Source organism: Amphiura filiformis, chromosome 14, assembly GCF_039555335.1.
Source record: "Amphiura filiformis chromosome 14, Afil_fr2py, whole genome shotgun sequence".
NCBI classification, from domain to species: domain Eukaryota; kingdom Metazoa; phylum Echinodermata; class Ophiuroidea; order Amphilepidida; family Amphiuridae; genus Amphiura; species Amphiura filiformis.
This window is the reverse complement of record NC_092641.1, coordinates 1598000-1670088: the sequence shown is the minus strand read 5'-3', so window position 1 is coordinate 1670088 and position 72089 is coordinate 1598000. Positions and strand designations below refer to the sequence as shown.

General features: G+C 38.0%; 1 protein-coding gene across 1 annotated transcript; it reads left to right on the top strand.

Moving 5' to 3' along the window:
• The first annotated feature begins 44245 nt into the window (after window positions 1-44245).
• Window positions 44246-65024, top strand: LOC140169608 (uncharacterized). The gene is made up of 11 exons (XM_072192872.1): window positions 44246-44544; window positions 48682-49161; window positions 49359-49820; window positions 55958-56269; window positions 58692-58778; window positions 59775-60020; window positions 60189-60377; window positions 61819-61894; window positions 62254-62336; window positions 62690-62926; window positions 63873-65024. The coding sequence occupies exons 1-10, from the start codon at window positions 44463-44465 to the stop codon at window positions 62908-62910; spliced, it is 2238 nt and encodes a 745-aa protein (XP_072048973.1). The 5' UTR covers window positions 44246-44462; the 3' UTR covers window positions 62911-62926; window positions 63873-65024.
• The last annotated feature ends 7065 nt before the right edge of the window (window positions 65025-72089 follow it).

The window sequence follows — 72089 nt, the reverse complement described above, 5'->3', positions numbered from 1 at the left end:
CCAACAAGTATAAACGGGGTCTTTTGGAGCTGCGAATGGTCAAAATTGGGTCTTTCTTGTCCTGAAAAAAACCCAGAAATTGAGTCTTTCTTGGCCTGCCTGAAAAAAACCCAGAAATATGAAGAATGATCGAGCAATGTAGGTCTTTTAGAGCTGAAATTGTCAAGTTTCTGCGTTTACGTATATGCCTATAGCTCTATTTTGGTCACGGGTCTTTTGGAGCTGCGGAATCCAAAAAATGGAAGGGGGTCTTTCCGGGAGAGCATACCCGTATCATGGGCTATTTTAACGTGCCTCCTGGCACGTTCGTGCAGTGAGATTAAAAATCCGTGCAGTGAGAATTCAAAATCCGTGCTTAAAATATACGCCATTAAGATTCAACACTGCATTTTGGGCCAAAATGAAGTAAACTTTGCACGCTTTGCGCACACTGCTGGTCCATCAAAGTCGTCACCTTCATTTGGAGCTAAAATAGTCTGAATTGAACTTTTTTCGCACGCTTCGCGCGAAAATGTCCCAGTAGAATTGGCACAAATTATGTTCGTCCTCCCCCTAAATGTTAATGTTAATGTCATCATCCATTTTAAAGAGCACACCGTTAAATCAACGCGCCATTCGTGTAACCCTAGTGATTAAAAATACAAAAACTGTTTTAAGGTATTTTGGACTGCTCTTTGGACTAATAACCAGAGAGAGTGTAGACTACTCCGTAGTCCACTTGTCCACTGTGCATAGTCTGGTTATTGCAGTTAAAATTAAAACTCTGATTTAATTAATTTGTGCACAATTGATAGATTTTCACAACTGATCTTTTCAGTCACCTACCCCCTCTGTTTTGTTAGCTTCACAAGTGGACTACTGACTTTGGATTGCGGTTTGCATGCTTAACACGGCTGTCTATGGATGAGATTGTCGGATTTCTGGTTTACTAAAATTGGCCATGATTAAATGCATCTTTAAATGGATCTGGTTTGTGATTGGTCGCCCATGTCTCGTTATGGTTTAAATCCTCCGGGCACCTGTCATTACCATTAATAACTACATGGTACACAACTATGCGGCCTTTGTGTTGGCGGGAACATTAAGGTGCATGAGCGCGTCTTGTACCATGCTTGTACTTCAAAGCTTTGTGCGTGCGGTTAAATTGGATTGATAAACAAGTATGATTGACAGTGTGGATGTTAGGGACTTGGCCCGATCAAAGTCCGTTTAAAATGCAATGTCCATAGTCGATTTTAACCCGGAATTTCGCAATTAATAAACTGGTAGATTCTAAAATCAGAATTGTTCTGCATTGAAGTGCCAATATAATTATTTTATTATATACTTTTACTGTCACTAATATAATTATATAAACTTTTTCATAACAATTTTATACTAGTATTTTGATGTAATAAATATCAGTATAATTTCGAGTTCAACTGAATCCTTTCATCATGATTAATGACATGTTTTATTTATCAAAAATCGACTATGGCTGAGTCTTGAGAGAGTGTTATATATTGCTCAAATAAAAGTGTAAAGCCTATGCATGAATTTGAATCACCATTGCCAAAGTCGCATCTATCGAGAAAATCGGTCCGCGAATTAAAAAGTGGCCAGAAACAGGTTTCCAACCTTGAGTTCAAACCAAAAACAGTGAGGGCGTTGTTTACGAGCTTGTACCGGGAAAATGAGATGATAGACTACCCATGCATTGCAACATAATGTAAAACATTCATCGATTTCTAATCGAATGGTTATTATCAAATATTTGAGATTTCCCAAAAGGCCTCCAAACGAGCGAAAATTGGCATTTTTACGTGTATTTCAATTGGCGATTATTTAGTATAGTGCGCTCCATTTAGTATCACAATTTACCACTTTCGCGTCGTGTCTTGCCCGCATTTGTCCAGGTAAAGTAATTTTAGTCCATGAAGCAGGTCATTGGGTCGACTTGGAAATACCATTGTGCTCCCCTTGGCCCAGAAGCAAGGACGCAGCCTGGAATGGCATGTAGGCGAAAATGAAGCAAATTGATAACCCCTCCGGTTCAATATTGAAACAAAATCGATCAAACATACAGTACAGTGGATCTGGACATCTTCTTTTAAATATTCACCATAATTATGGAACACTTGGTGTGAAAAACAGGCTTAACAGTCCCTCATTTCAAATCTTTAGTTTTAGTTTCTCTTTTGTTCAGAAACCAAAAATCAAGGGATTAAAAAGTAGAGCTGATCTGGTCTGCAATCATAACACTATTATGCTGGGAGGACACAGTATAGGGTATATAACCAGACGTATTCAATAGCCTATTGTGCTAACATAATTATTATCATGATTGATATCGGAAATCTATCCCGCGGACGATAGTTGATGCACTCTCTGTCGAAGGTAGGTGGCATATAGTATTACACTCACGAGTTCTTGGCCTAGAAATCATATACATGCGCGTATATTGAAGGATGGGACGGGGTGGGGGATTTGTTTGTTTGTATGAAACATAAACGATGCATGGAGATGATTTGATTATGAATTAGTTTATTATCCCCGGAAGCACAACCCATACCTCTTTAAGAGGGGCTCCCTCCCTATATAACCACCTTTTCCCTAAATTACCCCTTTCCCCCTCCTCCCCCCCTACATTCGATATCTTCATCTCGAGCCCTCTCTCGAGCCCCCTTCTCTTTCCCTTCCAATGCTCTCTCTCTCTCATCTGTTTCTCTCTCTCCCGGCCCATATCCCCCTTGCCCTCCAACCCCCCCCATACACACACATATACCACAATCTCTTCTCCCCTCTATCTTCTACTCTTTGCAGTAAAATTGCTTCAGTAAAAGTCATTAGGTTATTAGAGGTCATATAATGGCCTTCCATCGATTCTGGTAAATGGGATTAAGGACATTAATCGATTTTGTTTATAGCACCTATACAATTACAATAGTGGCCCCTTTTGTAATGTCGAATGCAAATATTTCGATGGTCTATATTTTTTCACAGGTGAATTAGCCTAGGCTTATTCGATTTTGTAAACCACGTCTTTCAATGTAGATTACCATGCTCGATTTCTCTCCTCGTGAATATTGCACTGCGAAATTTAAACATTTCTTTTGTATACTTAGAGTAGGTAACTTCAAACTAAATAATTTTGTTCTTCACACCACTTATAAGAAACTGAAACCAAAACCGAAACTGACTGACACAAATGTTCAGTTTTTAACAATAGGTAGAAACAATGAGTTCGATATCTTATGATTCAAGTGGTTAGGCAGGACAATAGGAAACCTCGTGACCAAAACCAAAACCAAAACTAAAACTAAACATTTGAAATGAGGCACTCTCGACAAAAGAATGCATGCATGTCAAAGGTCACCAATTGGTGTTTGTTATGCTCCTCGAAATATGTACAGTATGTCTATCCCTCGTTTCATCTTTTCTGTTTCGGGAGCTCTATTGTTCAGGAACGAAAACGGAAGGGATTAAGTAGGATGGTGTGTAAGTTGACTTAATTGTTACGTTTGGGGCATCATGGTTCTCATTTGAAGAGGTAATAATAGGTGATGTCAATCACACTTATTTCTGACAATAAAGGTTGGATAAGTCAATTATATGCAACACTGGCGTCTCAAGTGGGCAATCTTACTCATGTCAGTCATTTGATAGGCCTACATCAGGTCCGAACGCAAATTTGGTGTCATTATGGTCCATATTACTATGACATTTAAAAAAAGGACCCCTGCCTCTTCTCCTCTCGCTTTCTTCTCTTTCTAGTCTGGCTGCCTCTCCCCCTTCCCAAATTCTCACCTGTGCCATCTTTTGAATTATGTGGATATCTGAATTATATTGGATGTTGTATTTCCTTTACCCTTCTCCCCCTCTCACTGTTTTAGCAGTATGCCTATGATCAACGTGGAAAAATCCAAATAAACGGAATAAACTCCTCCCTGCTCTGCTCGCCCCCTCTCTTCTCTCGATCTCCTCTCCTCTCCTCTCCTCTCCTCTCCTCTCCTCCTCCCCCCCTCTCCTCCTCTCCTCTCCTCTCCTCTCCTCTCCTCCACCAGATCATCTCCTCGTCTCATCATCCCCGCTATCAAATAATATACATTTAAAATAGATTTGAGTCCAATGACAGAAATCCTATTAGTTTCACTTCAACGCACTTCTCTGGTGTTGCATATTACAAAGTTTTAAAGTGTATTTGGGACGAAAATAATTCCCCATTTAATCGCTACATAATCATAATATGACCGATTTTTGCGCGATTGCACGAACAAGTATACGTAATTCTTGGCAACACTGATTACTATTGATTAATTTATATTAATCATGTTAATGTATATTTCTACGCTGGGCTATATTCACGAGATACTCCCGCTTAGGCTGGAGTTCCTATACACCTAACGCAAGTCAATTGAAGCCGTACAATTAAAAAAAAAAAGATTTTAAAGATTAAAATGATAAAATGCAAAAGATTGCTTTGCGGTTAAAAAGCATGTCCATATCACGTTTAAGTCGCAGTTATTGTGTCCTTCTTAATGTAAAGCGAAGCGAAGTCAGGATTTTGAAATAGATGGCGGAACTCCGTCTTCAATGCTAGTCATTTGATAGAAGGGAACCATCATCAGAGCCTTTGAAAAATATGGAATTTCTGTAGCGTGTAATGGCAAAGAGGACCATGACCACCTCATTAACATTGAGGGCATACCCAACTACATTGTTGAATAAATAGCCCATGACCCCAGTATGAATAGAACAAAAAAGAAAGAAAGAAGAAAAAGAAAAGAAAAGAAAAAACAAAACAAAATAAAGCAAATAAGAAACAATAAAGAAACAAAATGAAAAACAAAGCAAAAAAGATTAAATTTATCAAGAAAAGTTCACACCCCAAAATAAAAATAAAGCAACGGAAAAGTTTATAACGAGCCTCGAACTCCTGCTCAGTTCGCTCTCCTTAAGATGATTCAAAGTCTGTCGCTTTACCAACTGAGCTAATGTAATTAACACACAAATTTGTAGGTTTAATTGTTCATATATAGCTATGTGTATCTATGTTTTGATCAAAACCCTTTACACTTTTGTCACTTTTGTGGATGGCGCTGTTCATTTTTTTTCGTTTGTGCACGTTTTCAAAAGCCCTCGATAGAAGGCACATATGCTAACTATCGAGTGAATACGGTACGTATATACAGAGGTTTCATGTAAAAACTTAAACTATGCTTATGTTAATGTATTTATAATGAGAGAGTGACTTATTATCGTCGCAGAAAAGTTGTACATAGTTCATTTTCATTTTTCAAATGAACTATGTACATATTATTTTCAGATTGGAAAACTGGCAAGCACGCCATTTTGTTTTCATATTCGTTTTCATATTTATATCTAGAACTGTATACTAAAATATGTCTCACAAATGTAATTGTTAACTTGATTATATATCGATACATGTTCGATTCGTTAATAATTTGTTGACAAGCTTTGCGCTTATTTCTATAAAAGTGATCTACAACTTCGTGAAGCAAAATCGATAGTAGAATAAGCGTCAGTAACCCGTTAAAAACTTCATACAATTTACTACTTGAATATGTTAAATATAATGGCTGCGGTGGCAACGCCTCAAAATCGGCTTAACCTGGTCCGCACACTAGCAATCCTCCTTATTTCACTTTATAAGCTTTTATATAAACCTTTGATTTTTTTAATCTATTTATATTTGTGTATATTCATATATTGTTCTATGTCTCTTTCTAATTTAAATACTCGTGATGTCTGTGTTGTGTGCTCGAAAGTTGTAAAAAAAAATGCCACAAAGATATATCATGCCAAATATGTACGGGATATGTGCACAAAAAATGTACAAAACTCCCGCCAAAACAACTAAAATGTCTAAATCCTAAAGAGTGTATGTGCTCAAAGTGCTCAAACAACACTATTCCTGATTCTGATATTGAAGAAGATGCAAATGACTTAAACGAGAATCCTCAATTTAATGTTACTGAGGTAGACCTAAAAAAATATAATAAAATGGTTTTTAATCCTATACGATTTGATTGTAATTCAACGGAAAAAAAAATATAACGACGTAGTAAATGATGATACGGAAAGGAGTCATGAATGCTCATGTGTTACCCCTGAACAGTTTTCCTCAGATTCTAATTCTAGTATTGGTAAATTTAGTTTCCTAAATGTTAATATTAAAAGCCTATCAAAAAATTTCGAAAAGCTCAAAGAAGGCATTAATATATTGAAGAATGACTTTAGTGTAATTGGGATATCAGAAACTCACCTTAAAGACAAACCAAATGACTTTTATAACATATCTGGGTATAAAGTAGAATATACAAATAGAATTGGAAGAGAGAAAGGTGGCGTATGCATGTATGTATCTGACAAAATTAATTATATTAATTATAAACTACGAAAAGATCTTTGTATTGCAAACTGTAATTACGAATCCTGTTTTTTTGAAATTGAATGTAATAATGCTAAGAACATTGTAGTCGGAGTTGTATATAGAGCACATACGTCTATTGATGACTTCATGACAGATATTGAGCCAGTCTTTAAGAAACTGAATTCAGAGAAAAAATCAGTTTATATCATGGGAGATTTTAACATTGACCTTTTAAAGGTAGATACCCATAGACCTACTCATGATTATCTTGAACTCATTTATTCCTATTCCTTATTACCTACGATATACAAACCAACACGAATTACTGAAACTACTGCAACAATAATTGATAATATTTTAACCAATGATGAAAATATTATTAAATCCTCCATAATAGTTACCGATATAACTGATCATTTACCAACTGTGTTAACAACTCGTAATACCGTAACTTGTCCATCTAATAATTCTAAAAGAATGTCTTACAAAAGAAATCACACTGACGATAATATTGCAAAATTTAAAAAGAGGTTATTAGAAGTTAAGTGGCATGAAGTTCTTGATAACAACAATGTAGATGACGATTACAATAAGTTCCTAGAAACTTTTGATAAGTTATATAGCGAATGCGTACCACTTAAGAAATGCACTAATAATAGAAAGAAGGAACCAATGCCTCATTTCAAATATATAGTTTTAGTTTTGGTTTTGGTTTTGGTCACGTGGTTTCCTATTGTCCTGCCTAACCATTTGAATCACAAGATATCGAACTCTTTGTTTCTACCTTTTGTTTAAAACTAAACATTTGTGACAGGTAGTTTCGGTTTTGGTTTCAGTTTCTTATAAGTGGTGTGACGAATAAAATTACAGGATTTTCGAGTTACCTGATCTAAGTATACAAAAGAAATGTTTAAATTTCGCAGTGCAATATTCACGAGCAGAGAAGTCGAACAAAACAGTCTACATTTGAAAGCATTGATTTAGTTTGAAAGCATTGGCTTGAGACTACGAAATAGCCTAAGCTGATTTCACTGTGAAAATATATAGACCATCGAAATATTTGCATTCGACATTACAAAAGGGGCCACTACTGTAATTGTATAGGTGCTATAAACAAAATCGATTCATGTCCTTAATCCCATGTACCAGAATCGATGGAAGGCCATTATATGACCTCTAATAACCTAATGACTTTTACTGAAGCAATTTTTACTGCAAAAGTAGAAGATAGAGGGAGAAGATTGGGGGGTGTGTGTGTGTGGGGGGGGTGGAGGGCAAGGGGATATGGGCCGGGAGAGAGAGAAACATATGAGAGAGAGCATTGGAAGTGAAAGAGAAGGGGAGGAGAGCTCGAGATGAAGATATCGAATGTAGGGGAGGAGGAGGGGAAAGGGGTAATTTAGGAAAGAGGTGGTTATATAGGGAGGGGAGCCCCTCTTAAAGAGGTATGGGTTGTGCTTCCAGGGATAATAAACTAATTCATAATCAAATCATCTCCATGCATCGTTTATGTTTCATACAAACAAACAAATTCCCCACCCCACCCCATCCTTCAGTATACGCGCATGTATATGATTTCTAGGCCTAGAACTCGTGAGTGTAATATGCTACCTACCTTCGACAGAGAGCATCAACTGTCGTCCGCGGATAGATTTCCGATATCAATCATGATAATAATTATGTTAGCACAATAGGCTATTGTATACTTCTGGTTATATACCCTATACTGTGTCCTCCCAGCATAATAGTGTTATGATTGCAGATCAGATCAGCTCTACTTTTTAATCCCTTGATTTTTGGTTTCTGAACAAAAGAGAAACCAAAACTATATATTTGAAATGAGGGACTGTCTCCCTGGATCACAAAAGGCCTACTAAAAAGTATCAATAAGAAAAATAAATTATACAAACAATATCTTCACTCCCCCAAGCCAAAATGGACTTCAACAATTTAAACCTTATAAAAATGTATTAAACATGCTTATACGTCCAGCTAAAAGAAAATATTATTTCTTGAAATTTGAACATAGCAAGAATAATATGAAGCAAACATGGAATACAATAAATAATATTCTTGGTCGAGGAAAGCAGAAATCTTCCCAGAATAAATTTAAGGATGGTCATGGCAACATAATGTATAAACTCTGACGATATATCAAATCAATTTAATGATTTTTTTTTGTTAAAGTAGGCCCGGAACTTGCATCCAGTATTCAAGATTCCGACAAAAAATATTATGATTACCTTCATGATCCAAGATTTAGTAGCATGTACATGAGACCAATTGTGGAAATGGATATTATAAAAATTATTGATAAATTTAACCAAAATAAAAGTGCTGGTAATGATAACATAGGAAATTTCATTATAAAGAGAGTAGCTAAGGAAATCGTAAAACCTCTTACAAGCATATTTAATATGTCAATCTCAACAGGTATTGTTTCTGAAAAACTAAAAATAGCTAAGGTTATACCAATATACAAAAAACAAGACGCTGAAGTCTTCTCCAATTATAGACCAGTGTCACTTTTACCATGTTTTTCAAAGATTTTAGAAAGACTTGTATTTGATAAATGTGTTAACTATATAGATACTCACGAAATCCTTAATGACAAACAATTTGGATTTCGATCCAACTACTCTACCTATATATGGCTATATTACAGCTGGTGGATAAAATTAATACAGCAGTGGAAAAAAATAAAGCAACTATTGGAATTTTCTTAGACTTATCAAAAGCGTTTGATACAAGTGACCACAACATACTTTTTCATAAATTAGAGCATTATGGATTTCGTGGTGTGGTATTGGAATGGTTTACAAATTATCTAAGTAATAGAAAGCAATATGTATCCTACAACACGTGTGACTCACAACTTAAAGATATTGTATGTGGTGTCCCGCAAGGATCAATATTAGGTCCACTATTTTTATATTGTAATGTTAATGATATCACTAGTACCTCTAACATTCTGGATTTTATACTATTTGCTGATGATACCACTATGATACTATCCTTTACTCGCATGAAAATATTGAGAATCAAATAAATGTCGTGAATGCTGAATTGAAAGAAGTAAGCAATTGGTTTAGAGCAAACAAGTTATCAGTTAATACAAGCAAAACACATTATATGTTATTAGGAACGCCTCATATGACATCAGTCAAAGTGCAGCAAGATTTAAACATCGTCCTAGACAACACACTTTTGGACCGAGTGAAACATACCAAATTTTAGGTGTCTTCATAGATGAAAACCTCACATGGAAATGTCATATTGACTGCGTTTCCAAAACTTTGTCAAGAAATATTGGTATCATGAACAAATGAAAACACTTTATTCCTGATCGAATAATACATACCTTATATTGTACTTTTATTTTGCCGTACCTCAATTATGGAATTCTAATCTGGGGGAATACATGTAAACTTTATCTAGATGAACTGACCAAACTCGAAAAATGGGCAATAAGAACAATCTCTAATAGTCATTATAGAAGTCATACCAGACCTTTATTTGCCAAATACAACATTTTAAATATAGAAGATATGTATTCTCTTGAACTTGGTGTATTTATGTACAAGAATTCCATACATGAGTTACCTAATTCATTTAATGAGTATTTTACAAAACGTTCTGACATCCATGACTACCAGACAAGACGAAATAATGATCTCCGGTTTAAAAAAATAAAAGAATTTTTCCGACCATTCCATTCGAACGAGCGGGCCCATACTTTGGAACTCTCTAGATAAAAAAAATAAAAAATCAAGCCCATAAAACATTTCCGCAAACAGCTTAAACAAAAACTTATCTCTAAGTACAATTAGGCCATTCTCGAGCACTGTAATTTGTCAATTCTGTTAGTCATTTTTATTTATATTTGTTGATTTCATAATCTTTGGTTTTTTTTCGTCAGGGAAAGGCAATTCTCAGGCCTTATTGGCCTTCCTGCCTTTTCCGCCGTATTGTGTTTTTTTTTTGTACTTTATTGTAATTGATATATTTTTGATGTAGTTGTATATTTTTATATATGGAAATAAATGAATGAAAATGTGCTATGTATGCTGATAATACAACTTTGTTTTTTGGATGAGTCCTGTTTGGTCAAACTGCATTTCTGAGCATTGTAATTCTCTCCAAATTCTACAAAACAAACTTGCTCGTGTTCTTTGTATGCGGACATTAGAACACCCATTTCTGATATGATGAACACTCTTTCTTGGGTCAGATTAAACAAAAGACACTGAAAGATGGGAGAAACAGCTTCTTGTAATTGTTTTAAATGTCTTCATCATGATGCTCCATCTTACCTCTAATGGCAATTTATTTTTACTTCTTCAATTCATTCGAAATGTACCAGAAGTCAATCTTGTAATACACTTGTCTTGCCATCTTGGAATAATAATTCAGGCAAACTAACTTTTTCTTACAGAGGTGCCTCAGTGTGGAACGGACTGCCTTCTGGTATTCGCAGTAATGAATGAATGTGAATATATTAAAATCAATCATAAGCATTTAGGCCTAATTTCCACCTTTCCATCTCTGTAGTAGTAGTACATGTACGATGCTAAATTGCACAACCTGTATGTTAAGATACATGTTTTATGTTTTTACATCTTTATCGTATCAATATCCCCCATTATAGAAGGGAACTCGAACATAAATGGCGAAAGTCAAAACTTGAAGTTGACCGTCAAATGTATTGTAAACAAAGGCAGGTGGTCAAAGGTATGATTGAGAAGGCAAAATCAGATTACTATTCGTCTTCTGTTGCTCAATGCTCTGGTGATCAAAAGAGCCTTTTTCGTATTGCTAACAATCTGCTGCACAAGAGTAAAGAACCTGTTCTGCCAAGTTGTACTTCTAACCAAATCCTTGCCAACTGATTTCTTAGTTGGGAAAATTGAAACAATTCGTACTGGTTTTGATGATCATTGTGAGTTACCAAATGATAACTTAAATATTTCTCAATGTGTTACTCGTTTAACCGAATTTAAACCTACCACCAATGACGAAGTGTTAAACATTTTGATGAATGCTCCTACAAAGTCATGTGAACTAGACCCTGTACCAACTTGGTTGTTGAAAGAATGTGTTCATAAGATTGTTCCTGCTATAACAGGTATTATTAACAAATCTCTTGTTTCAGGCATTTTTCCTAGTGAACTTAAAATGGCTTACATCAGACCTCTCCTCAAGAAGTCTGGTCTAGATAAAGAGGACCTTAAGAACTTCAGGCCGATTGCTAATTTGCAGTTTCTAGGAAAGATGATAGAACGTGTCGTTTCATCTCAGCTTATGTCTGTCATTTCTGAGCAAAATTTACACGACCCTTTCCAATCTGTCTACAGACCCAATCACAGTATTGAGACTGCCTTGTTGCGTGTTAATAGTGACATATTGCGTGCAATGGATTGTGGACAGATCACAGCTCTTGTATTACTTGATCTTAGTGCTGCATTTGATACCGTAGATCACAACATCCTTTTACACAGACTTGAGAATAACATCGGGGTATCAGGTGCAGCACTGAGATGGTGTGAATCCTACTTAATTGACAGATCACAGTGTGTGCGTGTCGGCACCTCTTCTTCTAAAGCTGTGGCACTTAACTATTCTGTGCCGCAGGGATCTGTGCTTGGACCACAGTGGTTTTCTATATACACCTCTCCGGTACGTCACATTATACACAAATACCATCTCCAGTATCACATTTACGCGGACGACACCCAGGTTTATATTTCATTTGAAGCATCACAGAACGCAGCTGAAAGATCCATTCATCTTCTGGAGTCATGTATAGAGGAAATCCGTCAATGGATGAAAAATAATTATCTCAAGCTTAATGACAACAAGACTGAGTTTATTCTACTTGGCTCAATACAACAACTCAATAAGATCACATACTTACAAATTAGAATTGGTGACTCTGCTATTTCTCCTGTGAAACAAGTTCGCAATCTAGGCGTGATCTTGGATGCTCAAATGACTCTTACTTCGCACATATCTTCTGTTATCAAATCTGCTTCCTATCATATTCGAAAATTGGGTAAAATTCGCAAATTCCTTACTGAACAGGCTACTGAGCAATTAGTGCATGCATTTATCACCTCTCGTTTGGACATTGGTAATTTGTTACTTCTTGGATTTCCAAAAGAACAAATTCATCGATTACAGTTGATTCAAAATACAGCTGCTCGTCTTGTCACACGCACCAAACCATCCAGTCACATAACCCCAATTTTATCTGATTTACATTGGCTGCCAGTTCATTTGAGACTCCAGTATAAGCTCCTTCTTCTCACATATCGCGCTGTTCATGGATCTGCACCATCATACATCACTGAACTTATTCATCCATACAATCCACCACGCACAGGCGTACGCTCAGCTAACAACAATCTTCTTGTTGAACAAAAAACATCCCGGTCATGGGGGACAGAAGTAGTTATAAAAGGGGCTTCCAGCTCATTTTACCTCGACTAACGGGAAATCCCTGTCAGAAGCACCTAGCTCATTTTACCTCGACTAACGGGAAATCCCTGTCAGAAACACCCAGCTCATTTACCTCGACTAACGGGAAATCTCTGTCAGAAGCACCTTTACTCAGGAGCCCCGCCTAACACCTCATTTGCGAGTAACGTACCCGACACTTTTCCTCGATCAAACGGGAAAATTCCGTCGGAAGCCCCTGCGGCGGCAGTTCACGCGGAAGCCTTTGCGGCAGCCCGCGAAAAAAAAAATTGACTTAGGATTTTTTTAAATTATAAAAAATAACAAAATGGATCAAGGACAGAGTCTTAAAAAAGTGACGCGGGAAGAAAAAGCGCTCCAGGAAAGAATCGAGGAATTCAAAAAATTTCACGAGATCACGAAAGAAATTTTTCTCGAGTCAAAAACCGAAGGCCACCGATTGTTCGTGTACTTTGACGAAACATGGATTCCATTGACCCAAAAGAAGAGAGAGAAATTTTACGCCGCTTCGTCTTTACAATCCAAGCACGGATTCAAGTTTTGCCACGAGTTGGGTCTGGCTACGAAACAGCACTGTTCGAAGGTATATTTCCGCAAATATTACCAGGAGAACAAAAAATTGTGTCAATCAAAAGAAAAATACACGAAAAAAATGGTGATATCGCTTCCATCACCGCCTGATCTCTATAATCAATTAGAACAGAGCCCTCTATTGACCACAAAAACAGTCTGTCCAACTCAGTTTTTAAAACAGAGGGCGTACTTGTGTATTGTGCAGTAAATACTTGTCTTGGGTTTTTTAGATGTGAAAAACAAATTCCACACATTCCAAACCGTGACTATTTTATTTTTTGTCCTATCGTGACAAATTGTATTCTCTGCCCTATGCTGTCTTTTGTCAATCAAGGGAGTGAGGCCACGCCTTCTTATTTCTATTTCTGTTAATAATAACGGCTCGGGGGTGCTACTTTTTAGCATAAAATGGGTAAATGGGGCTATTTTGGCCGGGGAAAGTGCTACAGAGTTTATATTGAAAATTTAGGGGATACATTTTTTCGGATTTTTATCGGTGTTTCTAGAAGAAAAAAATTGGGGATTTTTAAAATTCAAAATTTTTTTTCCTAAATTTGTTAGTTAAATTGCTGTATCTGACGTTTTGTTAGAGGTATCACAACCAAACTTGGGCTGTGTGCTAACTTAATATCGAGAATTATTTTTATGAGGTCAAAAGGTCAACGAACTTTTTTAAAATTTTGATTAGGGAAATATCGAAAAATTGCTGTATCTGGCGTTTTGTAAGAGGTATCGCAACCAAACTTGGACTGTGTGCTAAATTAATACCGACAATTTTTTTATGAGGTCAAAAGGTCAACGAACTTTTTGTAGCGTGAAAAATTTTTTTACGCCGCCCACGGAAATTCCGAACGCGCGCTTTTTTTTCTCGAGTTTGAAATGGGAATTAAAATTGTCTTTGGTACTCGCAGATAGCCACTGTGGTACACACTGCGCCAATGACCATTCCAAAGTACCAAGTAAGATTATCAATTTTTCGCTCATTCTTTCTAATTTCTTCCTCATTCAATGAACTAGCATAAGACAAACACAACCCTTGAACATAATAGCGGTTTTTACGTCAAAAAAAATACCCTCGACACTCGAGGGGCTTTTTGTTGGCAGTTCTTCGAACAAACGCCGAATTCCATTCCAAGCTGGACTCTTAAACAGGTGCCAGCTCTGTTTTTTGGCTCTGGTTTTTCTCTTCTCGCAAATATCGCAAGCGCACCCGCGAAAATTTAGTTTCTCGGGCATCCCAGTCTTCTTCTTCATCGGACCCGAAGTAAACTCTAGATTTTTCTTTGGATTCTTCCTTGGGTTCCCAGACAATGTCGACCGAGTAATACGTTTGCCCCGCATTTTTTTTGACGCAACGAGTCCGTTTGACATCATATAGCAACGCGAGTGCCGAAATTTTCCCTTCCTTTTTAAGATCTTTTTGCAGCGTAGACGTCGCCCAAAATTCGCGGCCATCCGCGAGCTCAATTACGCACGCTGAGTCGTCGAACCTTGTTGCGATGTATTTGAACCCCTTGATTTCGACAATTTTGCCTTGTTCCAAGTCGCGCCATTTCAAGATGCTCGATTTCTGCTCCTCGCGCAGTTTTTCGAATTTTTCAAAATCCATTTTTCCGCTTTTATTTTTACTCTATTTCGCAAATTCATAAACCAAATTTTGTTCCGCCTCGCGAGCTAAGTTGTACTTTTCCAGCGCTTCGGTTATGCGCCTGGCTTCCATCCTCATCCTTCTTTTTGGGGTGTCCAGGAGACACGCCACGCATACCCAAAATGCAACGATCATGTTTGTTTATTGTAAATAAACCGACGAAATGGGCGATTCAATTTATTTTGAGCTAGCCGACGACGAAATCTTCGAACAGCTGGAAGATACGTCCGTGTGCGACTTTTTCGCGTGGAACGGAACGAGTCTCGGAAACCTGTTCGTTGCCGCGAGCGGGTACAGCGGAAAGAAGGTAAGAGTTCAGGCGCACGCCTTGCTGCTGTGCTTTGCCGCGTGGTACAAGGATCGGTACAAAATGAGACTGTGCTTGAGGCCACCTTGGTTCCTCCCGGGAAGAACCGAAGAAATTCAGATTTTCTTCGGGAAAACTCGGTCGATCGGCGAGATATGAACGCGTTGGAAGAATACGTCGAGAAATTTGGACTGCTAGAAAAATTAAAGAAAATAAAGAAAATGGAAGGCGAACTTTCAAAAATCTATTACAGCCCAAAAGGGTTTTGGAAAGGCGTCTCAGCGATAGACAAGTTGGCGAAAGAAGCTGGGACGTCGAAAGAAAAAGCCGCGGACTTTTTGAAAAAGCAGACCATCTGGCAGATCTACCTCCGCCTCCGAAGTACATCCCTCGGGCAAAATTCCGCGTGAGCACTCCCAACGAGGTTCACCAGGCCGACCTGCTTTTTTTGCCTCACGACCGGCCGGGCAAAGGACGCAAGCTTTACAAGTACGCTCTGACCGTGGTGGACGTTGCGAGCAGGTACAAAGAGGCTGAGCCGCTGATCTCGAAAGATTCGGGGAGGTTGCCAAGGCTTTCGAAAAAATTTACGCGAGAGGCCCGCTTCGATGGCCGACCCTTTTGCAAGTCGATCCAGGAAAGGAGTTCATGGGAAAAGTAAACGAACTCGCGAAAAAGCATAACGTCAGCGTGCGAAGAGGAGAGCCCGGTCAGCATAGGGCTCAGGCCATCGTGGAAAGATTCAATCGAACTCTGGCCGAAAGATTGTTCGGTCACCAATATTCCCAGGAAATCTTGATAGAAGCTAGAGGCGGAAACGCGAGGAGCACAGAGTGGGTATCTAGGCTGCCAAAAGTTATCCAAGCGGTGAACAACGAAGAAACGCGCCTCATCGGAATGAAACCGTCGGACGCGATCAAGAAAGAAAAAGTCGAGGCCTCGCACTCGGCGCCGCAGCGTTGGAAAAATGAAGTTCGGCTTCCATCTAACGTAGCGGTGAGGTATCTGTACAGACCGGGAGAGGACGAGGGGGGAGAGCGAAGGAGAGCTACTGATCCCATCTGGTCTATAGAGACGTACGGGATCGACAGCGTTGTCGAAACTCCCGGCGACCCTGTCCTGTACTACCTATCCGAAAGCGCGCCAAAAAGAGTGTTTGTTCGGCAAGAATTGATGATCGTGCCCGATGACACTCAGCTGCCTCCGGGTTCAGTTTTGTAATGACCGTGCGCCAGGGTGTGAATTTTATCCGGCAAGACGATTCTCTTGTCATCATTCGCAGAGAGCGCGATCTTGTTAACCTCTTCGGTGTAAACCTCGTGGGCGTAGCTTCGAATCACGTTCATTCTTCTCATCTGGGGCTCGCCGCTGAGAAGGCAATTTTTGTAATCGTCAAAAGTAATTTTCTTTTTGACGACGGCCTTCTTCACGCCTTTGCATTTTTTTTCTTCCGAGCCCTCGTGCATTCTGAAAGCGTACAGCTTCGCTCGAAGACCGACAAGCTCCGCGATCTGCTTGCCGCCGGCCTCGTCCTTGAACTTGCCCAGCACTTTCTTGTTTACGCCGGTTCGAATCCCGGACGGATGGTCGGCCGAGTAATTCGAAGTATCGAATCGAGCGTCAAGATCCGGGGCGATGTCTCGGTAGAAATCTTCGGTTCGGATTTCGTACGCCAAACTATCGGTATCGTGGAGTAAAAGCTTAGCCCTGTCGCCGTACATTGGCTTGACGCACCCGTAATGGAAATTGTACATCGTCGTTTTGGAAATGTCGAGGATAGACATTCCTAGGTAGATCGGTTTGTCGAAAAGCAGCTTGGTCCTCTTCATGTGAATGGCTATCAAGTTTTCGTCAAAAATAGTGCGTCGCTCGAAGTTTGGCTTTGCCGCGAGCTTTTTAGCTTTCTTTCTCGAATTCACCAAGTGAATGTCGACCCTATTCCGGATGTTTTCCATCGTCTTGCCGAACACGGAGTTGTTCATGAGCTTGAAAAAGTCCTTCTCAAACTCGTTCGTGGCTTCCTTGCGAAGTCGAGTGTTCAGGTCGATGTGCTCCTTCATGAACGCGCTTTCCTCGAACCGAATCCCGCGATGAATTTTCTCGAGTCGAAGTCCCAAGCTCAAATACTGCTTCAAAGCCGCGTAGTGAATCACGTACTTTTTTTTGCCCCGCAGATTCGGAACGAGCTTTTCAACCTTGTCGATGACGAGTCTTTCCGGCGCGAGCGGGTAGTCGCTGTGGAGGTCATGAAGTTCCTTCGGATACTCCAGGTCAACCTCAACGATGCAAGGCCAGAGTCGCCAGTCTCGCAGCTCGTTGACGCTCATCCACTTGAATCCTCCCGTCGGCAGAGGCTTGCTCATCGCGTGCCCGTAGAGATTGTTGGCGTCGAGGTACTTGATGAACTTCGAGGGCTTCGTCGGGTCAAAATCAGAGCCCATGTACTTGTTGTTCGCCTCGGAATGTCGGGTGCTTATCATCGAGACGCCTCCTCTGATCCCCTTCTCGATCATTTGCATCATGTCAACGTCGTTCAGAAGCTCGAGCCGCGCGCCAGTCTTTTTTAACATGGCGTCGTAGGCGAGTCCAGGCGCCGTGAAGTACCAGGCCGGGTCCAGCTCGTAATTTTTCTGGCAAACTTCTCGAAAACTTTCGAATACGTCCGCTAGCAGGAGAACATCCGACTCAAGATACAGGTCGTGGTACTCTCGAAAGGTTTTCATTTCGAAGCCTTCCCACACCTTTTGGGCGTGCTCGTAATCTTCGTCGGAAATGCTCTCTTCGTTGAGCCTGGAGTAGAAAGCTGCCTTCGGCGGAAGACGGGTTTCCTCCAATTTTTTCAAAGAGTCGACGTGATCGTACGGGTAGACCCCTTTTCTTACGAGAAGGCTTCTTTTTTCTTCGCTCGGGAAGAATTTTTTCATCGTCGGAAAGTTGGAGAGATTGTCGACGAGCTTGGATAGGCCCGGCGCTATTTTCCCCTCCTCGTTAATGAAGGAGTCGACGACGATCTGCTTGGTGGAGGAAATGTACTTTTCCTCGTTGTTCGGAATGCAGTCGATTTTCCCTTCGGTCTTGCCCAGATTTTTGACGAACAGGTGCGCGTCGTAACCGGCGAGGTTGTGGAAAATCACGGGAAAGAATTTTGGCTTCCTATACCGCAGGTTACACTTGTTGTGCGCCGCTCCTCGAAACTTGCCCGTAAAATGACAATGATCTCGAACGACGCGGTTTTCTTCGTCTAGAGGGGTCAGGGGCTTTTTGCAAATGTGGCAATCGCTCGACTCCGCGAAAATAGCTCGTTCCCGCTGGTCAAAGACCATATTTTGGGGAAATTTAAACCGTCGGTAAATGCGTCGAATGTCTTCCTCGAGGCGCTCCACAAAAATCTGAGCCACATCCTCGTCTTCCGATCTTTTGGTATACATGACCGGGTCTTGCTTGTACAGCGAGTCATCGAAGCATTTGATGTAGTAGCAAAATCCTGAAGGCTCGTGCTTCTGGTACTTTTGCGTGTAGCTACCGTTGGGATTAGGCTGACGGGTGTGGATGGGCTTCGTGAAGGACCCAAAGTCGGCGTAGACGACAAAGGGAACATTTTGCGATCTGTGATGGTTCTTGAACTCCTGGACGGAGTCCTTTTCAGGCATCTCGATCCTCACCGATTTGTGCAAGCGGCAGAGATCGATGTGCACAGCCAGTCGCTCCTTGGAGGTGTAGGACGCGTAGCACCGCCGGCAAAAGTAGCGAGCAACTTTCTTCGTTGACACCTGCGTTTTCAGCAATCTGCTCAAACTTTTCACGACACAGTAGTGTTGCTTTTCTTCGTCGGAAATGAGAAGCAAATCGACCTCGCGTTGGCAATCGCGATCGCTGATCCGAAGAGGGTAAACTTTCTTTCCGTCAAAACCGTGCACGTTCACCGAAATGGTCGGATTCCTTCTCTCAAATTTGCCGATGTCGGAAAGGGGAGTCGGAAATGTCACGCCGTCCCAATTCAGCTCGGTGGCTTTTTTTCGAAGGGTCTTGTCGACCCTTTCTGCGTTTTTGCCGACCATGTTAATCGCCCTTGTGACGGCCCACTTGAAGCACGCGTCGTCCTCGTTTTTGAGATTGACGATTGCTGTCTTTTTCGCTAAAAACTCCGGGAGAGGGGTGTACGAGGAGCCGCCCAACGGCTCGTACTCCACCGTGTGAAGCTCAAGGCTCTGAATCGACTCAAACACCCACCCGCTTCCTAGGTTTATAAAGGTAGAAATGTTCTCGAGAATTCTGGCCGACCAGGTATCGTAAACCTCGCCAAGGTCGGTGGCCTCTAGAATAATCGTTTGTTCAGAATGAAATACGGCTTCCTTTCTGACTTCTAGCCCAGTCTCAAGTCTGGTCTTCACCATCCAGCAGCGAAGAATCATCTTCGCTTTTATCCCGCGGTTTTCTCCAAGGACACCAAGGACAATTAGTACCCGAGCCTCTTGCAAAAACGTCTCCGGCGCAAAGCCAGGCAGTCCCGGCACCGTGTACTGAATCGCAAACCGTCGTAGCGCGGACTCCGATTCTTCAATATCGCGTAAGTCAAAAAACTCCTGCTCTGGGTTTACAAGCTCCGGCGCTGGGTGGAGACTCTGATATATCGCGTGCTCGATAGGCTCCTGATCCAAGTCAAAAAGCTCCTGCTCTTGGCGTAAAAGCTCTGGATCTGGGTGAATAGGCCTCCAATCTATCGGGTAGTCGAAAGGCTCCTGCTCCAAGTCAAAAAGCTCCTGCGCAGGCTCCCGCTCTATCGCGTAGTTATTTCGCAAAAATTGAACCAACTCCGCTTTTCGCAAGCCAGAATAACCTCGAAGGCCGGCATCAATCGCCCGTTTCCGCAGATCTTGAACCGTAGGGGGTTTGGATCCAAAGCGTCTCGGACGTCTTTCTCTTCTCCGCTGATTAATTTGAGCTCGCTGCTCCTGAATTCGCCAACGCCGTCGCTCCTCGGAGGTCGGAAATGGAAACTGATTTTCGTTCATTTCTTAGAAGTTTCAATTTTTTTAAACGAATTTTTTTCTTAAACCATTTTTTCTTAAACCATTTTTTTTTGCGAAGTGCGGGCGTTTTCTAGGCTCGCGCAAATCCTAAGCCAATTTTTCGCGGGGCGCGGCGGCTTCCACAGCTGCTGCCGCAGGGGCTTCCGACGGGAACTGCCGCCGCAGGGGCTTCCGACGGGAACTGCCGCCGCAAAGGCTTCCGTTTGATCGAGGAAAAGTGTCGGGTACGTTTTTCGCAAATGAGGTGTTAGGCGGGGATCCTGAGTAAAGGTGCTTCTGACAGGGATTTCCCGTTAGTCGAGGTAAATGAGCTGGGTGTTTCTGACAGGGATTTCCCGTTAGTCGAGGTAAAATGAGCTAGGTGCTTCTGATAGGGATTTCCCGTTAGTCGAGGTAAAATGAGCTGGAAACCCCCTTTTATAACTACTACAGATCATTTGCTGTGGCAGCTCCTCATCTGTGGAACTCTCTACCTCATCATATCCGTACTTGCTCTTCACTTGAATCATTTAAATCATGTCTAAAAACTCATCTTATGAATATTGCTTATGATTAAGTTCTTGTTTATCAGTATCTTGTTTTCATAATATTTTGTTGTTTGGTTTCATTGCTATTTTTGCTTGAGCTCTTTGTTGCGCCTAGACTACTCCGTAGTCCACTTGCCCATTGTCATGATTGTGCATACTCTGGATATTGCATTAATTTTAAGCTTAAAACTACGATTTAATTAATTTGTGCACAATTGATAGATTTTCACAACTGATCATCTTTTCAGTCAGCGTACTCCCTATGTATGTTAGCTTCCCAACATTTTTAACATGGGACTCTATGGAGAGTGAGGCCAATTTCTGGCCTAACCGAAAATTGGTCATGATGTAATGCATCTTTAAATGAATCTGGCTTGTGATTGGTCGCCCAGATCTCGTTATTGTTTAAATCCTTCCGACACGTACCATAACCATTAACTATACATGGTACACATCTATCTTTGGAATGCGGCGCTTTTGTGCTGGCGCGAAAGTTGGTGGATGAACGTACGCATCTAGCGCGTATTGTACCACCATGCTTAGTCATGTGGTTAGATTTGATTGATAAACAAGTATGATTGACAGTGTGTTTTAGAGAACGAAGTCCCTGGGTAAAGTTCTGCTTAAAAGTGAAAGTCCATAGTCGATTTTTAACTCGTAATAAACTGGCAGATTCTAAAATTAGAATTGTTCAGTATTGAAGTGCCATTATAGTTATATGTGATGCGATCAAGCAAAATCAGTCGGAACTCGGAACTATTAAATTTTCAGTTTCTTATAGGATAGTAAAAAGCATTTACAAAGCTGCATTTTGCAGAAAACCCCATTAAAATTTAACAACCAGTTCCAAAGATAATACCAATTACAGAGTTTCCAAAACAAAAGGAAACAAAAGGAAATAATACCTTTGTTTCGGTATATCTCAAAATCAATATTTCCGAGTTCCGACTGATTTTGCTTGATTGCATCACATATATGCCATTATGATATGTTGCATTCAATTATATAAGCCTACGTATACTTCACTTTTACTGTCACAAATATAATTATATAAACTTTTTGATAACCATTTTATACTAGTATTTTGATGTAATAAATATCAGTATAATTTCGAGTTCAACTGAATGCGTTCATCATGATTAATAACGTATTTTTATTTATCAAAAATCGACTATGGCATAGTCTATGTTGCGCCATGATTCCTTTTCTTTATCATATCGATATCCCCCATTCATCCCTCTCACTCCATGTTATCGTAATATCCCCCATTCACCCCTCTCGCTCCACTTTATCGCATCGATGTCCCCCATTCACCCCTCTTGCTCCACTTTATCGTATCGATATCCCCATTCACCCCTCTCGCTCCCCATTATTGTATCGATATCCCCCATTCATCCCAATCATTCGATACAATTAAAGGAGCGAGAGTGGTTAATGGGGAATAACGATATGAGTGCGTGAGAATGATTAATAGGGATATAATATCAGTAAAGAGAGGTGAATTGGATATATGGATACAATAAAGATGAGCGAGAGGGGTGAATGGGGAATATCGATACGATAAAGTGGAGCGAGAGGGGTGAATGGGGATATAGATGCGATAAGGTGCTACTCTCGATATCCCCATTATCCCCTTAATCATATCGATTTCCCTTATTCACCCCTCTCGCTCCACTTTTATCTTATTTTCTTTCTGAGCATTGTAATTCTCTCCAAATTCTACAAAACAAACTTGCTCGTGTTCTTTTGTCTGCGGACATTAGAAAACCCATTTCTTAAAATCGGAGAGCGTAGAGTTAACATTGACTGATTGTATTCTACCACTTAAGGGGTGGGGTATGAACGTTTGGACAGTATTGTTTTGCGGGACATTAGAGCACATCAGACATATCGAATTGCATTCTGAATACGAAGAATGTCCTTCTGATGTCAAATAAGTTTGATTTTTTGAAATTCGCAATGTAATACACAATTTATAGCAAATGATTAAATATTAATATTTTTGATATTTATCAGTACTCGAAGTAAACTTTATAAATCTGATGATTTATACTTAAAGTGTATGTAGGTGGGATACAAAGCCGACGATCAATTGAAAGTTTTGACCTTTCGTATTGAAGATATGGATTTTTTCCCAAAAATTAGGTCTTTTGGGGAAAAAAATCCATATCTTTAATATGAAAGGTCAACGTTTTCAATTGATCGTCGGCTTTTCCTCCCAGCTACATACACTTTAAGAATATGTCAATAAATTTATAAAATTTACATCGAGGACTGTCATATATCAAAATGTGAAAAAAATCAAATTTTAATAATTTGTCATAAAATTGGTATTATATCGTGAATTTCAAAAATGAAAATTATGTGATATCAGAAAGACATTCTTCGTATTTAGAATGCAATTCGATATGTCTGATGTGCTCTCATGTCCCACAAAAAATACTGTCGAAACGCTCAAAACGTTCATTCCAGATCCCTTAAGTACGAGTTAAACCAATTTAAAGTATTACCAGTGACACCATAGCTATGAAACGTTTGAAGAAGAATTTCGTGATTTACAGTATCAAAAGCTTTTTGAAGTCCAGGAACAATGCTCCTGTGACAACACCACGATTCGTGTTATTTAAAATGTAGTCGGAAACATCAATAAGAGTATTCCCCCCTCTCGCTCCACTTTATCGTATCGATATCCCCTCCACCCCTCTCACTTTTATCATAACGATATCCCCCATTCACCATCCTCGCTCCACTTTATCGTATCGATATTCCCCATTCACCCTCCCGCTCCACTTAATCGTTATTGTATCCTCCATTCACCCCTCTCGCTCCACGTTATCGTATCAATATCCCTCATTCACGCTCTTGCTCCACTTTATCGCATCGATACCCACCATTCACACCTCTCGCTCCACTTTATCGTATCGATACCCCCCTTCACCCCTCTTGTCAACTTAATCATATCATTATCTGCCATTCACCCCTCGCTCCACTTAATCGATAGCCCCCATTTACCCCCTCTTGCTCCACGTTATCGTATCGATATCCCCCAATCACCCTCTTGCTCCACTTTATCATATCGATATCCCTCATTCACCCATATTGCTCCACTTTATCGTATCGATATCTCCCATTTACCCCTCTTGCTCCGCTTAATTGGTATCGATATCCCCCATTCACCCCTCTCGCTCCACTTTATCGTATCGATATCTCCCTTCACCCCTCTCACTTTTATCATAACGATATCCCCCATTCACCATCCTCGCTCCACTTAATTGGTATCGATATTCCCCATTCACCCCTCTCGCTCCACTTTATCGTTATTGTATCCTCCATTCACTCCTCTCGCTCCACATTATCGTATCAATATCCCTCATTCACCCCTCTCGCTCCACTTTATCGCATCGATATCCCCCATTCACCCCTCTCACACTGATGTCAAATAATTTTGATTTTTTAAAATTCGCAATGTAATACACATTTTATGGCAAATGATTAAATATTGATATTTTTGATATTTATCAGTACTCGAAGTAAACTTTATAAATCTGATGATTTATACTTAAAGTGTATGTAGGTGGGATACAAAGCCGACGATCAATTGAAAATTTTGACCTTTCGTATTGAAGATATGGATTTTTTCCCAAAAATTAGGTCTTTTGGGGAAAAAAATCCATATCTTTAATATGAAAGGTCAACATTTTCAATTGATCGTCGGCTTTTCCTCCCAGCTACATACACTTTAAGAATATGTCAATAAATTTATAAAATTTACATCGAGGACTGTCATATATCAAAAATGTGAAAAAAAATCAAATTTTAATAATTTTGTCATAAAATTGGTATTATATCGTGAATTTTAAAAAATGAAAATTATGTGATATCAGAAAGACATTCTTCGTATTTAGAATGCAATTCGATATGCCCGATGTGCTCTCATGTCCCACAAAAAATACTGTCGAAACGCTCAAAACGCTCATTCCAGATCCCTTAAGTACGAGTTAAACCAATTTAAAGTATTACCAGTGACACCATAGCTATGAAACGTTTGAAGAAGAATTTCGTGATTTACAGTATCAAAAGCTTTTTGAAGTCCAGGAACAATGCTCCTGTGACAACACCACGATTCGTGTTATTTAAAATGTAGTCGGAAACATCAATAAGAGTATTCACCCCTCTCGCTCCACTTTATCGTATCGATATCCCCCTCCACCCCTCTCACTTTTATCATAACGATATCCCCCATTCACCATCCTCGCTCCACTTTATCGTATCGATATTCCCCATTCACCCCTCCCGCTCCACTTAATCGTTATTGTATCCTCCATTCACCCCTCTCGCTCCACGTTATCGTATCAATATCCCTCATTCACGCTCTTGCTCCACTTTATCGCATCGATACCCACCATTCACACCTCTCGCTCCACTTTATCGTATCGATACCCCCATTCACCCCTCTTGTCAACTTAATCATATCATTATCTGCCATTCACCCCTCGCTCCACTTAATCGATAGCCCCCATTTACCCCCTCTTGCTCCACGTTATCGTATCGATATCCCCAATCACCCTCTTGCTCCACTTTATCATATCGATATCCCTCATTCACACATATTGCTCCACTTTATCGTATCGATATCTCCCATTTACCCCCTCTTTCTCCACTTAATTGGTATCTATATCCCCCATTCACCCCTCTCGCTCCACTTTATCGTATCGATATCTCCCTTCACCCCTCTCACTTTTATCATAACGATATCCCCCATTCACCATCCTCGCTCCACTTTATCGTATCGATATTCCCCATTCACCCCTCTCGCTCCACTTTATCGTTATTGTATCCTCCATTCACTCCTCTCGCTCCACATTATCGTATCAATATCCCTCATTCACCCCTCTCGCTCCACTTTATCGCATCGATATCCCCCATTCACCCCTCTCACACTGATGTCAAATAATTTTGATTTTTTAAAATTCGCAATGTAATACACATTTTATGGCAAATGATTAAATATTGATATTTTTGATATTTATCAGTACTCGAAGTAAACTTTATAAATCTGATGATTTATACTTAAAGTGTATGCAGATGGGATACAAAGCCGACGATCAATTGAAAATTTTGACCTTTCGTATTGAAGATATGGATTTTTTCCCAAAACTCCAAAAAAAATTAGGTCTTTTGGGAAAAAAATCCATATATTTAATATGAAAGGTCAAAATTTTCAATTGATCGTCGGCTTTTCCTCCCAGCTACATACACTTTAAGAATATGTCATTAAATTTATAAAATTTACTTCGAGGACTGTCATATATCAAAAATGTGAAAAAATCGAATTTTAATAATTTGTCATAAAATTGGTATTATATCGTAAATTTCAAAAAATGAAAATTATGTGATATCAGAAAGACATTCTTCGTATTTAGAGTGCAATTCGATATGTCCGATGTGCTCTCATGTCCCACAAAAATACTGTCGAAACGCTCAAAACGCTCATTCCAGATCCCTTAAGTACGAGTTAAACCAATTCAAACCCTCGTTTCAAGTTTTCTGTTTCGGGAGCTCTATTGTTCAGAAACGACAACGCAAGGGATTAAGTAGGATGGTGTGTAAGTTGACTTCATTGTTACGTTTGGGGCATCATGCTTCTCATTTGAAGAGGTAATAATAGGTGCTGTCAATCACACTTATGTCTGTCAATAAAGGTTGGATAAGTCAATTATATGCAACACTGGCGTCTCAAGTGGGCAATCTTACTCACTCTTACTTTAAAAAAAAGGACCCTGCCTCTTCTCCTCTCGCTTTCTTCTCTTTCTATTCTGTATGTCTCTCCCCCTCCCAAACTCTCACCTGTGCCATCTTTTGAATTATGTGGATATCTGAATTATATTGGATGTTGTATTTCCTTTACCCTTCTCCCGCTCTCACTGTTTTAGCAGTAGGCCTATGATCAACGTGGAAAAATCAAAATAAACGGAATAAACTCCTCCCTGCTCTGCTCGCCCTCTCTTCTCTCGATCTCCTCTCTCTCTCCTCTCCTCTCCTCTCCTCTCCTCTCCTCTTCTCCCCCCCCCTCCCCTCCCCCCCCCCCTCCTCCGTTTTCTTCTCCGCCACATCCCAATGGCCGTCACCTCTCCTCTCCTCTCCTCTCCTCCCCTCCACCAGATCATCTCCTCGTCTAGCATCCCCACTCTCTCATATAATATACATTTAAAATAGATTTTGAGTCTGGCAATTTTGCCTGAAGCAATTATCAGATTACCAATTCCAATGAAAGAAATCCTATTAGTTTCACTTCAACGCACTTCTCTGGTGTTGCATATTACCAAATTTTAAGGTGTATTTGGGACGAAAACAATTTCCCGTTTAATCGCTACATAATCATAATATAACCGATTTTTGCGCGATTGCACGAACAAGTACGTAATTCTTGGCAACACTGATTACTCGTGTTAAAGTATATATTTCTACGTTGGCCAATTTTCACAATCTACTCCCGCTTAGGCTGGAGTACCTATACACCCAACGCAAGTCAATTGAAGCCGTACAATTTATCGCGAATTAACGACCGTAACATTTAGATACTTCTTTTGTCTAGATTAGCATCAACCCTCTCATCTCACTTTTTTTCCTGCCAGAAATTAACATAACTCCCGAAACCGAAACAGAAGTTATCTTCGTTCAACTTTTCTGTAGTCAACAAAAGACTAGAATAAAAGGATTGTTCACACGTACCATGCTAACACTTCAAAATAACAATGAGATCCGAAACCGAAACCGGAAACCGAAACAGAAACAGAAAAGATGAAAGGACCCAAAGTATTACCAGTGACACCATAGCTATGAAACGTTTGAAGAAGAATTTCGTGATTTACAGTATCAAAAGCTTTTTGAAGTCCAGGAACACCACGATTCGTGTTATTTAAAATGTAGTCGGAAACATCAATAAAAGTAGTAGCAGTAGAGTGATTACGTCTGAAGCCAGACTGACAAGGATTTAAAATGCTATTTTCAGTGAAGAAATTGTAAAGTTGATCGTGAACAGCACGCTTCAATTATCTTAGAAAGGACAGGAAGCACAGAAATTGGTCTATAATTATTTACATCATACTTATCACCATCCTTATGAATAGGAGTAATTTTGGCTTGCTTCCAGTCATTTGGAAAACAAGATGTAAAAATCGAAAAGATTACAAATATAAGACAGAGATTTACAAATAACTGGAGCAGCCAATTTTTAAAGCATTACATCGAAATTACAAATACCAGGTGATTTGTTGTTATTCATCTTACAAATTTCGTCAAAGACAAATTCAGGTGTAATATAATCAAAACAAAATTGAGCATTAACACGATTACCCAGAGCACATTCTTTGTCACCATAATCATTACTGTTAAATTTAGTGGCAAGACGGTTTCCAATAGATGCACAAAACTCATTGAATTTGTCCGCAGTTTCTTTATCATTAGCTGTGATTCCATCATTAGATTTGACATCATGAACAGAATACTTATTGTCAGGAATCAACTTTAGTAGACCACAACGTTTTAGAAATATTTACATTTTCATTAATATCATTACAGCAGTAAGTCTTTTTCAACGACTTATTCATATTATTAACCTTATTTCTTGAAGTAGTAATCTTTATCTTTAGTTAATTGAATGAAGTCCCTAGTAATCCATTGAGGAAGTGGTGATCCTTTCACAAGCTTTTCTTTTATAGGTGCATGATCATCGCAAACATCATTGAACAGTTCTTTCCAAACACTTAATGCATCATTAACATTATTACAATTTAAAACTTTATCCAAATTTTTAATAGAGTTAACAAAATCATTATCATTAAGGTTTTTCATTGAGCGATACTTAATTGTTTTTGAAGGAGCTTTGGTTTTTTTTTATGGGGGTATCGATACAATAAAGTGAAGCGAGAGGGGTGAATCGCTCCACTTTATTGTCATTTTATCCCCATTAACCACTCTCGAGCTCTCACTCCACTTTTAAGTGGAATATCGATATGATTAAAATCATATCGATATTCCCGATTAACCACTCCCGCTCCTTTAATCGTATCGATATCCCCCGTTCACCCCGTTGCTCCACTTTATCACATTAATACAACTTTATTCCATCGATATCCCCTATTCTCCCCTCTCGCTCCACTTTATCGTACCGATATCCCCCATTCACCCCCCTCGCTCCACTTTATCGAATCGACATTCACCCCTCTCACTCCACTTTTATCATATCGATATCCCCCATTAACCATTCTCGCTCCACTTTATCGTATCGATATCCCCCATTCATCCCTCTCGCTCCACTTTATCGCATCGATATACACCATTCACCCTTCTCGCTCCACTTAATCGTATCGATATCCTCCATTCACCCCTCTCGCTCCACTTTTATCATATCGATATCCACCAGTCGCCCCTCTCGCTCCACTTTATCATATCGATATCCCCATTAAGCCCTCCCGCTCCACTTTATCGAATCGATATTCCCCATTCACCCCTCTCGATCCACTCTATCGTTATTGTCCCCATTCACCCCTCTCGCTCCACGTTATCATATCGATATGCCCATTAAATCACTTTTGCTCCACTTAATCGTACCGATATTTACCATACACCCCTCTCGCTCCACTTTTATCATATCGATATCCCCCATTCACCACTCTCGCTCCACTTTATCGTATCGATATCCACCATTCACCCTTCTCGTTCCACTTTATCGTATCGATATCCCAATTAAATTACTTTCGCTCCAGTTAATCGTATCGATATCCTCCATACACCCCTCTCGCTCCACTTTTATCATATCGATATCCCCCAATCACCCCTCTCGCTCCGCTTTATCATATCGATATCCCTCATTCACCCCTCTCGCTCCACTTTATCGTATCGATATTCACATTCACCCCTCTCACTCAACTTTGTCGTTATTGTATCCCCATTCACCCCTCTCGCGTTATCGTATCAATTTCTCCGGCCATTCAACCCTCTCGTTCCACTTTATCGCATCGATATCCACCATTCACCCATCTCGCTCAACTTTATGGCATCAATATCCTCCATTAATCACTCTCGCTCAAATTTATTGCATCGATATACCCCATTCACTCCTCTCGCTCAACTTTATTGCATCGATATCCCCATTCACCCCTCTCGCTCCACTTAATCGATATCCCCCATTCATCCCTCTTGCTCCATTTTGATACGATAACGTGGATACTTAATGTGAATATCGATACAATACTTAATTGGTATCGATATCCCCCATTCACCCGTCTCGCTCCACTTAATCGTATTGATATCCCCCTCCACCCCTCTCACTTTTATCATAACGATATCCCCCATTCACCATCCTCGCTCCACTTTATCATATCGATATCCCCCATTCACCACTCTCGCTCCACTTTATCGTATCGATATCCACCATTCACCCTTCTCGTTCCACTTTATCGTATCGATATCCCCATTAAATTACTTTCGCTCCAGTTAATCGTATCGATATCCTCCATACACCCCTCTCGCTCCACTTTTATCATATCAATATCCCCCAATCACCCCCTCTCGCTCCGCTTTATCATATCGATATCCCTCATTCACCCCTCTCGCTCCACTTTATCGTATCGATATTCACATTCACCCCTCTCACTCCACTTTGTCGTTATTGTATCCCCATTCACCCCTCTCGCGTTATCGTATCAATTTCTCCGGCCATTCAACCCTCTCGTTCCACTTTATCGCATCGATATCCACCATTCACCCATCTCGCTCAACTTTATGGCATCAATATCCTCCATTAATCACTCTCGCTCAAATTTATTGCATCGATATACCCCATTCACTCCTCTCGCTCAACTTTATTGCATCGATATCCCCATTCACCCCTCTCGCTCCACTTAATCGATATCCCCCATTCATCCCTCTTGCTCCATTTTGATACGATAACGTGGATACTTAATGTGAATATCGATACAATACTTAATTGGTATCGATATCCCCCATTCACCCGTCTCGCTCCACTTAATCGTATTGATATCCCCCTCCACCCCTCTCACTTTTATCATAACGATATCCCCCATTCACCATCCTCGCTCCACTTTATCGTATCGATATTCCCCATTCACCCCTCCCGCTCCACTTAATCGTTATTATATCCTCCATTCACCCCTCTCGCTCCACGTTATCGTATCAATATCCCTCATTCACGCTCTCGCTCCACTTTATCGCGTCGATACCCACCATTCACACCTCTCGCTCCACTTTATCGTATCGATACCCCCATTCACCCTCTTGTCTACTTAATCGTATCATTATCTGCCATTCACCCCTCGCTCCACTTAATCGATAGCCCCCATTTACCCCCTCTTGCTCCACTTTATCGTATCGATATCCCCCAATCACCCTCTTGCTCCACTTTATCATATCGATATCCCTCATTCACCCATATTGCTCCACTTTATCGTATCGATATCTCCCATTTACCTCTCTTGCTCCACCACTTGCTCCACTTATTGGTATCGATATCCCCCATTCACCCCTCTCGCCCCACTTTATCGTATCGATATCTCCTTCCCCTCTCACACCACTTTTATCATATCGATATCCCCCATTCACCACCCTCGCTCCACTTTATCGTATCGATATTCCCCATTCACCCCTCTCGCTCCACTTTATCGTTATTGTATCCTCCATTCACTCCTCTCGCTCCACGGTATCGTATCAATATCCCTCATTCACCCCTCTCGCTCCACTTTATCGCATCGATATCCCCCATTCACCCCTCTCACTCCACTTTTATTTATTTATTTATTTATTTATTTATTTATTTATTTAATCTTTCTTGAACCAGGGTAACCCCTTCAGTAACTAGTACTGATCTCCAAGGGGGCCCTGAGTGACAATTCACAATATACATACATTGTACAATTTCATTACAGAGGTTAATATAAATTAAATTAAAATCAATGCATGGAATCAAAAGTCACATGATACATTATTTACATTGTACATCAGGTTCATTTTTACACCAAGTCTGGTAACATCAATAGTTACATGATAAAATACTAATAATATTAAATCAATGTACATGTTTGGCAATCAGATATAAAGAGAAGACACAAAGTTGAATAAATTTGTGGAAATTTATAAAAATCTAATCACAAATCTGAAATACAGGTTTTAAAAGTATTAAGGGTCATGGAAGAAACGTTTCTACGGATGTCTTGAGGGAGTTCATTCCAAGCATAACATGATCTGTAGTGAAAAGCTCTCTTGCCAGGATTTATGTTCCATTTTGGAATGGCAAGAACGAATTGAAAGTTTGGCTTCTGGTACCATGAGTATGAAGAGATTGCATATAAATAAATTGAGAGGATAAGTAAGATGGTGCATTATGGGTAAGGCACTTGAACACAATTATCAGAAGTTGTTTTTCCCATCTTGTATGTAGTTTATCCCAGTTAAGAGACTCCATCATATCATTAATAGGAGTTCTTATAATCTGCTGACAAAAGAGTACGAGCAAGTCTATTATGGTGCACTTGAAGTGAAGTTGAAAGGGTGTTTATGCAATTTGTCCAAACAGGACTACAATAGTCAAAGTGTGGCATGACAAGGGCATTGGCAAGCATTTTAAGGGTGTCATTTGGAAGATACAACCTAAGTCTACGGATTATGCCAATGCGCTTTGAGATATTAGAAGAAATATGGCTTACATGTTCATTCCAAGATAATAATTCATCAAATACAACCCCAAGATACTTGAATTTATCAACTCTTTCAATATTATTACCATTGTATGAAACATCAATATCATCAAATGTATTCAACATATAACTTGTGCCAAAAATCATGAGTTTTGTTTTCTTGATATTTACACACCATCAGGCGATTATCTAATTAGCTTCTGGACATTTTTAATTTTTAGCCATGAATGTATGTTTGTCCATGGTTTGCATTTTATACTTCCACTGAATCAGGGATGTGTGAATGAATATAGGTCTATTTTTAATACTTTCTACCAGCATGTTCTACTAGTTTTTTTGTTTTTTTTTGGCTTTTCTGTTTATATTTAGGCCTATATTTATGTTTCAACGATTTACACGTCAATGCTGTTGAATATTCTATTGCGGATTGAATTGTTTTGTAAGCTCTGTATAAATACTTTCTGTAGGCCCATGTTTGACAAGTCACATTCAGTGGATTTTGTTTTCTTCTTAAAGATAAAGTGGAGCGAGAGGGGTTAATGGAGGTTATCGATACGATAAAGTGGAGCGAGAGGGGTGAATTGGGGATATCGATACCAATTAAGTGGAGCGAGAGGGGTAAATGTGGGATGACGATGCAATAAAATGGAGCAAGTGGACTGAAATGAGAGATATCGATAAGTGGAGCAAGGGGTGATTGGGGGATATCGATACGATAAAGTGGAGTAGGAGGGAGTAAATGGGGGATATCGATTAATCGCCTGATGGTGTGTAAACCAGCATGGGGTCGTCTGGTCCTGGATGGGTGGAGTCAATATTTATTGCGTCACCTGGGCCCACTGTTGGGATTTAATTGTTTTGAGATTTGGCAAACATAACATCAATTAAAATTTCATTACTGGCTGAAAAAATATATACAGCAAAATATCAAGAGCACTCGGATTCGGCTCGGTGAGTGGACTTTAGCGGTTGGTGGGTGGGTTATGCACTTATCAAATGCAACCCCGGCCCCTGGGGACCCGGGGATGGCCGGGTCGTGGGCCGTGGATTTTGGGTTTAAAAGTTCAAGTCCCGGGTAAACACCTGGCCAGTCCCGGACCCACCCGGGCAAAACTCTCAGCCACTCCCCGGCCCGCCGGGGCGAATATCTGATGCAAACCGATGCAACCCCGGGTATTCCCCGGCCCAAGTTCCCGGCCATGAGCATCATAGGCTTGGATCTTAATATGGTTTTAATATTATTGCGGCAACCTTGTCATGCGGGCTCACATTTCGACTGTCGAGCTCTGGTGGATTCAAAGGCTTAAAAATATAGGTCTACATGTGTGTCCCATTGCAAATACGTCAGTTACTCACCATGTTGCGGAACATCTAAAAACGAAATTAGGTTACCTAGGTTCTCGTCAATAGCGCAGAGCAGCATAATTATTTCCTCTCCTTCCTATATTAGGTTTAGGCCTATATACTTGCTCAACTGTTTGGGTATCAACGCACGGGCTTCAACGTGCACAGTTTACCTATAGGCATGATAGGCATGGAATCTAAAAATGTGATATATGCCTACCCCTTTTGGTTTGGAATAGATCAAAGTACATCTGATGTCTTCGTTCGGAAATCGCAATGTCTAGTAATTATTGTTAAACGCTCCAACATTAATGTAATATAGTTTTAAGAATCTGTATATTAACACAATATATTGAATTCAATTTTTATAATTATCATGTATGTGGCCATGTAGCAGTCGATCGCAGATGTAATAGATTCTTTTATTATCACGGTAAGTTTTGTTTTTGAGTGAAGGCCTAATAATTTTAAACTTTACTCTCGGCAGGTGGTTAAAAACTTTTTTAAACCAATACATTTGGCATAAATAAGCGTACAGCAGGCTCTCGTTTGCACATGCATATCCAAAAGCCAGTTTGGTCTGGTTAACCATGCTAACTTTAGAGTCCCGCTAAATAACAGATACATGGCCTTCTGCAAAATTTTGAAAAAACAGCCAAGATTTTGTTTTTGGAATGGATTATGAACAGTAACATTAATTTGGCTACTCAGTGGATTATTAGTATATATCCACAGCTCAAGTACGGCCAAGTGAAAGGATTCCCCGGCCCATAAATGCGGGCATCCTTACTATCAAACCATGACCATGTTCACGGCCCATTTAACTGGTTGGAAAACCCCGGGTAAGTTACGACACAATCCCGGCCCTCGCCTGGGTAAAGTCCCGGCCCAATTTCCCGGGGTTTTGGCCGACGTCAATTCTTATACCAGTCCTGGCCAACACCCGGCTCCCCAGGGACACTTTTTGAATCAAATCCCGGGTCACATGATGTCAAGTCCCGGACCATCCCCGGGTCCTCAGGGGCCGGGGTTGCATTTGATATGTGCATTACTGCATAGTGGTCCTACTTGTTGGTGACTTATGTAGCTTGCCTAGTGATGTACTAGAAATCGAGTGGTATTATTTTTTTACAGAATGGTAAAAACAGTAGAGCTAGAAAGAAGAGAAAATTTTATTTACAACTTCCTAGAAGAAAAATATGGTGTCAAACAACCACCCAAAGCAAAAGATCAGAAGAAAATGCTAAAGTCTCGCCAACAGAAAAGACTTCGCAAAATGAAACAAGATCTAAGAAGAAACTCCAGAAAGCAATGAAAGACAACAAACCAGACCATAAAATACTGAAAGTGAAGCAAGAGTTCCTGAAAGCAATGAGACTTCATAACAATATCAGGAAAATGGAGCTCAAAGAGAAAGGAAAGAGAAGTCACCAGTACGCTTAGAAGCTCTTTGACCCCAAAGCATCGCAAGGAGCACCAGGCTTCTCCAGAAATGTAGCGAATACGTGTTTCAGCACAACTTATCAATATAAAAAGCGTTACCGATACTATCCCTTGAGAGGCATTCCAAAACCTGCAGCTCCAAGGCACCAACTGTCGGAAGATCCGCCATCCATGGCAGAACTTGAGGAAGCAATACTGAGAAAGAGGAATAAATCTGCTCCAGGAACCAATGCCACCCCATACCTGGTGTAAAGAAATGTCCAAAAGTCCTTTCAGTATTGCATGGTATCCTCAGAAGAGTTTGGAAGAAGGGCAAAATCCCCCTGTCATGGAGAATTGGATAAACAGTTCTGATACAAAAAGAGGATGATACATCAAGGCCAGAACTGTTTAGAAACATAACTTTGACAAATGTTAGCGGGAAGATGTTCTTCAAAGTGCTTACAAATCGCCTGTTGTCCTATATGACAAAAAATGGCTATATAGACCAAGCCATCCAGAAGGGATTTCTACCAGGTATAGCATGTTGCGTCGAACACACTCAAGCCCTGATGGAGACCCTCCTTGATGCTAAACAGAATGCTCGTGATTGTTGTAGCATGGATGGACCTGGCTAATGCATATGGGTCGGTTGCTCATAACCTGATCCAATTTGCACTGGAATGGTAAAACGTCCCATCTACCACTCGTGAGCTAATCTTTAACTACTATGACGAGCTGTTTGTAAGAGTGAGAACCCAGAAATGGACTTCAGATTGGTGTATGCACCAAATTGGCTTATTCCAAGGATGTCCACTCTCCGTTGTGCTCTTCCTGATGGTATTCAACCTCCTATTGGACTTACTGAAGACCAAACAAGATCAACAAACAACAGGATACCAGTTGAAGAACACAGACTTCAAACACTCCCAGAAAGCATACGCAGATGACCTGACAATTATAGCAGGAAGTGTTAATGGATGTAGAGAACTTCTCACCCTGGTTGAAACCTTCCTGAAGTGGACCAGAACGATGGAAGCTAAACCTACTAGATGTAGAAGTCTGGCCATGAAGAAGTCAAACACTGTCAGGACAAATGGAAGGATATCAACAACCTATGCACCATATGACCCTCAACTTCACATCAGTGGGAAGGACATCCCGTTTATCCACCAATCATCCATGAGATTTCTCGGTCAAGAGATATTCAATGATCTGAACTACAAAGAAGTCCGACATGGTGTCGAGTCCAAACTGAAGACGCTCCTATAGAGAGTAAACAATGACCAAGTCAACAGTATCGCTAAGATGTGGATATATGAAAACCACATTGTGAGCAGGATATCTTGGAAATTCATCATCTACTGCTTCCCAGTGTCATTCGCCCAAAATCTTCAAAGCTATGGCTACACGCTACCTCAAGTGATGGGCGTGCCTACCGAAATGCGCCAACACATCTATTCTCTACAGAAAGAGTTAACAAGGACCTTCAACTGAAAGCTTTAACAACGCATTTTAAATGTATGCAGTTGGTGAAGTACTACATCATGAAATACTCTGTGGACTATAGTCACATTTATTTATTTATTTATTTATTAACCATATTTAAACAGGGTAACCTACTCAACAAATATTACAATGTTGATTTTCAGTAGGGCCCTGAGACAAACATATAAAAGCATTAAATACACGTAGATTATACATTATTAAAAACCATAAAAATTGAGCTTACATAAATATTACACAGCATTAAAATACCTTATATAAATATTATACAGCATGAAAACCAAGTTTTTGTAATTAAAAATAATTCAAAGAGCTACACGAAGTATTTAAAAACATATGACATGTATGAGCTGCAGAATTAGTTGTGCTACAATTTCAGGTCTTCTTTGAGTTTCTTTTTGAATTGCATTAGTGAGTTGACTTGACGAATATCTTTCGAAATAACATTCCATAATACGCTACCTTTGTATTGGAAAGAGCTTTTACCATAATTTGTATTGCACTTTGGAACATATAGATCGCCATTTACACTACCTCTAGTGTTAACAGAATGAATGATATTAACTGGACGAAACAGATCATTGAGGTAGGAGGGTGCAATTTCATTTTAACTTTAAACATCATACATCCAGTTAAGAAAATAATACGGTCTCTTATATTCATGAAGCCTAAAGTACGTAACATGTCGTTTATATGAGTTCTGTATCGTACACTTAGTATAATTCGCATTGCCGTGTTTTGGAGTTTTTGAAGCTTATTTAAGTTTATTACACTGCAGCTACTCCAAATAGTAATTGCATAATCAAAATGTGGTAAAACCATAGTGTTGTATATAGTAATCAGTGAACTTCTCGGGACAAACGGCTTAACTCTTCTCATGACTGCAAGACTTGTACACACTTTACGACAAATATTGTTGATCTGCTCTTTCCATTTCAAGTTAACATCAATTTGAACACCAAGATATTTAAAACATGTGACATTTTCAATCTCAACATTATTCATATACACTTTAACATGATTTATTTTACTAGTTTTAACAGGTGTACCAAGTAACATAACTTTTGTTTTCTTCACATTTGCTTTCATAAGATTATTATCAAACCATTTACAGAGTGTATTAAGATCTTCATTTAGGTTATTCTCTATTTCCTTAACATCTTTACTACAAACATAAATCAAGGTATCGTCGGCATACATGTCAACAACTGAATGTTTTAGATCATTTGGCATGTCGTTAATAAATAAAAGAAATAAAAGTGGCCCAAGTATAGAGCCTTGTGGAACTCCTGATGATATAACATGGGGCACAGAAATGGAATTATTAATAGAGACATATTGGGTACGTTTGGTGAGATATGTTTCAAACCATTTTCTTTCATTATCTTTAACACCCAATGCGTGCATCTTTTGAATAAGCAGTTTATGATTTACCATGTCAAAGGCTTTACTTAAATCTACAAAGACTGCTCCAACATAATTACCATTATCTATATCTGTACTCCATTTATCAATCGTTTTAAGGATAGAGTAGAGACAGAGAGGTAGAGACAGAGAGGAAAGAAACAGTGGAATCCCAGCAAACTCAAAACGTTTTGGACATCATTCGCAAAAGGTTATAAAAGGTTGTCAGAAAACGTTTAACTGTCGGGTTATATAAAGGTATATTAAGAGTATAAAACGTTTTCTTTACCTTAAAAACATTTTTGATAATCTACTGCTCAGCAAACAAAAATGTTTTACAGAAAACGTTTAAATGTCGGGTTATATAAAGGGTATAAAAACGTTTTAATAACATTCCAAAAACATTCTTGAAAACTTGATACAAAACATTCTAAACAGAATGTTATTTTGGGGTTGAAAAAATATTTTGCGAAAAATGTTTGCCTAAAATATTTGCAATAACGTTTTAAAAACGTTTTCATGACCTTTATATAACCCGACATTAAAATGTTATTATAGGTTTTGAAAAGAACATTTTAACAACATTTCTGTATTTCTGTTATTTACGTATTGACAAAATTTTTGGCAAAAATGTTTGCAAAAATAGTTTCAAATAACATCTTTAAAAAAACATTTAACAAGATATTGCTGTAGTGTGTTTTCATACAAAACGTTTTAAAACGTTATCATGACCTTTATATAAACCGACATTTTAATGTTATTAAAACGTTTTTACCTAAACCAAAAGCCAAAATATAACTTATTTAAAACGTTTTTAAAACGTTTTTGTGTTTGCTTGGATGGTGTGAAAGAGCTGCATGAAAGAGAAAGACATCTTTTTATCAACGAGCTATGCAGAGGGCAACATGATCGCCAGGGCCTGGGCTTCCTCAAGGGTCAGAAGCGCCAAGAGTAGATGTCTAAGCAAGAGCAAAGGAGCACGCTATCATACATTACCAAAGATGTCTCGGAAGAGCACCTACTTGTCTCCTTATATGGAATGGCAAACCAATATCTACTCCTGGTCACCCGAGATGCTGAAATTTTACCTCAACTCAATCCAAGACACACTACCCTCACCTGCCAACTTGAAGACCTGGAACAAGCATCCACTAGGTCAGTGTACTCTCTGTGGCTACAATTGCTGCACAATGCTGCACATATCAACTACTGCCAGTAATCTCTTAAAACAGGCCGTTACAACTGGAGACATGACATGGTACTCCAACTAGTTCCTGCTGTTGTGAAAGCTAAATTTGGGACAGTAGGCGACGGAGATCAACTTAAAGTAATCGGCATTTCATTCAGAACTGAGACTGGAACGAAATACAGAAATGAAATGTAGCATGGCACAGAACCCAGAAAGACAACATCATCCAAAGCTATGAGGACTGGTAAGTAGTGTGGGATGAAGACAATCGCCCAGCTATGTTCCCTCCAGGCCAACATGAGAAAGAAAATGAAGTATGAAGATCTAATCCAGGAAGGACAAGCAGCAGGATGGGAACTGAAATACTTCCCAGTAGAGGTGGGATCAATTGGATTCATAAACAACACACTTCGCACCTGCTTCAAGTTCTTTGGCCTCACAATCAAAGAAACCAAAAAGGCACTGGATACTGTGGCGAGAACAACATTAAGAGCAACATACACTCTATGGCTTGCACGCAACAACAGACACTTTGGAAGCTGGGAATTGGTGAACCGTCCGTATATGCCACCACTCGACCTACCTGAATAAATGACCAAGCTCTACTTCCCAGTGCAAGTCCTGCCCTGCAGATCCATGACAAAGGGTTTGCTTGGTATTGGGGGTTAAGCTTGGCACGTTGGTTTCAACACCTTATACCGACAGTTCCTGGTCTGAAAGAAGGGAGTAGCCACTACTGTAATGTGATTCCCTGATGTCAACAGTTGCTGCACTGGAGAGGGAGAGTTCCCGGGAACGAAGCGCTCAACCCACCACCGCCCGTCCCAAGTCGGGGGCAGTGTAGCATAATTTTAGATTGATGGACAGGATTTATAATATGTCTACCTGGGCTTGATACAGCAAACAACAACTTTCTTCATCTGTACACGTCCTTTAAAAACGTCGATTGCAGATCAAGCCAGGAAGCAGCCACTCTCCGGCTATGTAATTTCACCCAGGCAGGGACTGGCCTTACGTTTTCTTCACTAGTCACTTGCTTGGGTTTATTTTACTCCGGGATCACTGGATTTTCTAAGGTACTGCGAGGGCTCTGATCAAGAGCTAAATCCATCCTGACACCTCGTAATATGCTTAACTAGGCGGTTGCCCATATTTGGCGGTTCTCGGCTGTCGCGATTACCTTTATGCCCATACAACAGTATTTACTAATTTGACCTCAGATGACCCCTGGTGACCCATAGATTTCCTCTACAATTTGGTTCTAAATGTTGACTGTACCCACCAAGTTGCATGCCCATACGACATATTTTATTAATATGACCTCAGATGACCCCTGGGTGACCTCAGATGACCCCAAAATGACCTTACAAAACTTGACTCTAAATGTTGACTGTACCCACTAAGTTTCATGCACATACAACACGTTTTACTAATTTGACCTCAGATGACCCCTGGTGACCTTGGATGACCCCAAAGTGACCTTCCAAAAATTTGGCTCTAAATGTTGATTCTACCCACCAAGTTTTATGCCTATACGACATGTTTTAATAATTTGACCTCAGATGACCCCTGGGTGACTTTAGATGACCCCAAAATGACCTTACAAAACTTGACTATAAATGTTGACTGTACCCACCAAGTTTCATGCACATACAACACCTTTTACTAATTTTACTGGATGACCCCAAAATGACCTTCCAAAAATTTGACTCTAAATGTTGACTGTACCCCCACACACCCCACCCGCATACACGTAGGACTACAGTAAATAAGGACAATGGGTCCCTTTTAGGACTACGTGCAACAAAGTATAAAAAAGGTCCCCGTCGGACTACTTTTATCTAACACCCACCCCAACCCATACACGTAGGAATACTCAGTACATAATAATAAGGAAAATGGGTCCGCTGTACAACTCCCGGGTAGAACTCCATGCAACAAAGTATTAAAAAATAGATAAGAAGGGGAAGGTAAAGACTAGATGGCACAGTTGTGTTTGAGCAAACACAATATCTATGCCCGTGTTTTCCACCCTAACAAACCTTAACCCACCATGACACCCCTAGCCCACCGTAGCACCCCTTCACCAACGTAACCTACCCTGATACCCTTTAACCACCATGACACCCCGATCCACCATGACATCCACTGACGATACACTTTGGGCAAGATTTTACAATTTTTATGCCAATTAGCTTATTTGCATATAACTCAAAACAGAAGCGTCCAATGAAAAAGTTCCTAGTTGGTGACCACCATGTGGAAGCCCTTGTTATTAGCTTTTATTGATATAAGTAGCATACTTATAACACCTAAAATATTAAAAGCGGCCAATTGGGCGCCAACAAATGCAATATCTATGCCCTGTTGCACGAGCATAGATAAGGAGAAGGAGAAGACTAAACACAACAAATCGAGGGCATAAAACCAGAAACACTGCCCATTTGTTTTCTCAAACAAGTAACTTTTGTGTATATACTTGCTTGGACACATAAACAGTTAGTTAGACGCAAGTGACCATGCATGTTCCCCAAAGTCACTTACATTTATTATGGAGGGCAGAATTAACCGTCCATTTGTTTGTTACCGAAATAAGTAGCATGTAATTGAGAAAACAAATGGACAAAGGTGGTTCTGGTATTAAGCCCTCGAAATACAGTACCTATGCCCCGTTACACGGGCATAGATAATGGTAAAAAATAATGAAAAGTAAAATTTAACGTCCATGTCTAGAATTTGGGGGCCAGAAGTCGGGCCCGTTATTGAAATCCATAAAAATATGTGCTTGGAAAATATATATACATGGTCGAATCCAACGAAAAGTGTACACGACATGTTCAGGGCCATAACTCGAAAGTATTAAACACTCAGTTTCATTGTTGTATTGTGTTTATTCACCTCGATCATAAGCTTCGCGCCATATATAATATGACCCCTTTCTGTGAAAAACTTGGACACGGGGACCCAAAAACATGCTATTTTGACCCATTAAAAAAGTATTTTTAAAAACACCTACATTGGTTATGAAAAGCAGTCGCTGGATTGATTCTGTATTGATTCCCTAAAAGGTGTGTATTCAAAGATTGCCTGTTAAAGTTTTCACATATTTATACATAATTGTGTTGTTGTTTTTTGTGATAATATTTCGAGTGGTATTTTTTACGTTACCTACAAATACAGAGATTATTAATGGTACAAAGGTAGGTTTGGAAAAAAAATATGCGTTACCTTCGAATATATGTTAAAAGCTGTATCATTTCCACAAACTGAGATAATAGTAAATAATATTTAAGCAATAGGTGCAGGGTAATACACTCTTTACTACGTAGTTTCAATAACCCGCATTTGAATATTTCTGAGATATTAACAAACAAAGTAACTATTTGTAGGTAACTTTAGGTAGCCGAATGTTGCCTACAAATGCACTTTGACATCATGGCAGTATTGTGAAACATCGCCATTCATGCCAATGCCCATATTGGTACATAAAGAAGGCCCATGCGTTCGCTATCAAACCATATAACAATGAAAGTTACGAATTCACATACATGCCTGCCATGCAAAACTGAATACGGCTGAATTGTTGAAAAAAAATGTACTGAAATACCCAGCAAACACACAAATGTTTTTAAAACGTTTTAAACATGTTATATTTTGGGTTTGGGTTAAGATTTAATAACATTAAATTTTGGGTTATATAAAGGTCATGGAAACGTTTTGTGTGAAACACACTACAACAATATTTTTAGAATGTTTACAAAATGTTATTGTAAAATATCTTTTGCAAACATTTTTGCCAATATTTGAGAATATTTGAGAATATTTGCAGTAGATTATCAACAAATGTTTTTAAATGTTATGAAAACGTTTTATATCTTTTATATGTCATTTATATAATCCGACATTTAAATGTTTTCTGGCAACCTTTTCTAACCTCTTGCGAATGATGTCGAAAACGTTTTGTGTTTGCTGTGTAGACGACGGTTCGTTTATTTGAAAGAAAAATCATATTCAGGGAAGATTAGAAGGGATAAATACTTGGATTTATTAGTTGTCATGTGTGCTAAACACTTTTTTTTCATTACGTCAACAGATGACGCATAGTTTTAAAAGTCAAAACCTCAAGTGTTACTTACAATATTTTTCAAATGTTATGTCATTAAATGACAGAGCACACTATTGTCTATATACTAGTTTAATTTAAATGAGCATAGTTATTCTCTTTTAAATTTCAAATATTGTGCAAAAGTTACTATTTTCGCCTGTTTTGTCATACGGTTGTAAATTCAATGAACTATGACTTTGCTAAAGAGCGCTTACATAGTGATATGTCCAGGATCCCTGCCCGGATCAAAATACTAGTACACTGACACCATACCTGCTGGTACAAGCTATATACCTAAAGTACATACTAAAGTTTCCCGTTTCCGAACGTTTACATAAGCAAGCAAAATTTCAGATACTGTTCATGAGGGTCAGTCCAATGTCCGCAAATACTATATTCGAAAAAGAAAATGTGAAAATCTGCACACATTACCTCATAAGTATACAGTACTCACCCCAGCTGTTACTCACCCCCTAAAGTACTCTGCTAACTATAAAGCACGCCACCTGTGACCCGTTGACCTGGATGTTTACCAGATGATTGAACAACAACCCATTATTCGATGCGTGACTGGGATGTTGTGAACATTACTATTTGTGTACTCGATTAAGAGACGATAGGCATACATAGTCACAGGTTGGCATAATGCTAATCACCTAAAGTTCAAGTTCATTATTAAGTGTTAATATGATTTTTTTCTTCCATTATTTATTTATTTATTTATGGATTGGACAATAAGTTACTAGCAATGTCATTGATTGTGTAATTTGCAAAATGTTGCGGGCAATGGGCCGAGATTATTGATATTCATTGCCAAGAGTCAAGACTGACAGGCTTGAGAATATGGAAGGGCTACAGCTACTACTGCCTTATATTTTGCTGTTTGTTTCTGAAGTTGTTATTTCTCCACAAAACGTGCATGCCCGTAAGTATTAACTTATACTTATACTTATACGTAGCCACAGTAACATTTCCATCAAGGGGTCAATAATGGGGTTGTGGCAGGGGGACAATTTTTAAAGTGGGGGGACACAGTATCAACTCCCCCTATATTTTAGTAACTTTAATTATGAAGTAACAAGCACAATGTTCGATTTATTGACTTATACATAGTAGGCGAAACTGGTGGCATTTACTTCGAAACATGTCAAAAAATGTGAAAACACTATATAATACTATCAAAAACTATTAACCTATTCAGTGCAAATGGCAGCCATTTTGAATATTCAAGGTCAAGTGATGAGACATTGACTGAAATTAATCTGTTTGTATACTTTGCTGATACATTTTAGCGAAAATGGTGGCATTTTATTTATTAAACGACACTTCCCAGCAAACACAAAACGTTTTCGACATCATTGGCAAAAGGTTATATAAGGTTGTCAGAAAACGTTTAAATGTCGGGTTATATAAAGGGTATATTAAGAGTATAAAACGTTTTCATAATCTTAAAAAACATTTTTTGATAATCTACTGCTCAGCAAACAAAAATATTTTACGGAAAACGTTTAAATGTCGGGTTATATAAAGGGTATAAAAACGTTTTAATAACATTTCACAAAACATTCTAAACAGAATGTTATTTTGGGGTTGAAGAAATATTTTGCGAAAAATGTTTGCCCAAAATATTTTCAATAACGTTTTAAAAACGTTTCCATGACCTTTATATAACCCGACATTTAAATGTTATTAAAAGGTTTTGAAAAAAAACATTTTAAGAACATTTCTGTGTTTGCTGGGTTCAAATATTTTAACATAATGTTATTTAAGTATTGACACAATATTTGGCAAAAATGTTTAAGAATATTGTTGTAGTGTGTTTTCATACAAAACGTTTTAAAACGTTATCATGACCTTTATATAACCCGACATTTTAATGTTATTAAAACGTTTTTACCTAAACCAAAAGCCAAAATATAACTTATTTAAAACGTTTTTAAAACGTTATTGTGTTTGCTGGGTTATTGAGCGCTATATTAAAATTGTCAAAGCGCTTTACAATAAAAAACATTAAAATGCAGATACAAGAATATACATCAAACTATATCTTAAAAAGTACATAATTATTAAGAAATATACATGATATACATATCATACATGAAAAATACACATAAAAAGTAAAACCAAGAACTAATGAGTGTGGCAAGAAAATCAAAATAATCATAAAACCTGGGGAAAATGAGGCAAACCCCTTCTGTCAACGTGTGTTTAAGAAGCAAATCCCTATTCAGGTGGGAAGAGGTACGTTTTTAGGTGCTTCTTAAACACGTTGACAGAAGGTGCGAAACGAAGATGACCTGGAAGTGGGCGTGGGCCAGCCGAACAGAAGGCGTTGTCACCAATAGATCGTGATGTGCGCGGAACATGAAGCAAATAGTTATTGCTGGATCGCATGTTATCTCTACCAGGAACGTAGAGGACGAGGTGATCCGACAAGTAGGCCGGAGCTACATCATGCACAGCTTTAAACACTACCAGCAGCACTTTGAAGATGATCCTTTCGGCAACTGGCAGCCATTTACTTCACATACAGATGTCAAAGCATTGTATTTTTTAATGATTTTTAACCTTTACAGTGCAAATGACAGCCACTTTGAATAGTTCAAGGTCAAGTGATGAGACATTGACTGAAGTTAATCTGTTTGTATATTTTGCTTATACATTTTAGGCAAAGATTGTGGCATTTGCTTCATAATACGACAAGACATGTGCAAATGGAAGCCATTTTGAAATGTGATATCAAGGTCAAGTCAAGTGATGAGACATTGAGTGAAAGCAATCACTTTGTATATTTTGCTTATATCTGGACACGAAATTGTGGTATTTGATTCATAAAATGATGTCAAAACATGTGATTTTAATAATTGTTTGTACAAGTGGTGATTTTGGACGCCATCTTGGATTTAGGGAAACAACCGAGGTGGCCCGTGGACTTTTTTATCCTATTAACCCAATCAACGTATGTGCCAAGTGTGGTCTGGTAGGAAAAAGTGTTAGATGTTTCCTGGGATGGACCTGCCTAAAACTACTTCATGCGAGATATTTTACGAGAGCAACACAGATCAAAAAAGTTAAATAATGACATAATTCTAGGATCTATGTCAAAGATAAAGCTCGACGAATAAAGAGATGGGCTACTCACGAAAGACGACCTGTTAATTAATAATAAGCGAGAGATCCTGGTTATTGCTGTCTTGCGGCTTTGGGAGTCAGCAAACTTTATTCCTGTCCATTCTTGGAGTTTGCTTTCCCATATATTCTGTCTTGTGGTAACGTATCATCTCCCAGGCTTGGATATTTGTTCCTAATCCAGCTGTCAAGATTCAGTCTCCCGTGCATATAATCATATAGTAGGCCCCCAATTTGTAATCCAAACTTGGCCTCTTGAGTGCACATACCTTCCTCACGATGAGCTTGGGTCCTCCAAATTCGGTCCTGCCATTCAGCATCTTCATAATCAGCGCTCACTATTAAATGTTCAATATGGTCCAAAAATGGTCTCATAAGTATATTTACTTTCTTCACAGGTGGCGCCAAATGGGAAGTAGGCGCATAACCTTTTCGTGATAAGATCCTCCACTTTCTTGAGTTTTTTCACTGTGGCCGCATCATCCGTAAGTGATGGACGTCCACTTCTTGGCTCATCTGTGAGGGACATGTGACCAGTTTGGAAATTCCTTTTTCAAAAAGCAATAGTGCCATATGATGGGCAATCATCACCGTAGATTGCTTTAATTTCATCATAGATTTTCTGAGCATTGTAGGCCTAACCCTTCAAATGCAGGAACTTAATCATGATGCGTGCCTCAATTTTCACCATATTGCAGGTTATGCGCCTACTGCCCATCTAGTGCCCCATGTAAAGAAAGTAAACATACTTATGAGACCATTTTTGGACCATAATGTACATAAGGACCAGTGATTACACTGACAAAATTTAATCAATATAGCTCTTTTCCTTCTGGGTGATGTCAAAAACTTTTGGATACCCCCTCGTAGAATGCCTTTCCAGCTTCATTGGTCACTGCTCCATCATGTGAGGCATTTAGAGGAGACATGGCCAATGGAGTTTTAGCCGCACCTTCATCTATTTCCTACACCTTTCCAAGGCATACATCTACGACAAAGAAGTAAGAGAAGGTTGAACGTCACGGGAAAATTAATCAATTCTTAATCATGTTAATTAAATAAAGAAAATGTTGTATGTGCAGTACGATTTTTTTGGTAAGTCAGAGACAGTCCTGTGTGGTACATACGACTTCAACATCCGAACAGCACAAGTCGGCGCTCACAGATCACATCGGACAAGAAAATCATGTTGTTGCTGGTTTTGGTTTTAAAATGTCATAATTTCAGTTTCGATTTTTTAAACCATATATTAGTTACAGCTCTCTTCTAAAAGGTCGTATGTGCTGCATACGACGTACTAGAAAACAGAAAATGTAATTTTTCTTTAAAATTGATTAATTTTTATTTAAATGTTTTTTGAAAATTAAAATAAAACATCGTTCCTTTGCACCCCTCACTCTCCGATCTAGGCCAGTTGTGTCCTTTTCAATAAGTTGAGTAAGTTAGTTCCATCAACTCAAAAATAACTGCTACAGTAATGTCGTAGACAGTACAGCCTGCGGCGCACTTAGGGACATAAGTCATAATTCATTTAAATTATATATAGCTTTATGTCGAACTTTGATCTGTTGACAAAGACAAATATTTGGCTGATTCCATTTAGGTGCAAGTTGGGACATGTGTAAACATTGCAAATATGCAATTAATAACCAATTTCATATTATAAGATCGTACATTATGGCTTTAACTCAAGATGTCACCATGGCTACAAACTTTGAGCTATCCAGACAAATGAGGTGTCCAAATTTGCATATCTAAAATACGTTTGTTTTTGCTATTTCAGTTTTAATTGGATGCATAGATTTTCTTGCCGAGTTATTGCCTCGTAATAAACGAGGATGTTACTTTTTGGGATGTGTTTATTTTGACACATAATGAAGGTGTATCGATCACATAAATTTGATTTTATCAAACTCGATTTTTCATGTTACAGAGTGTTTTGATGGACCAGCTATCGATATGCGCCTTGAACAGTATGCATCTTTTAACGATTATGAAATTGTTGTCCTCGCGAATAACGTAATAACGTGTAATGGACTGTTAAGAAAGTGGGAGTTTTTTCCAAGCAAGCAATCAGATGTCAAACTACTAGTTCTACGACCAATGGGAAGCGCGTACCAAGTCGTCGGTGTTACCGATGTTCCTGCATCATCTGTGACAGCTGAGGATGCTAATGAATACGATTTACCGGAATCTTCTCGTATTGAGGTTGAAGCAGGAGATGTTCTTGGTTTACTGAATTGCATTTCACCTACTCCCACCTGTGACAATGGAATAAGATACGATAGAGGGAGTGGTCAGATCTATTTCTTTGAAATTTTTAACCTAGCTAACGTGATAGAAGGTTACTTATTTGAACCGATTGAGCCGCCTTTATCTCTCATTTTATCCATTTCGGCTACAATAGCGTCAGGTATGACTAACTTGAAACTTACTTAGAAGGCAAACTATTTGAATTGATTCACATGATGACGTGTAACTTCAACCAAAAATAAATCAAACAAACTACAAATAATTCAATTTGTTACACCGCTGGTTCCCCGATTTCGAAATTACAATGTACATGTTAAAACATATAAGCAGTTTGCTTGTTTTACATCTTTTTTGCAGTTTGCGAACCAGGTAGCCAAACGTCAGTTTCGGGGTGCACACCGTGTGATCTTGGATCATACCAACCCGAATCAGGAATATATTTATCGTGTATTGATTGTGAACCGGGATCCTACCAAGCCGCTGCTGGTGCCGCCTCATGTGATATTTGCCAACCAGGTACATATCAGCCTAATTCTGCTGCTTCCTCGTGCGTTTCATGTGATCCTGGTTATTCCCAACCATTGAAAGGAGCGAGTGAATGTTCATCGTGTGCATCTGGGACATATGCACCAAATTCTGGTTCCGCTGCTTGCCTTCCTTGTGAACCCGGGACCTTTCAGGAAAACTCAGCGTCTACCGAGTGCAAACCATGCGATGTTGGCTACTATCAAGATTCCGAATTCAGCACTGGATGTATTATATGTGGAGCAGATATGTCAACGCTTAGAACAGGATCCAATTCTGATGAGTTGTGTCTGGGTGAGTACACATATATATATAATATATATATATATATTGATTAGCTGCGGATGGGAAATATTAAGCAATGGACGGATGGCATGAGATTGTGATTAATCAGCGCGTGACCATTCCCGTGCTGCCCGAACAGCTTGTAGACAGTAAGGTCCGTATGCACAAAAGAGTTAGACAGGGTCTAAAGTTAGACCTGGTCTAAGCAGAATTTAGTTCCACCAGGAATGGACCTTTACTCTTATTTCCTTCCTAAAGTAGCTAGCAAATTTTAAATTTAAATGCAAAGTTCAAAAATATTACAAAAGCACTTAAGAAAATGTAAAGGAAAATGTCCTTTCTCCTGGTATTAAATTCCACTTAGACCAGGTCTATCTTTAGACCCAGTCTAACTCTTTTGTGCATACGGACCTAAGTCTTGAATTGACCTTCTACGCAGCGGGTGGTCATTTGAATGCAAAGGCGCGAGGCGGTAAACAACACGAGACTACTGTACAGCAAAATTGCCTATTTTATTCAACTTTGTGATAATATTGTAATCATTTCCGTTTTCACAATGTTGTTTTTGATAACATATTATAAATTCGGACCCCCCCCCCCTGTGCAATAAGTTTGCTATTCAATTAATACTTTAATTTGATGATATTTATCTAACACCAAGTTTTCTCGGAATCAAATATCGCAGTGAAAGAAATGTTGGTGCGTTGGATGTAGCTAAACATTATTTTTGTGTATTTATACAATTTTTTAGAATCCGTTTGAATATCTTTCGTTTAAAACGTTTTAGGGAACAAACCAAAAGATCGATGACGTCCTATAAACGTAACTAGTTTCGTTTCTCAGCCGACCACCTCCCTCCCTGCCAGAAACGTAATAATGAAATGTTGAAAATTTTGATATAATAATAATAATGACACATTCTTCAGACCGATGTTTTTGTACAAACGTAATCGAGTATTTTTACCCCCTCCCCTCTAAACGAAACTAGTTTCGTTTATAGCACATCATCGATCTTTTGGTTTGTTCCCTTACGCACCATGTTCATAATATCAAAAAGCGCGCCTGGTTCATAATCGACTCTTGGAACTCGACGATGTTATAGTTGTGAGCTGGAAAACGTCGGTACCAGGGCTCGACCTTAACTTTTTTTGGCACTAGCCAGTCGGGCGTGTAACCCTACAAAGTTACACGCCCGTCAGAACTTTTACAAGCCCGCATTTTAGAAGGAAATAATTTCACAATAAATGCGAAAAAGAAGACGATAGACGATAGTCTAGCAATTTTAATACATGTAGCATGTAACAATTATTTACATGTGAGCCCTGCTGGTGACTTGTTCTTCATTAACATTGGTGTTGATTTCTTTTTGACATTTGGCGACAAATTATGTTTATGGTACAAATCCAGCACTCTGTTCAAATGCGTTAAAATCGCAAAACAAATATAAACTTGATCTTAAATATTCCAGGAAGCAATTCGTTTAAAATGGCAGCATTTACCTGACAACGGTTACTTAGTATAAAAAAATGGCAATGTTATTTACTTGTATAGTTTCAGCATTTATACATTTTGGTAATTTGTCATTCTTGAATTAATCCTTCATACCTTTTCAATTTACAATTGCGTAAACCCTATGCCCCACAGTTTACTGAAATAAATAAAGAAGTACCTGAAACTATTAATGCCATAATAAACCAATCACTAATAAGTCAATACATCACAACAAAGGAAAATTCGGCAAATAAATGAGTCTTAACAAGTGACAAACTGTGTTGATTCCCATTCATCTGGGTGTGTTGAAATTAAGATTTAATTTAAATCTGGTCAACCAGAGATACCTATTTTTGACGGACGAACCGACGTTGCGACTGAAACCTTCAGTCTTCAGCTGAGTTGTGATGCAATGACCTTGAGTACCGGACACTTGAATTGGCGATGAATATAATTCGGTCCCAGCCGTGTGACAGTTTGGCCCGGACGCCTCCTCCACGCTTGAGTGATGGCATTTTAGACGGTGAGCAGCGCGCAATGTCATCGCCCCGATAACTTCATGGTAGAAATCGCCATGGTAGGTTGAATCCGCATGGTCTTTTGTTCCGACGTTTGAGACGCATAATGAGCCGAGGCACAGCGTCATCATCCCTATATCTTCGTGTCAAAAATCGCAGTGATAGTACGATGAATCCTCTCGTTTTTCAATAGCTACGCATGGCTATTTTGTTCGAGATAGGCCGAGCGACTCAGGCTAAGTATACCATTTTACACACAATATGGGATTCCAGAGAGCCTGCCACACAGTTTCTATTCTATGTTTTACGATTTGCGCATGATCAGTATCCCATATGATATTTCTATTACAAGAAAATTTGATTTGTTGTCAGGTAAATCCCAGGTTTTATTTTTAAGACACTAACTGGGAATTAAATACACTAATTAGCGGGTTGTATTTTGCTGTGGGTATATTTTACTGCAGTTTATAAGTAACGATATATTCAACTGTTTGAAAATTCCAATTCTATAAAGGAACACAAGGAATCACAAGTCATACAATACACACCTGCCACTTTCTTTATCTGCGTCAATAATAGAATATCGATTTCAATTGAATTGAATACATCGCTCCATTTTGAGTTTGCAGTTCACCACTGAGCGATTCCAGCCAATCAGATAGAACTCCTTTTCTCTCGTTCGGTGAAATATCACTCGCCCGTCGCTCACCAACGGAGTATTAAGTTTATATTTATAATATAGGGTGTCGACACTGTGCGAGGGACATCCCGACTAAGGCTACTGACAATAGCTCGGTAATTGACTTCTCTGTGTGTAAAGTGAGCTTGTATACGCCATGTAAGTGAGTGCTCACACTACGCCGTGTGTGACCTCTGTGTGTATACGCCATGTGAGTGACGGGGTGAGTGAGTGCTCACATCAGAAAATCAGAATATTTCTGTCAGTTTTTAAGTCAAGACGCATGGTTCTTTCTCAAGACGCTAGCTAACGACGATAATATCCGTTGAACATAATGTTCAAGTGCAAGGAATCAAATCTGGTTTCTTTATACGAAATCATTTACGGGAGATATTCCTCATTTTCTACCCCGGTATCCGAAGATTTATCGTCTGAATATCAATCGTGCATAGTACATTCACGTGTATCGATCCCGGGCAATGTCGGTGTGCAGCGTTGGTTTGAGCGTGGCGTAAAAGAGGCTACCTGGGTGAGGGCGGAGCAATCATCTCTCTACTGCAAATTTCTCAGAACACATCGGACGCGTTCTGAATCCGTCTTAAAAGTGTTCAAGAGAAAAATCTTCTGATGGTGATTTCAAAATTAAACTCAGTAATCATTGCAAGTTGACTTTGTCCAAGTTTTTGTGTGTTGATGATTTTGTATGTACAAGAAAATACTACAGATGTATGACTAAATGTTTCAAAAGACGATAAGATCAAAATTGCAGATAAGATGTATTGTGATCCTTTCCCATAAAACCAGTAACATGACAAATTTTAGGGTGTCCCAAAAGTCTCGATACCTTTTTAAACCGTTGTATCTTTAAGAAGAAATAATATACAGAAAATTTGAAAACATATTTGGAAAGAGAACACATGGGGAATTGTTTTGGTACCAAACTTGCTGATATTTGCATGTTTGAATACGAAGATACGAGCGAATGTTCATTATATTTTAAAACTATTCTTTCAAGCGGAGAAACAAAAACACTTAATTAAATGCAAACAAATCGTTATTTAATTAACACCCTCTTCTGTAATTGCTCAATATCCTAAAAAGTAACTTAGTAAAGTAATTGTCCTCATCTCCAGGATTTGATACTGTTTTCATTGAGTTGATACCCCGGTTTTGTGCTATACACTCGGTCTTTGAGATAACCCAACAGAAAAAACAAATCAGGTGGACTTAAATCTGGAGAATGAGGTGGCCAAGGTTGATCAGTTTTGAGGGATATGATCATCTTATGGAAACGTTTTTCAAGTCATTGGAGAGTCACTTTCGCTGTGTGTGGACTGAGTCGAACCGCCCTGTTGAAACAATTGTTCTGCTCTGCTAACACCCCCCCCCCCACACCCCCACCTGGCATTCCATTTAAGCGCATTCAAGCGGTTTGTTTTCCACAGTGATGACATTTTTAATGCACGAATAAGTGATAAATGGCGTTGTTTCAACATGACTTACAATATTCAACAACAAATTCATATTCGTTGGTTTTATGCCGAAACGAAATCAGTTAAACTTACTCAAAAGAAGTTCAAAGAACATTATCAACTCACTGGACATGCTCGAGCACTATCAAAATGCTGCATAAAAAAAACATTGTCAACAAATTCTTAAAGACAAGATCAGTGCGTGATTCAGTGCGCTATGGACGTAGGCAGACAGGGCGATATACACGAAACATTGATAAAGTAAGACGTGCTGTATCAGCAAGCCCAAGAACATCTGTGAATGTTCAGAAAAAGGAATGACTGCTGTATGGTACTACGCGTTATGTACCTGTACATTAACCTAAAATTATTTTGAAGTAGGATGCACAAAAGAGGGGCAAGTTTGATACCAACATAAATTGCCCAAGTGTCTTCTTTCTTAATATGTTTTCAAATTTTCTGTATACCATTTCGTCCCAGAGATACAAAGGTTTAAAAAGGTATCGAGACTTTTGGGACACCCTGTATAACGATTAGGAAATATTAGGAATTAAGCTTAAGAATGACACCGAATTCTTGTCTTGGTACCATTATATTTGTCAAGAAATTGTACAATTTATCAAGGCTTCTTGAGATATCAGTGTCAATACAAGTCCAAGAAATGATTCAATAATGCATAATACCGAATAGGAGTTACCAAAAGTCATCGGGCAAATTTGCTTTTTAAATACCTCCTTTCTTGAATTCTCTAGTGCTTTCATGTGTAATGTAGGTACGACATCCTACAAAAACAAAAATAATAATGAGAAATTTCAAAGTTTTAGGGGCCTGAGCTTTCGATCCTAGCAGGATCTTTATCAAAGGCAGAGTGCCAAGACAACACACAAACATGCATATATATAGGGACATGGACATAAAGGAAGAGGAAATTAGCAAGACGATAGAAGACATAAGTGTTTCTTGGGAAATATCAATAATGGCAGGAAGTGGGTTGTCATGAATGGAAGTAAGAGGGATGAGGATATGAATGAAGACAATGGGCTGAATAGAAATATGAAAATGAATGGCACATGATCAGGGGCAACATCACCTGCACCACATCTAATGTAGTATATCTCATTTCTTGCAGAGTTTGTGGTATACAGTATGTGGGAGAAACTAAGAATGCACTTAGGAAGCGGTTTTATGGACACAGGTCCACTATCAACACCAATAAGCTTGATACCCCTGTTGGCAATCACTTTAACCTCCCCAACCACTCCATCTCCGACATGATCGTACAGGGCATTGAGTCTTTAGGTAACCGCCCCGACACCGTCCGTGCCAGCAGGGAGAAATTCTGGATGAAGCGCCTTCGTACCATCCAGCCACACGGTCTCAACATCCAAGAGGGAAACGACTAACTTGTTTTTCATCATCATAATATTTTGCCCGCCCCCCCCCCCCAATGTTTTTCTTCCCTAAATAATATTAAATATACTTTTCTTCCACTTTATTATTTTAGTTTTTATTTCCTATTTACATCTATCTTTTTGTAATATGTTCATGTAGTTGGCATTCATTTTCATATTTCTATTCAGCCCATTGTCTTCATTCATATCCTTATCCCTCTTACTTCCATTCATGACAACCCACTTCCTGCCCCTATTGATATTTCCCAAGAAACACTTATGTCTTCTATTGTCTTGCTAATTTCTTCTTCCTTTATGTCCATGTCCCTATATATATGCATGTTTGTGTGTTGTCTTGTCACTCTGCCTTTGATAAAGATCCTGCTAGGATCGAAAGCTCAGGCCCCTAAAACTTTGAAATGTTACTTAACAGGCTATTTTTGTGGATAAGCAGTTTACAACAGCTCCCTTTTTAATGAGAAATTTCACATTTTTTGTGGTATGTATCTTTTTGAGGCCTTTATATATCTCTGCCACTATGTTCCGGGTTTGAGGAATGGATCTTACATTTTGTACAATTTAATTTTCTCCGCAGCGTATTGTCAGCCAGGCCAGAGTTCGTCAACAGGGCTAACTCCGTGTACTCCATGTGAACCAGGATCGGCTCAATCTAGTCCAGGTTCATTTAACTGTGATCCGTGCCAGGCAGGTACATACCAACCGAGTAATAATCAGGCATCCTGCCTTGAATGTGATCCAGGATCGTACCAACCAAACGTAGGAAGTACTGAGTGCATTCCCTGTCGAAAGGGTTTCTATCAAGGTGAAGGTGCTCAAGTTGGCTGTGATCGCTGTCCATCAGGGACGTCTACCGCAGCAATAGGCTCCGTTTTCTCTGATTGCACAGGTATTACACGTAGTGTGTATATTTATAAAGTATTACGTTTATACAGTTTGAATTGTGAAAAATTAACGTGTTTATGTATTAACCCTACAGTCCTCCTTTACAGTACTGGTTATAACTGATATACCTATGACCCCCTAATTTGTACACCAATTGGAGTGATACCTTGGGCACTGAAAGTCACAATGTGTGATATGCTCCACAGCGATGCCCTCAATTTTTCTTGTATGTCTACTTTTTGCATGATTGTAATGCCCAGTGGTGTACTAAAATACCACGTGCCCAGTAAACACAAAAAACGTTTTTAAAACGTTTTAAATAAGTTATATTTTGGCTTTTGGTTAAAGTAAAAACGTTTTAATAACATTAAAATGTCGGGTTATATAAAGGTCATAAAATCGTTTTAAAACGTTTTGTATGAAAACACACTACAACAATAAATGTTTTCGAAATGTCATTGTAAACTATTTTTCCAAACATTTTTGGCCAAATATTTTGTCAACACTTAAATAACATTATGTTAACATATTTGCATCCAGCAAACACAGAAATGTTCTTAAAATGTTTTTTTACAAAACGTTTTAATAACATTTAAATGTCGGGTTATATAAAGGTCGTGAAAACATTTTTAAAAACGGTATTGTAAATATTTTGGGGAAACATTTTTTGCAAAATATTTTTTCAACCCCAAAATAACATTCTGTTTAGAATGATTTGTACCAAGTTTTCAAAATTGTTTTTGGAATGTTATTAAAACGTTTTTATACCCTTTATATAACCCGACATTTAAATGTTTTCTGTAAAACATTTGTGTTTGCTGTGCAGAAAATTACCAAAAAATGTTATTTAATCTATTTCTTATTTTGCGTGACAAACCCAGAAATATTACTCACGGCTTGAGCTTTCGCCATCTTGGCTGATGGCTTGATCACAAGTGTCTGTTGTGATCTGGTCCACTGCGTTTCCCGCGGAGGTTGGATGCACTCTCACTTCCAGGGTTGAAAGTTGGTTTTAGCAGTGGATCATATACGTGACTGAGAGAAAAAGCCCCGTCGTCGCGGTTGATAGTTTTGGCCCCCTTTCTGCGTATTTGTATTGCTTCTCTAATTCTACGTGATGTGGCATTAGAGTCTTTGTCTAGAATGCTTGCCTCTTCCCAGTTGATGACGTGGTTTTCCTGGGCGATATGATCTGTGATTGCGGATTTATGTTGTTCTGTAGTGGAAGCCTTTCTGTTGGACCTGGTGAATTTAGTGTCTTTGAGAGTTTCGGTGTCTTTCTGGTGTTCCTTTATCCGGACTCCAAAGGGTCTACCAGTTTCGCCGACATATGATTTATCGCAGCCTTTGCAGGGGATGTCATATACTGCATCGCTGGTTTCCATAATGTCTTTCTTGTCCTTTGGGTGAACTAAGATGTTTTTCAAGGTGTTGGTTGGACGCATCGCTGTGGAGATCTGGTGTTTTTGAAAGATCCTCTGTAGCTTTTCTGCCAGTCCTTCCACGTACGGTATCACTACCATGCCTCTTGATGGGGTTTCATCCAATTTCTTTGATTTCTTTTGTTTTTGCGGTTTATCCTTCATCTGTTGTTTCACTCTGTCTAGTGCCCATTTGGGGTAGCCACAATCTGAAAGAGCATTTCTGATTTTGTTTTCCTCATCCTTTTTGTCAGTTTCTTCAGTTACTATGTTGTCTTTTCTGTCAACCCTGGGAGTGAGAGTGCATCCAACCTCCGCGGGAAACGCAGTGGACCAGATCACAACAGCCACTTGTGATCAAGCCATCAGCCAAGATGGCGAAAGCTCAAGCCGTGAGTAATATTTCTGGGTTTGTCACGCAAAATAAGAAATAGTTTGATCTACAACCCTACTGATGCATCTGTTTACGGAAATGTTATTTAATGTTATGAAAACGTTTTATACCATTAATGTACCCTTTATATAACCCGACATTTAAACGTTTTCTGACAACCTTTTATAACCTTTTGCGAATGATGTCGAAAACGTTCTGTGTTTGCTGGGTGAAAGACTAAGCCTGAAGTGCTTTAATTACAGTAAAAGTTCAGTTTTTATATTAAATCCGGAGATTATTCATCTTATGCATATTGCTATTCGTCTTATATTTTGTTTGTACATCCCAGCTACATGAAGCTCCGCCAATAATCATGATACTAATATGACTGGCTAGCTAATACATGCACGCATTGTAGGCGTTGGAATGAAATGGCAATATTCTTCAATTTCCCTCATTTGTTTGGCTAGAAATTAAAAGGGGACAATGTGATCAGTGAAAACTAACATTTTTAGGAATCTATTCTTTATGCAAATCATACATTACTGCTTTGATTTATTAGCTTATTAGATTGATTAATCTGACACAAATCAATCAGACTGTCAATATATTGGTGCTAATTTTCTTTACAGCGTGTCAATATACTGATGACAGTAATCAATTAGACAATGACCAAGACGGCCAAGGAGATGCTTGTGATGACGATGACGATAATGATGGTAAATTATATGATTTATGTCTTTAGACCTACATAGACCAAGTTTAACTTTAAACCAGACTTAACTATGGCGGTTACACTTAATAGTAGATGCGGTATTGCGATTTTTATTGCCTAAATCAATATACTATTGAAAAATAAAACTTTGATGTTTTGCAAAAGTTCATTCTACAAATCATATACTTTGAAAACTTGCTTAATTTATTGATGTTAATGAGTTATGTACATTTTACAAAAGTGTTGTTGTTTCAGCCCTCTCTACAACAATACTCAAGAACCACAGGACCTACAAAATATTTCTGTGATATTTGAATTCTTCTACACGCTCGCAAGGAATTGAGCAATGCAATTTTTGCCAAAGCTCACTATCATTCGCAAGATGCTGTGAACTACCAAATCGCAACACTTTAAAATAGTGTATTACCTTAATGGAGAGATCACTTTAATTGTGTTCTCTTACCCTTTATTATTCCTAACATACCCATATAATATTAAGCTGCATGTTTTTGCTCTTAATCATATTAAAAGGATCTACAATAATATGGAATAAGGTATTTAAGTACCAAAATGTTGAGTCTCTGCAGGACTAATCTTGATAGTTAGTTCAGATTACTGATTCTACACCAGGTTATTGATACTCACTTCTTTAGAGGACACTCAGGTCCGTATGCACAAAATAGTTAGACTTGGTCTATACTCTTAATTGCAAATATTTAAAAAAAATCCTATGGAGCTATGGAGTGCTGTCCTATGGAGAAGGAACTTTTTGATATATTATACAAACCTTATTTTATATTATAATATTATTATAAACCCTGTTGAGGGCAAATACATGTAGCTTGATATTAGATGGATGTTGTTTAAAAGAACCATGTTTATAAGTCAGACAATTTGGCTTCTGACCAATAACAAATTTATAATAGTTCATGTTTGTGTGCAATGTAAGCTTAGTGATCTACATACCTTTGCCTTGATATTTGTTGTTGTTGTACTTTAGGTATTAGTGACGAGCCTGACGTGTGCCCGTTTACCCCCGATGCCAACCAAGAAGACCGTGATAGGGATCGAGTCGGTGACGCGTGCGATAATTGCCCAATTGACATAAATACTGACCAAGCCGACGCCGACAATGACAACGTCGGTGATGCATGTGATAATTGTGTAAATGATGGAAATCCAGATCAATCTGATTTAGATGGTGATGGATATGGGGATGCGTGTGATCGTTGTCCCGGCATACGAGGTGAGTAAAGCAATTGTCAGGATTAGATGTAAGACGATTTTGTATGCGAACACGGTATGTAAAAAGATGACGTCAGTTAGATGTGATTCAAGAGTGCTGATTGGTTACAGCAGTCGAATAATTAAAAAAAAATTAAATTGACTCATATTTTTGACTCATCTTTATTAGACGTATTAGACGATCCTGATACTGATAATGATGGTATATGGGACGAATGTGACAACTGTCCGGATAATCCTAACCCGAATCAGGAAGACACGGATGGCGATGGGCTGGGAGATCAATGTGACAATTGCCCATTAAATAAGAACCCTTCTCAGGAGGATGGCGATTTCGATAACGTCGGTGATATATGTGGTAAGATGATTTACATGTACATGTCAACTGTACATTCTTTAAATTAACTCCTCACAAATGAATAAAATTTATTTAAATTTGACAAGTATTCCGAGGGGGACATAACATAATCTTTTTTTTTTCAAAATGAAATGGGTAATCTTGACAAATAATGAGTTTGAGATCTTGTCAATTTGAATAGTTACATGTTAGAATTAAACAGCAACTATAAGATTGCTGGTTCAAAGTGATAATATACCTAATCAAAATGTATATCTCATCAAAACTAATAGTCACGGGATCAGAAATAAATTCATATTCAAAAAAAGAAAGTACGAAATTATAGTTTATTGTCCTTTACAACGATGTTTACACAATCATTAACCCCATACCCCACCCCCTTTGCATAGATATATCCACTTAAAGGAAATCTGTACCATAAACTAATCAATGGCTAATATAGTTATATACCCCTAAATTAAACATACCAGACGCTCTATATGAATTTCGGAATATTCCTAACAAAGAAAAAAGCACTTTTAATCCTTCGTTTCTGCGATTCAAGGGAGCCGCCATGATAGCTGCTTGTGAATCCTTTCTGCCACAAACGGTAGTGTAACCTTTCACACAGACCCACGGCGAGCGTGTGTTGCTGTATGGCATTCGCGACCCCTACAGCGAATTTTGGTTCTGTTTTTACTTTTCGTTCTCAAAAGACATTGTTGATCATAAATATTACTTAAAATACATTTTTTTATGTTCTTCTGTAGTTTTATGGGTAGAAATTGTCGCGTTTTCTTTTGAACGAATGTTGAATCTGAACTTTGGTAGTATTCGCTTCGTGTCACCAAAGTTCACGAGGGACGAACTTGTGGCACGGATTTCGCTGGTTTCAAAATCGGGTACCGTTACAGCGTAATAAAATACATCGGGTATCAATATGGCAGCCACCATGGATCGCAAACTCACCGCTAATCGTCGTAAGGAATTAAAAATTTCTCCTTTATTTGGATGTATATAAGCTTGGGACTTTTACTGTTTGTCGTTTTTATTATTGCTGCAACTATATAGCCATTGATTAGTTTATGGTACAGATTTCCTTTAACTATCGACCTCGGGTGACCTCAGGTTAATTGACTTCACTTAAACAATATTATGTTGAAATAAAAGCTGATTCAAAATGAAGTACGCTCTCGTTTGTACGAAATCTATAACATCCAAAATTCAAAAACATTATTTAGTGCAGCGTTTGCAAAATACAACCGAAAGAATCGAGTCGTATTCGTAAGTCGGTAAAAGGAGATCGCATATATTGTATTTTGCCAATAGTTCCCAATGTTTGGGTTCTTTTAGATCTATTTTATTACTTCACCAACAAAACTATTAATTTAGATTCTGAACGTTGTTTGTTTTTTAAACATGATTAACAAACACGTTTGTTCTCACTTTGTGATCCATGCAGACATTTGCCCGCCAAATTTCTGTCGTAATGGTGGAGTGTGTGTCAGTAACACTGGAAGGAATACTGCAATTTGTCAGTAAGTCTATTGGGCATTTTAATGTTTGATTTACTCATTCCTTATGTGTTATTTTTAATTGATGGCAGCTTTTTACTCACAATATGGGTTCCTATAAATAAAGTGTAACTATCTATTGCATTATGGCTCTCGTCAATCACATTGCGAGTGGATGGCATACTATAATTCATTACTCGCGTTCGGCGAATCGTGGAAAGCGCTTCATGGGGCAGTATATATAATTTCGAATAACGCAAAAATCGTGTCGATTGGTATCACAAAGGTCCACTTATTTACGAATATGAAACAATGTAATCTGATTATGTCAACTGTGCTTTATTATAATATAATTATTATTATTAAAACCTGGTTCTTTTTAGATGTTCAGATGGTTTTGGTGGTACTCTATGTAATGACATTGTTCCAGATGATGGTGGTGATGATGGTGGCGGCGCCAGACCAGGTAAATAATGACGGATACATTGTGATTTTATTTGTTTAATTTCTTTTGTTTCATTGATTTTCATTTTGTCAGTCAAAAGCAGGATGATCCGCTCAAAAACATCATCAACACTTTTTCTTCACCATGGAGATTTTCCCAGTAAACACAATGCTATTTTAACACGTTATAAACGTGTTGCAAACGTGTTTTAGAACATTTTTATATAACAAAATACTGTTCAGTATACTAATTTCATCCAAGCGAACACAAACCTTTAAAAAAACATGCCGGGAAGTCTCAAATTAAACTTCTGCCAAATTTGTAGTTTCCTGGACTAGGTGTATAGTTGCTAACTATGCACCAATATTTTTCAGGACTCAGTGACACTTCCATTGCTGTTATCAGCGTGTCGTGTGTTATAGTAGTTGTGGTAGGTCTGGCGGCCATATTGTTTTTTCTGCGCATGTTACTTACTGCATCACGTGGGATCAAAACATCTGGTATAAATGCTCCACAAACGTCACCATTCAGTAATACTCCGAGAAGCAGTGCGTATTATTATAACGGACGCGTAAACCTATACCCAGGGATTTAGCCAGTAATGCTATTAAGTAAGTATGCTAATCTTTTCATATTAAAGAATTTCGGAAAACGATTTGAGAACATTGAATCTCAATTATTGTACGAAATAAGGAGTGGTACCGTGCAAAATTGGAAAATATCAATTACCTGGGGCTATATTTTGTTATTATTATCGATTTCTTCATTACGGTTAATTTAGACATCTAACTACCTACATTATTTCTCCACATTCTGGCACTTGCTATTCCATTTCATTTTCACTCTAAATTGAAGCTAGTTTTGCAAAATAAGAGGTTTTTCGCCATCGGTGCGTCCGAAATTTCAGAGCGATATGCTTGTTTATTCTAACAGCCATTGTGCGGACGCGATTGTAATCATATAGCCGCTTTGAGATCAAACAACTGCGTATGTTAATGCTTTCTCCTTTTCCTGTACTCCCTTTTCCTTTCTTTTTTTTTTCTTTCTTTCTTTTTTCTTTCTTTCTTTCTTTCTTTCTTTCTTTCTTTCTTTCTTTCTTTCTTTCTTTCTTTTTTTTTCTTTCTTTCTTTCTTTCTTTTATTCTTTCTTTCTTTCTTTCTTTCTTTCTTTCTTTCTTTCTTTCTTTCTTTCTTTCTTTCTTTCTTTCTTTCTTTCTTTCTTTCTTTATTTTCTTTATTAACTTACGCCCTCTGAAATCAAGGAATCATTGAAAACATATATTGTAACCTTAAACACCATAAGAACATTAGTCCCAATAACCTCAGAACCGTCAAAGTCACTATGCTCCTTGTTATAAGGGCCTGTCATTTTCATCGGAATGGGGGTGTCATGTATATACTGCTACTGGGGCTTATAGAGTTGTTAGACCAAAAGTAGGAGGTTATACAATTATTAAGGGCTGTCGACTCAAAATTTTCGCGCGCCATTCTTTTAACAAATTTCATTGAAACAATTTCTTGTTTATTTTTCCTGTCTTTCTGCCTGTTTCTGTTTTAGGTCGCAAGATGCTGTTTTGATGAACTCTTTTATATTATACTATTTATTGATAGATGTTGCTTGTGTTTTGCGGACACGTGTCCTAAATAATATGATGTATTTTTATACAACTTTATGTATAGTTATGTGACATAATTGTGATACCTTTTTGTACATTCGCCATTAAATTGAGTTATTCGTGGTAAAATCGCTGTATTTGAAACAATCACTGTGAGGTTTATCCCTCTCAAATTTTACTTTTAAAATGTATGCCTATGTATGCGTATAGTTTTGTATAGTTTGGTAATGTTTTATATATGTTCAGGGGCCAAAACAAATCTTTCACAACCTTCCATGATGTTTTCACCCTGGAACATGTATTAAACATTATAAAACCCTAAGAAACTATACGTAACTTTAGTATATACATGTTGAGGGGCCAAGTGGACTTACGGTCTTCTTGCGCTCAGGTCTTCAATTGTAGAACACTGATCAGTGGCTGTATCAGAAAATCGCTTCCAGGGAGAATGGTGTCAAATGGGAATTCAGAGGGACCACAGATCTGAATATTGTTCTTAAATTTTGAATTCTTTACCCGCACTAGCCATTTTCATGGTTTTTGTTTTGTTTTGATGGTAAAACAACAAGTTTTGGGTGTGAAATGTCCCATGTCTTCCTTGTTACCGCCCCTGCAACTGGTGATGAGTTACTGGTTATACATGGTGTCCACGAAAGAACTGTATTGTCGGAAACATTAATATGTTTGTATTGTAATGCCTGGACAAACCAAACACTAAATAGTTGACCAGGTTGAGGAATAAAATAGATATCACATAAAAAGAATAGAAGAATTGTGCGAAAACACTTCATTTTCAACCGTTCACGGAGTCAAATACCAAATACGCCTCATGTCTAGTGATTGGCACTCCTAATGCTGACCATTGATTGATATTTGAATCCGTGGAAAGGTTTGAAAATGAGGTGGTTTCGTAAAACTCTTATATTTAAAGAAAGGTGTGATCAATGGTCAAAATTCTAAAAGGACCTGATAGCTGATTTATTCCTCAAGCACATCATTTATTTAGTTATGTTTGGCTTGGGCATTAAAATACGTAATATTTATATTAAGTTTCCGGACATACGGTTCTTTCAGGGACACCATGTATTGTTGCTCGTTATTTCGTTTATCATGATTTTAATTATACTTGTATTTAATTAACTGTAAAACATTATTATATATTATAATGAACAATGCAATATTATTGCCTTCAAATTATAAAGATGCATTTCGTTGCATAAAAATTACATTTCATTGCATTCACATAATTTTTGACCGTGTCTATGAGTGCCATGCACTTTAAATTATTATAACTTGCTGTAATTTTCAAACGCAAATGGTAGTAAAAGGTTAGTAAAAGGGTACAACAATAGTATGCATTATGCATGTTACACACATGAGTGAGCGTGGAACCAATTTTACATGTTGCCCCCCCCTTATGACCTTAAGCCCCTCGTGGGAAGCATAGGGGCATAGAAAAAATTGAAACAATTATAGTTTGATCATTTGAGGTGTAATGATGACAAAATCATTAAATCATTGGTTCCACTATATGTAAGACAAAATCCTGGTGTTAAAAGAAATTACGGAACCTACCTGGTTTCCTTGGGAGTTATGTATGCCATCACGTGTATTTATTTCTATTTTCATCGATCAATACTTCTTTTTATTAATTGCGAAATACTTTTTCAAAAATAATTATTTTTTTTATAAAAGGATTATATATAGAATAATTGGAATGTGTTTTGTATTAAACACTACATTATTGTAAACATTGGATTAATTTGAATTGTGTTAATGATAATTACGTATCATGGTCTTTATAAACATAAGATATGTTTAATAGTCATACATTTTCCTTTTATATCTGTACCAATGAAAGAAAGCGGAATCATTCAGTGCAGACATTTTTTATTGATTTCATATTTCATAAATCAGAATCTTTGCTTGTAACATGTTTGTACAAAGAGACATACAAAATAAAGCATATATTTTTAAATAATTCAGAAAATGTTTCCACTGTTTTTCAGTATTTAAGCACAGACTTTGTAGAATACTTATTGTTTATGGTTTGAATTCAGTCATTCATCCACAAAATAATACAAGACAGATGAATACAATCTAAATATTTACAGTAAACTTTTATTGTGTGTGTAAAAATGACTGGAATCTGTTCTCAAAAAAGCTAACGCTTTGCTGTATATCAAACTTGAACCAGTTTTACCTTGAACCTACCATTTGATATCACCAGTACAACAAAACATGTACATGTTCTTTAACCATGAGTGACATATTATTAATAATAAAGTTGACTGAATTTGTTAATACTTTGTATTCAGCTACTGTGAATGCACGAATGAGTTGAACAAGTTCATAGCCAAAGCATAAGCATGAAGAATAAAAAGAAAGAAATGGTTATTTTATTGTTTAACTGAAGATTTGGTTTAGAAATTAAAAAAAAAATCCATATATTATCATAATAATAAATAAATAAATATATAAACAAATAAATAAATAAATAATAATAATAATAATAATAATAATAATAATAATAATAATAATAATAATAATAATAATAATAATAATAATGATAATAAGAATAAGAATAAGAATAATAAGACTAAGACTAAGACTAAGACTAAGACTAAGAATAATAATAATAATAATAAGAAGAAGAAGAAGAAGAAGAAGAAGAAGAAGAAGAAGAAGAAGAAGAAGAAGAAGAAGAAGAAGAAGAAGAAGAAGAAGAAGAAGAAGAAGAAGAAGAAGAAGAAGAAGAAGAAGGAGAAACAAAATAATCATAATAATGATAATAATAATAGTAGTAGTAGTAGTATTAATAGTAGTAGTAGAACAGTAGTAGTAGTAGGAGTAGTAGTAGTAGTAGTAGTAGTAGTAGTAGTAGTAGTAGTAGTAGTAGTAGTAGTAGTAGTAGTAGTAGTAGTAGTAGTAGTAGTAGCAGTAGCAGTAGTAGTAGTAGTAGTAGTAGTAGTGATCTTCATAAACTTTATTGCTCTCAAATATAATGTTATAGTTGAAAAGTAAGTTTGGGTGTAGCACAATAATTGGTTTGATTTAAAGTACATACAATTAATACATATTTGCACATGAGCACCTCTCACATTGTTCGGATCCAACATGTAACACCAAGTAAAAAAAGGCACTCCATGCTATATATATATATATATTCTTTACTTTCGCGGTTACCACCTTTTCACGCATCATGGGCAGAGTCAATGCACGTGTTAAGTCATTTGAAACCATGAAAGTTCAAGGTTTCGGACGACATGATGGCATTTACTAGCATATTACAACAACAACTCGCAATAATATTATATCATCAACACGTTTATGTAAGGTAAAAAACAAGCATTATGGACAAATCAGTATGTCACCTTTCTAATCCAATCTGAAAGTTAGGTTTAAAGCTGCCAGTTACCAATAATATAATATTTGCATTGCTTCTACACTATTATTATAATCATTATACCTTTGTAGATGTCAATATACTCAGTATACCTCTCAGTATGCATGCGTCATTTTAACTCATGAGAGGGTACATTTCGGACACGGATAATACACAACTTTCCGCCCCCACCACTACCACCACTTTTCAGGATGGATATTCACGGTGCTTTAAGGGATCTGTCATCAACCTTTGTACAGTATTTCTGTGGGACCTGAGAGTACACCAGACACAACAAATTGCATTCTGAATACGTGGAAGATCATTATGAAAAAGTTTTGATACAAATTTTATTATATTTTTGATATTTAACAGTCCTCGAAGTAAAATTTACAAATATATATAATGATATGTACTTAAAAGTGTATGTATCTAGGAGGGGAAGCCGTCAATCATATGGAAATGTTGACCATTCATATTGAAGATATACATTTTTTCCCAAAATCACCTTAAAATTGGAGGTCTTTTGGGGAAAAATACGAAAGCTTAATTTTCAAAGTGGGCGACTTTTCCTCCCAGCTACATACGCTTTAAGTACATATCATTATATATATATATTTATTGTAAATTTTACTTTGAGGACTGTTATGAACAATTTAAAAAAATGTAAATTTAAAAAATTATGTCGCGAATTTCAAAAATCTAAACAATGCCTACTGTTTTATTGTTTCGCTATTTAAGGTTTTCGGGGAAGGGTAGACGGTGACTAGGCGACATCTGCCTCCCCTCTTTATCAAAATAAGTCCAAGTTACAGTATAAAATTTAGAACTGGTATGCCGATTCATTAAATTTTATTACCGTCTGTGGATACGACTTTCCTATTGCAAACAAATCGATTACAATGTGTGCATTAGACAGTGAACATTGTTGCCATATGAGTTTATTCAACTTGTGTAGTGACCCCAAATAAATTTGTTTTCAACATACTACTCCCTATTCCAGAAAAATACAGCACTAATTTTTTGGGATTAAAAAAATATTATCACGTTTACTATTTTATAAATTTCTTGAAAAAGGACCCAAAAACATGTATTTTTAGCATGTTTTCTGACAATCGAGTCACAGAAACTTGATACAAGTCTAAGCATCCAAAATCTTGAGTATGTGGAAATTTTGCTCAAATTTTCACTTTTTGTTGTAACTATAAATGATTGGTTATAAGAATGAAACATGTGTTTTCCAAAAATTAGAATGCATTAATTGAAATTAGACTTCGTACAAATATTTAGATTTAGTTGTCACATTATGCGAAAACACCCTAAAAATGCATGTTTTTGGCCCTTAATTCATAAATTCTGCCCAATAGTGAAATTTAACTTTTATTACCAGTTAGAACTAAATGAATAATTAGGATTAAGCTGTGTTTCATTTGGCAGAAGTTGATAATTTTTTTTAATCCCCAAAAAATAGTGCTGTATTTTTCTGGAATAGTGAGTAGTAACAGGTTATATGTCATGATTGTTCGGATTAGAAATTGGATTTTGTTGCCAGCGCGCTAGATGTGAATGACAGATGGCGCTATTAGCACACAAAAACCAGCAACATGGGGGGATAAGACCTGCATACAATATTTACCTTCATTTCTGAATGAAAGGACATTATGTACGCTCTTTTAAAATGCATTTGACTAATTATTTTCAGGTTTTGGGGGGAAAATCTATATCTTCAATATGAAAGGTCAAAATTTCCAATTGATCGTCGGCTTTTCATCCCAGCTACATACACTTAAAATATAATATACAATTTACTTCGAGGACTGTTAAAATTCAAAAATATCAATTTATAATCATTCGCTATAAAATGTGTATTATATAGCGAATTTCAAAAATTCAAAATTATTTGAAATCAGAAGAACGTTCCTTGTATTGAAAATATATCTGATGTGCTCTTAGGTCCCACAAAATATACGTAAAGCGTCGCTATCCGAGTCCTTAAGGGCAAGCATATCAGGGTCAACAATAGAAACATGTTAATCAGATATCATTTAAAATAAATGCCTCTAAAAGATGCACACTGTAAAAATATGTCAATTTAAGAGGACTTTTTTACGAAATAAATATTGATTGCTGATAATCCCAATCCAGTGCTGTGTATTTCGGGAAATTAAATTATGTATATCTCATTATTGCATTTAATACTAAATATCGAAAAGAAACTTGCCACATGTACCTGGTACAAAAACAAATACATTTGATGCCATTTCAAAACTTAGATATTATACAAACAGTACAATTTTATATGTATCTAGTTTTGTGGGAAGGGGTCACAAATATGTTATTTGACGTGTCACGTTTTCGGGCACTTAAGGGGTCCCTGTTCAGCAAGTCCATCAAGTCTAGAACTTACAGTCTGGAGTTACAAAATCCGTAAAAAATAAACCTGTTAATGTTATCGAATACGAAAGACTTGAACCGAGCCATTGACAATATTAATTTGTTTATTTGCTTATTTATTTATTTATTCATTTATTTGTTCATTTATTTATCTATTAAGTTAAGTAAATAGTTGAAAGATGATTCAACATCTTGTCCTCCCACAACAGTAAAAGTAGGGATGACCAATGAACCATCAACTTGATTAGAACGCTCCCATAGACATGCAGGGAGCTCAATTTCTAAATTGATCTCATTCTTTTTTTTCAATATTTTTCTGTAAAAATTGGGGAAGTGAATGCCAATTATATTTTGTAACTATCTTGCAAATTACAGCAACACAACCTATTTCATTTGTCTGTAAGTGCGAGTCAAAATTGGTCCATCGCCACAGTGCGTTTAATTGCCAGTGGCTGAGTTCAGCACTGCTCAAGAATGGCACAAAATATTCATGTCAATAATTTCAGGTGAAAAACGTGGCCTACTGAGCTGTAATTTGGCAGAGTTGCCAGTAATACCTCTATCATACCCTCTGTAAAAAGGAAAAAAAAATGAACAAGTAGATCTCGAGTTACAAATTAAATCACCAGCTTCCCTTTAGAATTTCCATACTCCTTTCGAATCATGCTAAGAAGACACCTTTCTGAACATAAATGTGAAGTTTCGTGCTTATTCGATGTATTTTTCACCTGATTTCAACCCTAAACAGTTTCTTATATTTAGGCCTATACCATCTACAACTTGCTGCTGGCTATACCTTGTTTAGAACATTCAAAAGAAGTACCTGAATGTGTAGACATAACTGTTTCAAAATAGCCCGCGAAAGTCATGCAGGTGACTCCGAGGTCATGCATTGAATTGGTTTGAATGAAGATTACTACGGGAACCAGCACCTTTTGTTAGAAGTCACACATGAGCATGATGAGTGAAGTGGATTTAACCTCTATTGTTGTGAATGAGTCAATGACCTTCAATGACACTGAAGATTTTATTTGCATACACCTACTAATTGGTCATATTAAACCCAATAACATTGAAATTTTTGGTTGTGAAAAAAAAAGTTCACCTGGACTTAGTGCAATTTTGATTTTGTGCCATATCGGCCATCTTGGATGATTTTTGGCAAATGTTCTCTAAATGCATGATTTCAATGCCTCAGTTTGAAAAAATAATTTATGCCATTGACTAGTAAAGTGCCATTTCACAAGAAACCCTTTGATACTTTCACAATATGCTTGTTTCATGTTTGCATATATGTTAAAATAAAGAAATATATAAAGGTAAATATATGCTTATGCCAATTTTGCTCCCAATTGCTATTTTTTGGACCTTGTCATTTTATTTCGTTCCAATGACCGGTCAGAATGGGAAACTTTGAAAATTCATAATTCGAAATGTTTTTGTCCGATTTTGACCATTTAACCACCAAAATACTTCTGTTGATGAGTTCTATCCAGAAAACAATCTTTTGTAGCAATAGGGGCAACATGAAATTTTGATGGTTATCCCTAGTAAAAGCACTGGCTGGTGACGGAACGTCTTGCAGAATTGTTTAGCAATCATGTGATTGATTTGAATCATCAAGTGGATTTGCACACGTTGACATCTGCAGGCAGGACAGACCTCTCATTAGACGTTTAAAAAGGGAGAGCTGAAATTAGAGGAATGGTGGCCATGTAGAAGACTAAGATTGTCAATTACAGTAAATAAAGGGGTGAAACATGTGATTTTCATGATTTTAATTGACTTTGCGCATCTGTATTTTTACTCGGCTCACTAAAATAGCAACTAAGTCATTATTAATGGTCTCACGCCAGTGATTTTACAGTTGTGTGAGGACAAGATGTTGATGCAGCTATCAACTAGGGAGAGCATTTTGACCAAATAACCTCATAACTTTTAACCTAATGGCATTTTTCAAACTGCTTTCTTTATTTTGGTACGCACTGTATGACTAAATCCAGAAAGTTTTTAGTTAACCGTTTGGAAATTAGAGGCAAAATAAGACCATATAATAATTATATTAAAGCTAAACATATCTCTGATCTAAAATATTAACGGGGGCTTCAAAAAACTTCTGAGCATTCTACTAATGCCAACATCGCGTTTTTGATGCAGGGACGTAGCCAGCATCTTGCTTTCGAGGGGCAAAGCCAAATTTTCTTTCCCATCCGTCAATTTTTGTCCCATTTACGGTAATCATTTTAATGATACATAACTCTTTGCCGTCCCCATTTCATCCCTGAAAAATTATGTGGTGGCATCCCCATCGACCCACTGGACACGTCAATGCTTTGATGAGAAAAGTGGGAGTGAGGCTGTTAATTTAGTTAACCAGGAT

What these genes read in the sequence shown, in the direction of transcription:
- LOC140169608 (XM_072192872.1), top strand. Translation starts at nt 44,463, where the DNA reads ATGGAAGGGCTACAGCTACTACTGCCTTATATTTTGCTGTTTGTTTCT. An exon ending in CGTTTTCTCTGATTGCACAG is followed by an intron (nt 56,270 to 58,691) that starts GTATTACACGTA and finishes TTTTCTTTACAG; the next exon opens with CGTGTCAATATACTGATGAC. An exon ending in TGGTGGCGGCGCCAGACCAG is followed by an intron (nt 62,337 to 62,689) that starts GTAAATAATGAC and finishes AATATTTTTCAG; the next exon opens with GACTCAGTGACACTTCCATT.